This window comes from Homarus americanus, unplaced genomic scaffold (assembly GCF_018991925.1).
Source record: "Homarus americanus isolate GMGI-L3 unplaced genomic scaffold, GMGI_Hamer_2.0 scaffold34921, whole genome shotgun sequence".
NCBI lineage: Eukaryota > Metazoa > Arthropoda > Malacostraca > Decapoda > Nephropidae > Homarus > Homarus americanus.
In genome coordinates this window covers 5,184,906-5,256,994 of record NW_024741901.1, presented here as the reverse complement: position 1 = coordinate 5,256,994, position 72,089 = coordinate 5,184,906, and the positions used below count along the sequence as shown (strand labels likewise).

At 44.7% G+C, this 72,089-nt stretch overlaps 1 protein-coding gene across 1 annotated transcript; it reads left to right on the top strand.

Moving 5' to 3' along the window:
* The first annotated feature begins 41,505 nt into the window (after window positions 1-41,505).
* On the top strand, window positions 41,506-50,155 carry LOC121876193 (protein abrupt-like). The gene is made up of 5 exons (XM_042381159.1): window positions 41,506-41,765; window positions 43,615-43,732; window positions 43,869-44,649; window positions 45,714-45,794; window positions 49,151-50,155. The coding sequence occupies exons 3-5, from the start codon at window positions 43,944-43,946 to the stop codon at window positions 49,978-49,980; spliced, it is 1,617 nt and encodes a 538-aa protein (XP_042237093.1). The 5' UTR covers window positions 41,506-41,765; window positions 43,615-43,732; window positions 43,869-43,943; the 3' UTR covers window positions 49,981-50,155.
* Window positions 50,156-72,089: the final 21,934 nt, after the last annotated feature.

Here is a 72,089-nt window from a genome sequence, read left to right as displayed (position 1 = left end):
CAAAAATACCAAAGGTTATCCCATCTGTCTATCAATGGTTATTTTATGTCCTCTACACCGACACCTGCAACTTTATTAAGGAAATTACGGCTTCGTGTGGCCACAAGAGAAGCGTGATAGTCTGCGTATATATAAAAGAATGATATTGTGTAAACAGGAACTAAGGTCATCACAGCAGCTCCTGACAAACAAAATTAAAGGTATACCTCCCACACGTCTCTGGGTCTATATTTGCATACAAGTATCATCAGTGAAAGGAGTTATCAGAATTCACAATGAATGTTTGCAGCGAGTCGCCACCACCAATATTTTCAGAAATGACTGCGAGTGTGCACTAATGAGAAGTGTGGCGGCGGGCGGGCGGTGGGCGGGCGTGGAGGCGGCCCAGTCATACGAGCCCTACCAACTGAGTCCCCAAAACATCAGTTCAAACAATAGATTCTCATTTGCGGGCAACAATGGCTGCTACATTGCCTCCGCCGACTGGCCTCCTCCTCCTCCTCCTCGGTGGCCGCGTATGCCGCCGCTGGGGGGCTGGCTGGGATAATACATTGTTTTATTGATTGGCGGCCGTCTGAGTCTCGCATCCCGGCCCGGTGTTCCCTCATTAGGGCGGGACCAGCCACGCCAGCGTCAGTAAGAGCAGCACGGGCCGCCCCTCACCCACGGTGCTGCCGCAACTCAGCCCAGGTCAATGTGGGAAGAGGGACTACCCGCCCCTGGGAACCCGGGAGGGGTGATGAAGGATGGGGTTGTAGGGACCACGTCCGGGAGGGTAAGAAAGGGGTGTCGGAGGGGGGGGGGGTGACCAGGCCACGGCATCAACGCAGCTGGCATGGAGCATGACCTGTTTACTCCAAGAGGCTATCAACACGGCAGGCATGACCCGCTCCTGAGGTGTGGAGGCCCATCCTCCTTATTGATCGCTCGCCAGGCCTACTGGAATTAACACCCAGGCCAACCTGGAAGATGGTGGCCACCAGATGTTTTCTTCTCGGGCCAGTAACATCTTCCCGACACTTTACACCTTCATCACCGCCAACACCACCGCTAACAACACCAGTACCGCCACCACCATCACTACCAATGGCATCACCCAGTACCACTAAAACCACAACTACTAATAACACTAGTGTCACCACCACCACCTTCACTACCACTGACAACACCAATAACACCACAACCTCCATCATCGCCACCTCACCACCAACACATCTATAGCTGACACCACCAGTACCCTCATCACCACCACACCACCAAACTAGCCTAACTTGGTACTTAACGTCAGCTTCTCAACACCACAAAAACATCTTCAATTTCGAACTGATAACTTATGACAAGTCTTACCCCTAATAAATAAACACATTAACGACCATCACCTAACATACAACACCTGCACTATACCTTTCACTACCTAAGTCACCATCACCAAGAGGAATATCAAGATGTAATCACTATCCCTAAAGAGCTCCCCAGCATGTCTGTCACCATCACCAAGGAACAACACACACACACACACACACACACACACACACACACACACACACACCTCCCCCACACCAAGAAGTAATCACTATCAATACGACTGACTGCCACCATCGCTGACAACAATCCATCAAACCTCACCACACACTTCCACGTCACCATCGTCATCATCATTTTAGTCGAGGCAGCGCTGGGAAAACACTTGCCAATGTGGTCTCAATTACCAGCCATCAATTATAGGAGACCAGGCAATTGGGCCTCTAATTGTGTTATCTTATTTGCGTGTGTAATGTTAATGCTGTGAGTGGTTGTTGTTGTTGTTATTCTTGTTATTGTGGTTGTGGTTGTTGTTATTGTTGTTGTTATTGTTGTTATTTTCCAATGTGGTTCCATTTAACTCAAGACAAAAAACTTCCCTAACTTCATTGTAATAAAATCGAAGCAAAAAATACGCGATTATTTTTTTTTTAATCAACAAAAGTTTCATAAGATAATTAGAAGATATGACATACCTTTTTTTTAACCCTTTATTATTATTATTATTATTTTAGAAATTAACTTCGATTCCCTCAAAAACTTACGTAAATTTTACAATCTGTCGAAGGTGAAAATGATTTGGACGAGGTAGGTGAAATCTCCAGGACAGCTTCTTCTCTCTCTCTCTCTCTCTCTCTCTCTCTCTCTCTCTCTCTCTCTCTCTCTCTCTCTCAATTATGAGTTTTATGCTACGTAATCACCCAAGACACTGAACGAGACAAGTGACATACCGAGAACGAGTGCAAGAACGCGACACACACACACACTACTGTAGAGGCGTTTCATTAGTCATTCAAGCCAGGTCTCAGAAGGGCTGCTTCGAAATACACATACGAGTCAAGATATGTTTCCCAATTAATGAGGAGTAACATAAGGTTGTTTGAGGATACATTCATGTGTTATCAAAGACACATTTACTAGTTATTGGGGACACATACAATGATTGTATTGCTTCTCCGTGTTCTGGTAACGCCTTCCCCGTGTACTGGTAACGCCTTCCCCGTGTACTGGACTGCGTTACTTCCTCGTGTACTGGCAACACCTTCCCCGTGTACTGGTAACGCCTTCCCCGTGTACTGGTAACGCCTTCCCCGTGTACTGGTAACACCTTCCCCGTGTACTGGCAACGCTCTTTCCTGGGTGTACTGGTAACGCCTTCCCTGTGTACTGGTAACGCTCTTTTCCTGTGTACTGGTAACGCCTTCCTGCGTACTGGCAACGCCTCCCCGTGTACTGGTAATCTTTCCCGTGTACTGGTAACGTTTTCCCGTACTGGTAACGCCTCGTACTGGCAACACTCTTCCTGCGAAGGTAACGCCTTCCTGTGTACTCGTAACGCCTTTCCCGTGCACTGGTAACACCTTCCCTGTGTACTGTAACGCCTTCCCGTGTACTGGACTGCGTTACCTGTGTAAAATGGTAACGCCTCTTCTCGTACTGCAACGCCTTCCCGTGTACTGGTAACGCCTTCCCGTGTACTGGTAACACCTTCCCCGTGTACTGGTAACGCCTTCCCGTGTAATTGGAAAATGCCTTCCCGTGTACTGGTAACGCCTTCCTGTGTACTGGCAATCATCTTCCTGTGTACTGGCAACGCCTTCCGTGTGTACTGGTAACGCCTTCCCCGTGTACTGGCAACACCTTCCCCGTGTACTGGTAACGCCTTCCTCGTGTACTGGCAACACCTTCCCCGTGTACTGGCAACACCTTCCCCGTGTACTGGTAACGCCTTCCGTGTGTACTGGTTCATCTCGTTAACTGTGTTCCGATACCATGAAGTGTTAGGGAGGGGATTGGAGGGAGGGGGAGGTGGGGGAGGGGGGGCTGCATTATCAGGTGGTGTACTGGGCGTGGCTTAATACCATTACCAGCATTGGGTCGACCTTCTGACTTGGTGAGTGAGTGAGCGGCGCGTAACCTTTTTGTTAGACTGGATAAGGCTGCGGTTCATTAATGGCCAAGTAGGGCCACACGACCTCCCGCCTCGACCACTTGTCTCCGACCTTCTTAGCTGTGGTTTTTATTCTCTTGTGACTTAACAGTAAATAAACTGTAAGAAGATTGATCCTACGCGTCACTCTTTGCCCGGAAATGGTTCGATATGCAAATTGTGTCGTAATTAATATTATTTATGAATACGGGAGAGTCATTATTTTACAGACCCTCGCCCACACTTATCTAACCAACCCTACCCCTAACATTATATATTCCTTATATAACTTAACACGATATAATCTAACTTAACGTATCACTGAACTTTTTTTGAGGGGAGGGGGGAGGGTGGAGGGGGGGACGGAGGGGTGTAGAGAAAGTTGTTTGGTTCTGGTTGGCGTCAGGTGACAAGTTTAGGCCAGACTACACTATCCAGGTGTGACCCCCAGATGTGACCCTTCATTATTACAGAGACAACAATTAATTCAGTGGAGAGTGAAAACCCGCCAGCGAGGTCTGTCTGGGTATTTATAATGTAGACAAAGAGGCAGAAAGTAGTGTTGATGTCATCATAAAGAGGATAATAAGAGGGGGTGAGGAGTATTGTGATGAGCGGGGTGAGAGGCCTGGGCTATGACCCGGCCCCACCTGCCCACACCACTAATGATCCTTTATCAATAAGTCACTGGGGGTCGCCTCAGACCAGGCATTACCAGTGAATCACGACATACATTTACACAAAGCCGATTACGACGAATTGCTTCTTCAATTATTCCTATACTGCATAATTGATATCGTGCGGACCAAGAGCTTAATACTATCATTGCTGCCGGGCTGTCTGTCCACGGAGCCCAGCACACGGCCTCTTCACTCCAAGGCGATCACCGCCACCAGCCTCTAACATTGCATGCTAGTTCCAGACCTTAATTAATTTCTATACGCTCGTCAAACATCCTGGCAGCCACGACAGCAAAGCCATAAAATTATATTTAATTAAAAGACACAACACTGCGGGTTGGTGCCGTGGGGTTGCCAACGCGCACGTCGGGCACTCGTTTTTCCGTGAGCGCGTGGGTGCCATTGTGTGGATGTGCCGACCTGACATTTCCATGCGCTTCTCTCCCAGTGCCATTATGCTGAAACAATGGAGAGTCCTCAATGGCCCGCCTGACACACGCATACCTACCAACTCCACCCACCACCGCGCCCACAACTACCACCATAGTATCCTGTCATCTTCACCTTCTGCTGCCTCGCTGGCACTACTGCTGCCTCGCTGGCACTGCTGCTGCCTCGCTGGCACTGCTGCTGCCTCTCTGGCACTGCTGCTGCCTCTGACACTGTTACTACACCGTTGTCACCTACAACTCCTTAAAAGAGGATCATTGATTAACCTTCCAGCACAGGAGTAAACCCCACAGTACCTTCCCTGGTGTTGGTGGTCAAGACTACCACAGCACTGAACCTCGGCTGTATTATCCACCTGACTGTCTCCCTCAGTCCACCAGTGTGTGATAAACTGACTTACTCTCCGCGTCCTATTGGTGCCTCGCCTTCACTTGGTGCCTCGCCTTCACTTGGTGCCACATGTCACTGTAACACTGTCGTTTTCACTGCACTTGCACTACGTTACACTATATATCCTACACTGTACTGTAGTAAATAAATACGTGCTACAAGTTACACAACACCACACTATACTTCACCACACTGAGCAGCACAATACTCACGCCACACTGTCTTCACACCCTCTCGACACACACTACAAAATTATTTAAGTTTGTTACAGTATAGTGTGGGTCAGGAGCCGCCTACACTGTAACTCCTCTCCTAATACTGAGTCATCTTTTAGTTTCTAGTCAACTGGACCCATTACTCATAGGGCCTAATCTACCTATAAACCAGTTCATAAATACTGGAATCCATTAGTAATAGGGTCATTTAGGAATAGGGCCCCATTCCCAATCAATAGGTTAAGTATTGGGTTGGGTTGGGTTATGTTGGGTTGGGTTGGGTTAGTTGGGTTGGCGCACATTTGACCGGTCGCTAATTTTCCTCCCGACACCACTCGCAAACTTTCCCTCGCCACTCGCCTCCAACGTCGGAGGTTGGCTGAAGTTTGTGTTTTACTGTAAATACTGTCGCGTGAAAGTACACGTCAAGTGCTATTATCACAACCTGTGCTATTTTACGGTGACTGGTGACTGAGGTGCTAGTGACTGAGTGACTGATGGTGCTGATGACTGAGGGTGCTAGTGACTGATGGTACTAGTGACTGATGGGTGACTGGGGTGCTAGTGACTGAGGTGCTAGTGACTGATGGTGCTAGTGACTGAGGTACTAGTGTGATAGTGACTGATGGTACTAGTGACTATTTCTTGTTGTGTATAGCAGTGTTTTACCCTCTCCCCCACTATCCTGAGGGTGCTAGTGATCTCTCTATCCTAGCTTCTATCTACCATGCCCTTCCCTCCATCCACCATGCCCTGTCCCTCCTTCTACTCCTTTAACCACTCACCTTTCCTCAATCCTTCTTGTCTATCTTTCATTCTCTCTTCACTCCCTCCTCTCCTCTTTAATACTCCCTCCACCCACCCTGCCCCCCCCTTTCTCTCTCCCCCCTCCCTCCCCTCCTACCCCTCCTTTCTCTCTCTCTCCCCTCTCTCTCTCTCTCCCCCTCACGTTGCCAAACATCATCATGAGGAAATTCACACTCTATATACCTGAGAGCCATTAGTACGTGTTTAAAGTTTCAGAGTTGCAGGTGTGTGTGTGTGTGTGTGTGTGTGTGTGTGTGTGTGTGTGTGTGTGTGTGTGTGTGTGTGTGTGTATGTGTGGTGGTCAGGGGCTATTGGTGCAGTGGTTACGTTAGGTTAGGGCGTGGGAGTCCCTCGGGTACATTGGAGCCAACATTGCTCTTAACTTTACTCGAATATCCGCAACATCAAGACGATATATTGTGTGTGTGTGTGTGTGTGTGTGTGTGTGTACGTGTTTTTTACCTTTAAATATAAGTAAGTTTAAACATATTTACGTCTAAAAGAAACACGTTGTAAATTATGCCTTTACGTTACACCAAAAACTATACTGACTGAAGCAAAAAATTAATGGATAATAAAAATAAAGTGAAATAGATTTAAAAAAATAATGTGAAATAGATGATAAAATAAAGTGCAATATATTAACAAATTAAGTGAAATGGATTAATAATTATAAAGTGAAATAGATTAATAGAAATATATAATTGAGGTAGAGTTTATCATCAGTTACTCTCGTATTATCAGTAAATATTAGTGAATGTTAGCTTTATTATCAATACCCGGTGATAGGTCAACTAGGCCCCAGCTTCACCTCACCTAACCCGATTCAATCCAACCTAACTCAGCCTAGCTTAACCCAACCTAACCTGACCTAACCCAATCCAAAAGCTAACCTAACCAACTTAATCCAATCCCAAACTTACCCTAACCAAGTAATCAGGATAACGTGATCATAAGAATTCGGGAACAAAATTAACCTTTACGATTAATAATAATAGGACCTTATCCAAACCATTAGGGTTAGGTTAGGTTAGAAACATTCACACATACATACTCGTATACACTTACCATTACATATATACACACATACATGTAAAAACAAAAAACTATCTGTCTTCCTGGGCCCGATGTGTTTGGAAATGAACACAGTGTACAGCGGTTTGGGTTCAGTTGTCAAGGTTCATAAATAGTGAGCAGAATTATTCGTCCATTGTGTTACATTGTATCAACGAGAAAAGGGGCAGATGGTTTAGGTGTGTGTACAGTAAATATTCATTACGTACATACATACATACGAGGATGGCCGGCCCAAGGTCCACCTAGACGTGAATTTGTTTAAGGTGTAGAAGCTGACGCCAACACAACAACCATACCTTGAATTAATGAGGTGCATGACCAAGTGTCAAGGGATAGTCCGAGAAGACCGGACAACTCGTCAACTGCACTGGCAAACCATTACCCCGGAACACGACCCGCAAATCTTTTAACATCCAAGTCCCCAATTACTGCTGGGTAGACAGAGGCAAATGGCGTAAAGAAACTTGCCCATAGTTTCACCCTGCCCGAGGATCGAACCCGGGTCCGCTCGCTTGCGAGGTTTGCTCAGTATGAAATTGTACCCGTCGACAGTTCACATAATACAAATAACAACGTACTTTTCACTATGGAGGAGGAGGTGACACCCACAGCCGGCAACCACCCTGTCCACAATCTGACTGACTTAAACCTCGAATGAAGAAGTCGAAACATTAACTAAAACTTCGACTCATCCAATATGGTGAGTGGCGACGTTTGGCAGTCCCCACCACACTTTTCTCAACCACTAGACGGCGACAACTATAAGAAAACATTCAATTACCGTGTCGTAACAATACATACATACATACATACATACAGACAGACATACATAAGGATAACATTCAACGCTGATTTAACCCTCAACGTCACTGAGTCGAGAGAAGTCTGGAATTACCGAGGTTAAGTGAGGTCAAACGAGTTAGGGTTAGTCACGTCATGTCAAGCCGCAGGAATTAGGATGGGTCGCCCAGAAACAAGGAGGGCCGTGTTCGTCCATGTGAGGTCACCATCACACTTCCACGAGGCTACCATGTCATGTCAGGTCACAGCAGTTCGAGGTTATCATGCCATGTCAGGTCACAGCAGTTCGAGGTTACTAAGTCATGTCAGATCACAGCATTTCGAGGTTACCAAGTCATGCCAGGTCACAGTAGCTCGAGTTTATCAAGTCATGTCACAGTAGGGCCGGTACGTCCCCCAGTACCGGTTTATGTCAATCAATGGGGCTCCATGTGAATTCCGATTCGGGTCAGTAAGATCACGATTAGTATTTTACGAGGGCAAAACCTGCCAACTGTGAAGCCAACAGGGAGGGAAAAACAGTGAATAATGAAGATATGTGAAGCCAACTGTGAGAGAAACAGTGAATAACGAAATGTGAAGCCAACGGTGAGAGAAACAGTGAATAACGAAATGTGAAGCCAACGGTGAGAGAAACAGTGAATAACGAAGATATATGAAGCCAACGGGGAGAGAAACAGTGAATAACGAACATATGTGAAGCCAACGGTGAGAGAAACAGCGAATAACGAAGAAATGTGAAGCCAACGGTGAGAGAAACAGCGAATAACGAAGATATGTGAAGCCAGTAAGAATTTCGAACCAAGTGAGAGGACTGAGATAAGGTAGAACCAGTACATGAAATAGTGATTAAGTGGTAAAAGGAGTGAGAGAGTCAGTGAAGCCCAAACGTCACAGAAGGTAAATGGACTAACTCTTATCTGAAGGTTGTCCGGAGTCTCACTTGTGTTTGCTGTTGTTGTTTGTTTTCGTTAAATGTGTGAAAACTTGAGGAACAGAATAGTTTGATCGTAAACCTCTCAAGGAAAAACGAATCTCGGGTTTGATGACGTCACCAGAGGTAATTTATGACGAGTAATAAAGTCGCCTAGGATAATGTTATTTAGTGAGAACAAATTAGCTTCGTTATAAGTTATAGGTCAAGGTTCTGTTTCACTAATTAAGACATTCTTGTACTAGAATTAAACAACAGAACTTAACACAAAAATATGAACAAAATATCTTCGCTTTGTAATGTAAACATGTGATCAAGACGGTACACGCTAATGGGAGTTGCTAGATTTTTTCCTTTTTTTTAATTTATATAAAAAAGTAACGATTAATCAACGTTCTTCTAAATTATTCGCACTTATTTTTTGACAACTTTCATTATCTTTATCAAATGGAACTTTAAGTTATAAAATATTACTAAAATTACAGATAATATTGGAAAAAATTCTCTGGCATTCCTCTCGTTACCTCGCATGACGTCATCAGTCATCTGAGAAATCTAAAACACAAAATGAGTGAATTTTATTTTCCGATGAAACTTTGGAGAAAAAACTTGGGTATTTCTGGAATTTTTGGGCATGGGAGTACGTCATTAACACCATAATCTAGAACTTGCAGGTGTTAATTACAACTGTCCTTAAGTGGGATGTTGTACAGGTAAGTGACCAGGTGTAATGAGTAGCGAGGTCAAGAGGGTCAAAATTATTAAGAACATAAAATTGGGTCAGGTTGGGTGAGGGTGACAGTGAGGGTAGGACGGTAACTGTGGGGGGTGGTGACGGTAACTGTGGGGTGGTGACGGTAACTGTGGGGTGGTGACGGTAACTGTGGGGTGGTGACGGTAACTGTGGGGGTGCAGGGTAACTGTGGGGTGGTGACGGTAACTGTGGGGGGTAGTGACGGTAACTGTGGGGGTGATGACGGTAACTGTGGGGTAGTGACGGTAACTAGAGGTAGCGGACGGCACTGTAGAGGTAGCGACGGTAATTGCGGGGGTGGTGACGGTAACTGTAGAAGTAGTGACGGTAACTGTAGAGATAGTGACGGTAACTGTAGAAGTAGTGACGGTAACTGTGGGGGTGGCAGGGGTAGCACACAGTGGCGGCGCAGTGTGTACGTTTTATAGTGAGGCTAACCATTATAATATGCAAATTAGGACATCAAAGTATTTACAGCGGGCATTTACGAGGTATGTTGTTCTATGTTTATATGTTGAATATTTACATTTATCATTTGTGGGTTTGGCGGATCTCTGTTGTTTTGTATGTATGTATGTGTGTATTGATGTATGTATGTATGTATGTATGTAGACCATGTGAACATACCTGCATTTGTATTACTAGGAAATGAGTAAATATAAGGATATAATTAGCGTATACGGGTGTTTGTGTATTATTTGTCTATACACGAAGCTGTATATGAGTGTTTGTGTGCTCCCGTTTGTGTATCTGTGTCTGTGTATGTGTGTGTGGTGAGAGAGAGAGAGAGAGAGAGAGAGTGTGTTCCCCAGGTGTGCGTGCTGGCGTGTGCGTGCAGTATCATCCAGGTGCCCCGTCTCGTGTGATGCCCACAATTAAATACGCAACACATTACCCAGTTATTATTATCACAAGCCGCCACCGACCGCTGCTGCCCCGCCTAGCCACTACCCACACTACCACCCCGCACCATCATCACCACCCACACCATTACCCACACTACCACCCACATTATCTCCACCACCAGCCACACCATCATCACCACCCACACCATTACCCACACGACCACTCACATCATCTCCACCACCAGCCACACCATTACCCACACGACCACTCACACCATCATCACCACCCACACCATTACCCACACGACCACTCACATCATCTCCACCACCAGCCACACCACCTACCACACTACCACCCTGTGTATAAGACCTCACAGGGACAGGTCTAAGCGCACTGTGTAAAATGGCACAACACTTTACCTCCAATGGCAAGATAGCCGCTGACATATTAAGATTGTATCCACTTTTTTGCACTTAGTAGCTATATCAGTTCCTGTGTATAGAACCAAACTTCTCACTCATATGTAATTAACAAAGTGTGCGGCCAGACATACTGCCTCACATTCCTGTTCTCACGTAGTTGTGGATGTCACCTTCTATGTGTAGAACTAAACGAAGAATCTTTTTTTTTAATACTGTGTAACATTCAATGCCATAATATCCTGACCACGGGGGTTAGTTATACAGACTCTTTAGCGCTACCGCTCACAGAATGAGTATGGGGTGCACAATAAACTGGCCGCTGTAAGTGGCAAAATTAAAATAAATAAATAAATACCACCACCCACGCCAACAATACCGTCACCCACGCCAACAATACCACCACCCACGCCACCAATACCACCACCCACGCCACCAATACCACCACCCACGCCAACAATACCACCACCACGCCAACAATACCACCACCCACGCCAACAATACCACCACCCACGCCAACAATACCATCCCCCAACACCATCATCACCACCCACTAGTCACGCGGCAGTAAACACCACACATGTACACCCCCCCCGTATACACCACACCCTGTACAACCCCCCGTATACACCACACCCTGTACACATAACACAGCACACAGCCCGGGAACACTGGTCACCGACAAGAGTTGCGAGGAGAGATGGAATTCCAGGAATGGACGCCAAGGGTTTAAAAACGGTCCTGCACACACACACACACACACACAGCTCTCTTTGAACGTCATATCTCAATGTGTGCAGACTGGTCTAGACACAGACATAGCCTCGTCAAAGACACAGACAGCCACACAGTCCACGTACCGGTACGGAAAAAGCCAGTCAAAAAATAATGACGGACAACCAAGGAAAGTCAAAAGACGGGGGACGGTACCAAAAATGGGGAGGTATGACAGGGTAATTTGATCTGAATCAGACCTTCACTTGGCAAGATCACTTTTCATCTGGGTTGGCCTACCGTTCTCTGCCTCCTCTGTGCTGGGAACATCACACGGCCCAAATATCTTCACTTTAAACTAATGATACCATACTTGTTTCCCATGTGGTTAACAGCACACACACACTCACACACACACACACACACACACACACACACACATATATATATATATATATATATTGTATCACCAACTATAGGCAGAATATTGGCACCTGACACCAGTAGGAGGCAATATAAGAGTACTAGGTGGTAGTGGGTGTCACCTGACACCAGTAGGAGGCAATATAAGAGTACTAGGTGGTAGTAGGTGTCACCTGACACCAGTAGGAGGCAATATAAGAGTACTAGGTGGTAGTGGGTGTCACCTGACACCAGTAAGAGGCAATATAAGAGTACTAGGTGGTAGTAGGTGTCACCTGACACCAGTAGGAGGCGATATAAGAGTACTAGGTGGCAGTGGGTGTCACCTGACACCAGTAGGAGGCGATATAAGAGTACTAGGTGGTAGTGGGTGTCACCTGACACCAGTAGGAGGCGATATAAGAGTACTAGTGATAGTGGGTGTCACCTGACACCAGTAGGAGGCGATATAAGAGTACTAGGTGATAGTGGGTGTCACCTGACACCAGTAGGAGGCGATATAAGAGTACTAGGTGATAGTGGGTGTCACTTGACACTGTGTGAAGACAGACGTTGGGGAAATTGTAGTGTGGACGGGCCTGATGAGAAGCTTCCTGCACGTAATTGAATTTTTCTCACTGGTTCAACACGCACTGTGACAACTTCATAGTCGCTTGCTTCTCGGACCCCGGAGTGTTTTACTTGTCTCTTCTGTTTACCCTCCCTTGACCTTCCTACTGCTGATTAATGTGATGTTCCCGCCCTCCAGGGATGGGCACAACCCGGAGCTGTTAACCTGTAACTTGAACAAATGGTCATGGAGTTTTGCCACACTTGGTATGTACTGTAGATATACAACACCTTCATGACAGGTTCAATAAACTGCCTTTTGTACAGTCAGTCACAGGCCAGAGTTACGACTCACTGTAGCGTGGCGTGGGACAACCAAGTTTATATCTCTCTCATCTTTCATTTTCTCTGTACTTGGCCATTTGTGCCACGTACGGCTTTACAGTTATAAATAATTTTTACGAAATTTTAACAGCTGATCGGGCTGGCTGACAGCTGGACACCGGTAAATTGTAGTAAAACTTGACGATCTCTCGCGCTATGAAGGACATTTCTGTTCTCGATGTAAATGTTATTCTTACTCATCTTCATCTCAAGGCCAGAGACTCACGCTAACCTGTAGATCTGTTATCAGTATCAGAAGACCCGCGTCACCAGTACCGACACCATGTTACCAGTACTGTACCCCCACACCCGTGTTACCGGTACCCCCACACCCGTGTTACCGGTACCTCCACACCCGTGTTACCGGTACCCCCACACCCGTGTTACCGGTACCCCCACACCCGTGTTACCGGTACCCCCACACCGTGTTGCAGTACCCCCACACCCACGTGTTACCCGGTACACCCGTGTTACCCGGTACCCCCACACCCGTGTTACGGTACCCCCACACCGTGTTACCGGTGCCCCCCACACCCGTGTTACCGGTACCCCCACACCCGTGTTACCGGTACCCCCACCACCCGTGTTACCGGTACCCCCACCCATGTTACCGGTACTTGCCGTGTTCCGGTACCCCCCCACCCGTGCCAGTGCCCCCCACACCCGTGTTACCGGTACCCCCCACACCGTGTTACCGGTACCCCCCACCCGTGTTACCCCAGTACCCCCCCACACCCGTGTTACCGGTGCCCCCACACCCGTCACCGGTACCCCCGTGTTACCGGTACCCCCACACCCCGTGTTGCCGGTACCCCCCACCCGTGTTACCGGTACCCCCCCACCGCCATTACCGGTACCCCCCACCCGTGTTACCGGTACCCCCACACCCGTGTTACCGGTACCCCCACACCCGTGTTACCGGTACCCCCACACCCGTGTTACCGGTACCTCCACACCCGTATTACTAACCATCACTCTTGAGCCCTGGTGTAGCTTCCTGGGTCCTCGTAGTGGCGTGGCGTGGCGTGGTGGGTGGAGGGGGCGGCGCGGCCCGAGGTTCGTGGTAATGAAGGCCACATTTTTGATAAGTGATGATAATAGTTGGGTGTCTTGCGGCCGGGTAAACGCTGCCATATAACACTCTGATTAGTGGATTATATTTCCTCCTTAACTCACACAAAACTGTTTGTTGTTGCGGCGTAATTGAGGCCTGGCCCGCCATAAATTAACTCTCTATATATACTAATACCGAGGTTAGCCAAACTCCACGATGTAGTAGGTCAATTACAGGTATTGCGGTAATCCCACACATTGTCTTAGCCGCAATAACAGGCTGTGTGAGAGAGAGAGAGAGAGACAGACAGTGAGAGAAAGAAACATAATGAAAGAGAGACAGAGAGAGAGAGAGAGAGAGAGTGCAATCGTGTACTACAAAATTTCCTGGTACTGTATCGTAATCCCTTATATAGTACAATAATAAACTCTGTGTGTGTGTATGTCTGTGTGTGTGTGTGTGTGTGTGTGTGTGTGTGTGTGTGTGTGTGTGTGTGTGTGTGTGTGTGTGTGTGTGTCTGTCTGTCTGTCTGTCTGCACCTGACTGACGGGAGGACTGTCTGTCTCTCTGTCCTCTGCCAATCTTTGTGTCCGGCCGTCCGTTCAGTAGTGCCCGCTGACCGTACGGTAGAAATACGTTCCACGGTGGGGGGGGGATGGGGTGACGAGAGGGGAGAGGAGAGGGGAGAGGAGGAGGAGGAAGAGGAGGAAGAGGAAGAGGCTTTAACCCAGATTAATCCTAACAATAATTCATTCATGATTTATAATTACGACCTTGTGTTGTTTTTTCCTTCGTGTTACTACAGTCTTATTCTACCGTCTGACTGAGTCGATTTATATAGTCTGGCAGTGAGAGAGAGAGAGAGAGAGCAGTGGACTGAAGGAGGTAAACATACTCACATAATTAGTCTCCAGAACCACATTTTCCTCTCTCTCTCTGCTCTCTCTCTCTCTCTCTCTCTCCTTCCTTATGTCTTCTCACATTCACCCAGCCTCCTCACCTTTACCCCCCATTCCTCACCTTCCCCCTCCTCCTCACTCTCCCCCCTCCATCCCCTCACTTCTCCCCTCCATCCCTCACCTCTACCTCCCATCCCTCACCTCTACCCCCTCCCTCCCTCCCTCCCTCACCACCTACACCTGCCTCATCACACCTTCCCCATCCACTCCATCCACTCCTCAAATACTCCCAGTCCTCACCGTTCATCTCCATCCACTCCTGCATCTTCACCACTCCTTCACACACCACCCTTGCTCACCCCTTCCTTCTCCACTCACACCCACACCTACTCCTTAACGCCGCCTACTGCTTCTCCTCGACCCCCAGCGTGTGGTCGGTTAAACTTTATCGATCACCTGTAATGGCAGCAGTGGAGTAATGATCGACGGTGAAGGTTGTACTACTGGGTGGGTCTTCTCTTGCTCTCACTCTTGCACCATTCACCTCACACATAATTAATTACCGTTTGTTAGTGTTGGCGCCTGACTGACGAGCTACGTGTTCAATACAACACCCACAACAACCTGTGTACTAAAAGATGCCTGGTTATTGTAGTATGTCTGTATATATACTGTGTATCTACGTGACACTTAAGACATAAACTGAGCTAAACATGTGATGGATTACATAGTCTAACAGAACATGAACTTGATAACATATAACTGTATATATATATATATTACACACACACAATAAATGTTCCACGATGAATAATTATTACAGGATTCAAGTTGATTTTAATATCTATATTAAAGGATCATATACAAGTAAATTCTTCTAAGTATTGTGTCTGAACTTCTGGACTATTTTCCTGCAGTAGTCATCAAGGGATTATTTGACTTTTATTGTTGTTGTTTTTTGTTGGGGGTGGGGGTGGGGGGGTGTGTGGGGGGGTCATTACAAGTCCGTCTTTCAAAGTTTATATCCAAGTGTAAGACCGTTATTGATGAGGCTGTGTTAAAACTGCACGTCGTAGTATTACCCTCTCACGTGACACTATACTACACTACACACACTACACACACACACACACACACACACACACACACACACACACACACACACACACACACACACACACACACACACACACACACACACACACTACACTACACTACACTATACTACAGGCATAAAAAAATTACAAACTGGATTATTTATGTTATGTGATTACGAGGAGATTTTTTCCCCAATTACTCTCCAAAATCTTGCTCATCATTTATAAAGTGATTAACTTCAGTTTTCTGTCATTTCGTTATTGAAGGCAATTATCGATTATCACTTGATTATCAACCTAAACCTTGATGAAAAACAGTCATTAAGCCGGAGGGTACGTGACAAACTTGATCACTCTCTAGGAATGCCAATATCCACTCATTAACCAATCGACAAATAACAATCTGACAGTCATTTACCGTGGAGCATCAGGCCGGCCTCAGCTCCGCGTGGTGCAGGAGTCAAGTCTTACCACCTCCGGCAGTCAGTCGTCCCTCATATGAGTAGTAACACCGGGTCTATACGCCATCAGAACTACGCTGCGATTTATTCCTTAATTAGATGTGTGAGGATATATCTACCTAATTCACTCGAGCAACGACACAAAGATGGCTGCGCCTCCCTCCCTCCCTCATCTTCCAGTAAGTCTTTCATATTATTGTTCATCTTCATAACGAATACCTCCTCCTGCTCCTGCTCCTCCCTCCCTCCCTCCCTCCCGTCTAGTAAGGTTTAAGTGGGTAAGTTCAACCCCCTATAGAAACCTTCCTCTCTCCCAAAACTTCCAGATAAGTTGCCACATTGTTCATTTGACCAACAAGAGCCCGTTTTCCCTCTTGTAGTCTCTCTTGAACAGTTCCTGAGACGGACCAAGGAGGAAACTAACAAGGAAGTCCTCCTAAACCTCACCTTCCAGTTAGGTTTCCGTGGTGTTGCTCAGATCCATAATGAAGCCCCCCCCCCTCCTCCTCCTCCCCCACCACCATAAAAGTTAAAGCTAGACCACAAACGTGAAGGAGTGGTGGTGGTGGTGGTGGGAGCGCACAATTGTTCACTAGCTCCCCGAAGACCACACAAGTGCCAGGGCGCGATGCTGGTAACACTTCTCGCTGCCCCTACAAATAATTACTTTTCTCGCTTTAATCAACACTAACACTGCGTTACCTCCATCCTCATTGGAGCACAGGAGAGACAAAATCCTCCATCATCAATAACGCGGCGACAGGTAAAGGGTGGGCTAGGTGGTGGAGGGAGACCTAGTGGCATTAATTAAGGCGGTGTAGGTCGTTGGCACTGCAGCGGAGGCGACACCACTCCACTAGACACAAGCGGTTTAGGCCTAGCTCGGTCTCTCACGCCCCGCCTCCTCCCACCCTACACACACACGTCAGTACTAGAGTCTTCCTTCTCTTTTACACGTCAATATTAAGTGATGGCCGCTCTGGAATTAAAGGAAGAGATTTGGGGTTGTGTGTGTGTGTGTGTGTGTGTGTGTGTGTGTGTGTGTGTGTGTGTGTGTGTACTCAAACACTACATTTACCTTCATCTCTCTCAACACCTCGACCTGACCTAAACACCTCCTTTACATCATAACTTCCAAGTCTCTTTAAATCACTTCTTAAATGCCAGACTCCATGCCCTCGTAAGATACCTCAGACACACGTACTTAAATCCTCCCTCATATGAGACATAACTTCCAAACCTCCATAAATCCCGCTTCCCTCACCCCAAATCTAACTTTTTTCCCCGTCACAAATTCTACCCTCAACCTCAGCCTCTTTTCTCACATGAAATCCAAAATTATAGTTTACCAGTTTCAGCCTTCACTTCACTCACCCACCTCATAACAAATCCAATTTCCTCAGCCAAACTACAATCCCCAACTACCATATCTTGCTTGTCTGCCCTACACCGTGGCCGCTACAGCACCCACCCACCCTCACTGAGCCCGGTATGATGGCTGCCCTCTCAACTTTGTCAAGAGTTTTTACCTATTTGGGTCACAGAGAAGCCACGGTAGTGTGATATTAATAAGCAATTTTAGAAAGCTCAAATGCAAGAGGCGACTCATTGAGGAGAATTTTTTTGTTTTTCTGTTGCGTAAATGTCAAGCTGGAACTCCTGTGAAGTTAATGGTATGTATTCCCGATACTATAAGACACGTTGGTTAAATTACCGTAAAGCGGCTTACAGTAACCTTTGGGTCTGTCACACCGACACCTTTAAGGGGGTACTTAATGTTCCCAGGACGACAAGCTCCTCTATGATCTTCTCTGTCAACAGTGTGAAATGTCTGGGGGTACTCAGACACACTATTTAGTTTAATGCGGGGGCGGAGGCGTCTAACAGTGCGCACTGAGTATTATGTTAAGGCAAAGTGAGGCTTACGTGTTCTCCTTGATTTACAGAGTGGCACAGTAAACTTAAGACACCCTCATCCCTTCCTGGTTTTATGACTTTCTCGTGCTGTGTGTGGTGGAGGGGCAGTGATCCCAGACGGAGTAGGTACTGCTCAAGGAACAGGGTCATATAAATATTACACTTGTTATTATCATTACCTGTTGTTCCATCTTTAATGTTACCCTTTAGTTCAACAACACAGATGAATATTCAGTAATAATCCTTAAATGAGAATATTCTTATAATTACTCTGACCAGGACTTATATATTGTTAAAACTATTAGTCCCTGTTGTTAATAATGCTCAGGTTTGTCTATCCTCTACTTCCCTTCACAGTCCTCTATCATCACATCTTGGACACCATAACGCCTCCCTATCCGCCTCCCTATCCTCACTTAAACTTCCTACTCCTCTATACCTTGCCTCCCTAACCTTCCTCCCCTACCTTTGCCTCCCTATCCTCCCTACCCCTCCCTTCATAGATTTTTTTTAGATTGCCTCGTAGGGGGCTAGTTTATTGGGCACCCCCTTACATCCTGTACAAGGTGAAGCACAGAAGCGTTTACAGCGCCCATCTGGGAAGCATGCAGAGTTCATGCTTGCCTTTATGACTCATGCATTAAAGGCGTAAAAGCCTGAAGGGTCATGGGTTTTGTCAGCAAGTTACATAAAGTGACAGAATGATGAGTGTGTGGGGGGAAAATTCCCGGTACAATTTATCTGTTTATGACAAAGCGTGGCAGGTCCCTTATAATGTCGAGTGCCAGGCCATAGGCATTGACAGTATTGAGGGACATACCTTTTAGTGTGATTGTGATGGCGTGTACGTCGGTAGTGTTGGCTTCAAGGGGGACGTCGAGAGGCTGGTAGGACTTCATAGACTTTGCTGGTATGACTGCGGTAGATTGACCCTCACCTCCTTCCCTCTCTCCCTCCCTCCACCTCACACCACGACCTCCACACCTCCCTCCATCATCACACTCCCTCAAGCCTCCTCCTCTTCCTCCTCCTCCTCCTCCTCCTACTACTACTACTACTACAACCATAGCAGAGAACTCCCCGTCACACACACACACACACACACACACCGTCTCCTCTCACTCTCCCACAATCACCACTGCAATATGGCACACACCCCCCACCCCGAACATCACCACACCCCCCCCCTGCCTCCACCTCCCTCCTCCTCCTCCCTCTTCGTCACTCTATCTCTTTTATTCATCCCCATCTCCTCTTCGTCTCCTTTCTCTCCTTTTCTCCTCCTTCTTCCCCTCCTTGTCTCCTTCCCTCCCCACACTCCTCCTGCTCACCCTCTATACTTCCTTTCTTCCTCCCACCCCATCCCCCTCCCCACGGCCACCCCTACCCTCGCTCCCTTCCCCACCCACATGCCCTTCCCCCACATCCCCTCCCCTACCTAGCCCCTCCCCGGCCACATCCCCTACCCCCCCCCACGGCCCATCCCCTACCTCGCCCCCTCCCCCCAACATCCCCTACCTCGCCCCCTCCTTCCCAGCCCACCTATTACTATTGCAGCGCTCGATGCAGTGGTGCCCTTTCGTGTTACCTACGACCGTACTCCGCTTCACACAACTTCATGGGGGACTCAAATGTTATACGGAATTTTCGATTTTGCTTTAAAGGTTAGAGACGTTACAAGGCGAAGAAAATGAAGATTAACGTCATCTTTTCACCGGCGCCCTTCACACCTGGTAGCTTACTCCCTCACTCGCGGCGCCCCCAACGACACACACACACACACACACACACACACACACACACACACACACACACACACACACACACACATTAACATGGTGGATGACGAGAGGACGTTGATTAATACTAACTTGTTAATTAGGTTAAGAGAGTTAAATGATCGGTAAAAAAATATAATGACCTTTCAAAAGACATTAAAAAAAGATATAAAGTAAAAGAACGAAAAAAAGTGTAATTACGAAGGAGATGAAACTCATTAAATTAATACACCCGAGAAAATGGTGAGAAATTATTACATTAATGACTATAAATATAACTCGAAACATTTATGTCATCAAATGTTAGAGACAGACGTATTAGGGCGGTCAGTTGAAGAAGCTTAAGCAGAACCTGTGTGTGTGTGTGTGTGTGTGTGTGTGTGTGTGTGTGTGTGTGTGTGTGTGTGTCATACTACCTGGCTCACCTCAGGACCCCCAACACGAGGTACTGTACAAGGTGATTTAAGACTAACACACACTTAAAATCATGAATGAAAAATGAAGCATCTCGGCGGAAGAGTAAAACTTATGTCCAATATAACCTTCAACAGTGTAAATACGTAAATAAGACTTACATAATAGATAAGTACACTGAACCATCACTCACAAGTCACGTACTCAGTGTAATGTCTCCTATTTGTTCTCACTAAAATAGGTTTATGTAGTTGGATGACGTGATGTTCAGTGGATATATAATGTTCTTGGTGTTATAATGTTATTCGTGCGCATCAATATATAATGTGTTAGAGGGTGTACAAGGTTAGTAATTATACTAAAAGTCCATCAACAATTAAAAATTATATGCGAGAATTCTGTAGTGTCTTCTTCCCGACTATTGTTGTGAAGTTTCTTAGTTGTGCCAGTCAGAGGTCACAGAGCTACGTCAGTCAACTTGGTGGACGGTGACAACACAATGTCAGTACAGTTAAAACAGCGTGCAGTAATTGTGTTTGTGACTACAGAAAACATTACACCTATCGGCACTCAGCGGTGAATGGAAGCTGTGTATGGTGATGATCGTGTAGACGTGAGCACTGTGGCTGGTGCAGACACTGTACATGAAGAACCACGTAGCGTAAGACCACCAACATACCGATGAGATGACCAAACAGACCCGCCGCACATCTCGGCACTGACCACCTACCTCTCTTGGTGTTTCACGTGGCCCGGGTACACACGCCAAATGACATATTACATAAAACCAAAACAGATACTGTACCTACACTGATCTTTATCCTGAAGTTTGACCTAGTTACTCCTCAACATAATCACCTCTATGGTCCACACACTTTCTGCCAACGCCCCAGCAGTTTCTTGATGCCGTCACGGTAGAGACTCTGTGTCTTGTTGACGGAACCAATTCCTCGCAGCTGTTTTGACTGCATCGCTCAAAGAGAAACGTCGTCCTAGAACATGTTCCTTAAGTTTAGGGAATAACTGGAAATCAAATCCGGGCTGTATGGTAGATGGTCCAAGGCGGTGAGACGAAGATGACGCATTGGTTGAGCAGTTAGTGTGAGGTCGTGTATTGTCCTGCTGGAGGAGAACCCAGCTAAATATCGGGGCCGAACTCTTCCAAGCCGAGCCTTCAGTCTCTCCAGAGTTTTAGTGTAGCGGACGGAGTTAATGGTAGCACCAGTTGGCATGAATTCTGAATGGACAACACCATTAACGTCGCAGAAAACAGTAAGCCTGAGTTTTCCTGCAGACGCTTAATGTTTTGAACTATTTTTTTTCTTTTGTTTTTGTTCTTTTGGTCCCGGTGAACCTTTGTGACGGTATTCCACGGACTGTCTCTTGCCTTCTGGGTCGTAATGGTACACCCAGCTTTCATCTCAAGTCACAATACTGCATGAGAGTCGTCACCTTCATGTCGCAAACAACAACACCAACTCTCTGAACACTTCTACCGTCTATATACTTTCTGGCATCAAGATTAACACCAGCAACAACAACAACAGAGAGAAATAGGGAGAGAATGAGAGAAAGTGAGAGAGACAGGGAGAGATAAAGTGAGAAAAGAGATAGAAAGAGAGAGACACGGGGAAAAAAATCACATACAGGTATATCATCACTAATTACCGTAAGGCGGTGAGGAGAGCCAACCACACCCCATGACTCGTCCTTCCCTCTCTATCTCCCTCTTTCCCCTGACTCTTCAAAAACACAACCCCTGGTCACTGCACAAAAGAGAGTTGTACGGACAATGACCTACTTGAAAAAAACAGATCCCACAAACGAAAAATTTGCTAAATTGAAAATGTTAAAATTCGAAGATATTAACACCTACTGCTGTGCCCTCTTTGTTTACAAATCTATCAATCACTTGCTTGACAATAATTATTTCCAGTTCCGGAATAATCAGAGATACAACTTAAGGCACCCAGAGCTACTAAGACCACCCCCCATGCGCTCCTCTCAGTCCCAGACCTCCATAAAATATCACGGTGTGAAGGTGTGGAACAACTTACCCCCACCCATCCCAGCAAAGACTACGCTCCCTTCCTTTAAATCATCTCTTAAAAAATATCTATTGTCTAAGTATTAATATTTCTTGCAACACCTACTATATATACAGTACCTGCTTTTATTGTACCATCAAAACCGTTTTATCGGAAATTATCACGTAAATAGATAAGAAATTACCATGGCAATAAATATATTTGCCAACTAGACATAATCCTGACAGCTCTGTCCTCTTGTTCAACCTTAATACTGTACAACCCATGTTGTACTGCTCCCCCATTATACTTATGTTTTTAAATTCCACTGTAATTTATGTATATACTTATAATATAAATAAAAAAAATATACAAATAATAAATAGATAAAATAAATACACATTGAAGTGGTAACCGTGGTAACATGTTCTTATTACCACCATGCTATTGAACTATTCCAGATGATACTAAATGTTACATAATACTTCCTTGAGATAAATGTACAGTAGCCTACATATCAGGTGCCTACAGGAGAGCTCAGGTTCTCAACTGGCTCAGCCATGTTAATATTGTTATTATTATCCACTCTGTATCTGGGTTTTACTGGCTAAATAAACTGTTTCAATTCAATTCATGACAGTCTTATGTATAGTCCAGCCGAAATGCCCCTCCCCCCCCCTCCCCATACTTCAACATCCCCTGTGCCCCCCGCCCCCCTCCCCCTCCCCACCCAGGCACAATGACCACAACAAGGTAAGGACAGAAGCCCTTAATCCGAAGAGATGTTGATGGTCAGTTGGAGACGGATGATTTAAGAGCAGACAGAGGAACTTAGGATGATTTTAGAGTACATGGGTGAAGTAGATGTGTTAATGGTAAATGGATGAGAGAATTTAAGGGTACGGGTGAGGAAAGATGATTTACGCTGATATAGATGATAGTCACGTAACGACTCTTAATAATAATACAAGATCCTGACTCTAAAAAAAAAATAATCAAACGAGCGCCTTTCCTCGTCCACCAAACCTAGCATACGTGAACCCACCTTCTAGTTCCGATGACATTCCGGACTCTATTTTTGTATGCAAGTTCAAGTGAGTCAGTTAGCGTCCCTGTTGCATTACTAGTTACCCAGAAAATTTAATGAGGGGATATCTGAGACCGAGAGCCGCAGTGAGAGGAGACGCAGGTGGCTGGTCAGTGCAGGTGGTGAGGGGACCACGTTAGAGGTGGGTGCAGCGTCGTCCACATCACATGCAATATTTAGCCATGATTTGCCCTTTCACTACACTCACTGGACCCTGTGTGCTCATGCTAGACTACTCTGCTGGAGGTAATACTTTGTATATTACCTATCATTACATCCCACCCTCCCCCCCCCTCCCTCTTTCCTTCCTTCCCTCCGTTCCCCCCTCCCTCACTCCTTCCTTCCGTCCTGTGGGTCTTCAAACACCCTCATCCTCCCTCACTCCTTCCTTCCTTCCTTCCCTCCCTCCCTCCTTCCTTCCCTCCCTCCCTCACCAATAGCAGTAATACTATTCCCTCATTTAACTACCTATAATTATAATATATTTAGAGGATTATTATTGTTTCATTATTTTTAGCAGTGGATAACACCAGACATAGTTTGTAAACATCGTGTACAACAGTTTGACACAAGAGTTAGGTGTCACTTATAACATGTTGTCGTGCCAATCACCTGTCGTTTCTCTTCACGTATCTTATAGTAATCTGTATACCATGACCTGCCATATACACGAGCTGGAGAGACGTAAAGATGAGGGTGAGATAGACAAGTGTAAGGGTGAGATAGATAAGTGTAAGGTAGATAAGTGTCAAGTCGGCGGCACACTGGGCACTTTCCTCCAAACATGTTTGGCAAACCCGGTCCGGCCAACAAAACAGGAGACGTTTTGCGTCACTGGGATGTTTTGCTGGCGCGTCTGCCCAACTCAACGAAAACAACAACAAAGCGTCTAGACGAGGTTCACCATGGATCCCGGTACTACAGTTGAGGCCTTGCAGGATTGTGCTATAGTTCTTCAATTGGTGAACCAAGTGAGGCGTCTGCAAAAGCTAAAGAAATGACAACGGGTGTGTCGTGAAGTTTGTTTAAAAGTGGCGGTGGTTGACTCGTCAAAGAAGACCCTGAATAGTGATTTGATAATACTAAAGAAGTTTTAAAGTGACGAATAATTGAAAATATGTCACCCATTTATGTGTTATATTTTAAATTATTATTCTTTCGTGATTCATTTTAATTTTTACTTGAAAATATATTAAGTAATTTGAACACTAATCCGGCCAGCAAAGATACCCGCCAAACCGTTGTCCATTTCTAGCAACAACCGAAATCCCGCTGCTTCTGGGCCGTCAGGACAACGAGCAGCAAAACGGGCAACATTTTTGGAGGAAAGTGCTCAGTGTGCGGCCGCCTTTAGGGTGAGACAGACGAGTAACGGGGCAGGACAGGCTAGTAGCGGGGCAGGACAAGCTAGTAGCGGGGCAGGACAGGCGAGTAACGGAGCAGGACAGGCTAGTAGCGGGGCAGGACAGGCTAGTAGCGGGGCAGGACAGGCTGGTAGCAGGGCAGGACAGGCTAGGGAGCAGGACTAGTAACAGGGACAGGCTACGGCAGTAACGGGGCAGGACAGGCTAGTAACGGAGCAGGACAGGCGAGTAGCGGGGCAGGACAGGCTAGTAGCGGGGCAGGACAGGCTAGTAGCGGGGCAGGACAGGCTAGTAACGGAGCAGGACAGGCGAGTAACGGAGCAGGACAGGCTAGTAGCGGGGCAGGACAGGCTAGTAGCGGGGCAGGATAGATTAGTAGAGAGAGAATTTAGCCTGGAAGCATCCCCCTTACAGCCTGCGTCCCCCACTCCTCCCATTACCACAAGCCCGCCCTCCCTTTACCTCATCCCTCCCAGCCCGCCCCCCCCCCCTCCTTCCCTCCTCTTAGCCGTGTGCATGCAAGGCAGGAGAGTAAACAGCCTCCGTTAATGTACATTTGAGCAGCCATGAAACGAAAACTTTCACCATTTGACTCCTCTTGAAACCTAGGAATAGCTGCTCCTAGAACACATAGCAGTCGCTTATAGCATTGTGAGACGAGGGAGTTGGAGAGGAAAGACATAAAGATAGAAATAAACCTAAGATCATAAATGTTAAAAAAAAAAAAAAAAAAGGACTAACGATAAAAAAGTAATAATTAAAAGTTTCCCTCGTAAAAAAAAAAGCAAGGAATATGAAAAAGCAAAAAAAAAACAAAAGAACCATAAATGTACAGCAAAAATAGTAACTGTTAACGACTGGGGATGAAAGAAGAGAAGCAAAGAATAGCGAGTAACTATAAGCTATAAGAAAGGTAGATAATAGCGGGAAAGAGTGATAAAAGCGTAGATAAGAGGCGGGAGGGGGGGACTTAAGAGAGAGGCCTGGCTATCCCCGTCGACATTAGGGGAGATATGAATTAGGGAACTTTACCTATTGGACAGCGGGAGGGATCACGAGCCGACAGAGGCCGCCGAGTGTGTGGAGACCCGCCAGGAGGGAGGGGCTGAAGCAGAATGTCACACACACACACACACACACACACACACACACACACACACACACACACACACACACACACACACACACACACACACACACACAATCAGATACAGAGGAACTGATCGATGAATTACATTTGATTACGTTTAATTAAGACAAGTAAAATGTGAACGATGGTAATGAGGAAATAACTGTGTGTGTGTGTGGGGTGTGTGTGTGTGTGTGTGTGTGTGTGTGTGTGTGTGGGTGGGGAGTGTGGTGTGTGGTGTGGTGTGTGTGTGTGTGTGTGTGTGTGTGTGTGTACTACGAATGCCTTAAAAATCACCAATTGCCAAGACCATTTTATAAAAACATAATCCTCGTCTCACTGTAACTCATTTATCATTTATTTCTGAATAGAGAGAAGACAAACTGACAATAAAAGGACATAGAGAAACAGTTGATAAATCATGGAAGAAGTGGCGGGCAAAACACTTATTTCTGGTAATAGTTGCACCATGTTAGGTTAGGTTAGGTTAGTGTTAAGGAAATTAAAATTACAATTAGAATAAACTAGGGAGGGGAGGGGGTAGGGGGGGGGCTAATCTAAACATACACTAATGATGACATATAACACCCCCCCCCACCCCCACCCCCGTCAAAACCACAGCCCACCAAACGATAGGTCATAATAGGTCAGAACACCACTAAACAAATAAAGATGAAAAAAGACCACTTATATCGATCTCGGCCGCGATATTCACGATACGAAGCCCCATAACAGATTTCATACTTCGATCTAACAAGTAACTTTTTTTTTCTTTTTTTTTTTATCGCGAGTTACTGAAGTGACGTGACATTTCGTATGGACAGAGACGGACAGGGGTGAGTTATTATACGAGACAGAGACCCAACAGGGAATACGGACGAGAAGGATCAGTTTGAAAAAAGTGGAAGGGGTTGACTTGAGGGATAGAGTGGGAGGTAGGGGTGTTGGAGAGGAGAAGAGTTGGAGGGAATGGGAAGATGTATAGGTGAGTGAAGGTGAGAGCGTGCGTTGGGGAGGGAGTGGGGAAGAGTGTGTGCTGGCTCAGGGAGGCAGTGAGAGGGAGCGTGTGTGCTGGCTCAGGGAGGCAGTGAGAGGGGCGTGTGTGCTGGCTCAGGGGAGGCAGTGAGGGGCGTGTGTGCTGGCTCAGGGGAGGCAGTGAGGAGGGCGTGTGTGCGCTGGCTCAGGGGCAGTGAGAGGGCGTGTGTGCTGGCTCAGGGGAGGGGTGAGAGGGCGTGTGTGCTGGCTCAGGGAGGCAGTGGGGAGGGGCGTGTGTGCTGGCTCAGGGGCAGTGAGGGGCGTGTGCTGGCTCAGGGGAGGGCGTGGGGGCGTGTGTGTGCTCAGGGGAGGCAGTGAGGGCGTGTGTGCTGGCTCAGGGGGCAGTGGGGAGGGGCGTGTGTGCTGGCTCAGGAGGCAGTGAGGAGGGCGTGTGTGCTGCTCCAGTGGAGGCAAGGAGGCAGTGAGGGGCGTGTGTGCTGGCTCAGGGAGGCAGTGAGAGGGCGTGTCTTGGAAAAAGGGGAGAAGCGAGGGATGGAAGGAGTGGGACGACACAGTGGGAAGAGGGACGGAGAGGGGGAGGGGCAGGACGACAGAGGGAGAGTGTGACATGGCAGACAGGGGGAGGAGAAGGCCGTCTTACCATCCTCCGATAATGACTTTGTAGAGGGAACTTACTGAGGCCTTGGGTAATGATGTGACCGGCGGCCCTCTCCTCCACCAGTGTCAAGCCTCCGCTAATGAAGTAGGGGTGGGGGGGGAGGGAGGGAGGTTTACTGAATAATATATCACCACCGGATTAAGTATTAAGCTTCTGATTACTCCTACACGAATTTTATATTGCACTTGTCATTTTGATTGTTGCTTCATTAGTAAGTCTCTGGCCTGTGTGATATAGGGTGTATAGAATTTATATTTAACATGGAGAGGAAATAGTTCGGGATAATGTAACTTTAGAATCTGGTGCGCGATGATAAACAATAATGGTAACACTTTTGGTATGTAATTTTGCTTGTGGTTGTCACTAGAGGAGTTGACTATAGAAAAATGTGTTGCGATATCGGTAATTTCACTCACTGTTTCAGGAGTCATATGTGAATACTGACTAACTTATATAGTTACATACGAAGCAACTGAGGGACTACTGTGTGTGTGTGTGTGTGTGTGTGTGTGTGTGTGTGTGTATGTGTAAGACTCGATTGTCACATCATGTTCCGGAGTATTGTAGAGTCATTTCGGTAAGCAGGTTGTCCAGTCTTCGTGAATTACTCCTCGTCACTAACTCGGGGTGTGACGATTGTGTCCGCGGCAGCTTCTACACCTTAACCAATAACCTCTTGACATAGCTGGTCATCCTCCAACACGAGAAGTAACCACTATAAAGTTTCGAGAAGGACTGAGTGTACTTCCTCTACTCTGCTGAAATAGTTATGCTTTTATGGTATATATCCCACCCAAAAAAAAAAATACTAATATCCGACTTATTTTGACTCCAATATAAGCAAAAAAAAAGGTTAAATCTATTCTTTTTATCAATTCCAAAGTGTTAACGTCACCAACAGTGTCTAAATGTACCGTTACTGAATTTTCTTCTAAGATATTCACACAGGACAATTACTATCAACATCGAAAAAAAAAATTATAAAAAATTCAATTGGGTTCGGAATATACCCACTAACGATTTTTTTTAATGAGATTTTCTTCAACTTTCCATGAGTTGTAAATTTTCAGTAACCCGAGACTCTTAGCCTCCCAAGCACGTTTACGGGAAGTTTGCACACTATTGCCACTGAAGACTGACTCAGTGGTAAGCCTCATACTCTTACGTTCTAGTTAAGGTATATTAATAACTGAACTAAGGTAGGTAGTGGAAGATGATATCCTTCTGGCTGTAGGGGAGAGAAGAGAAGACCAAGGGACAGAGGGAAGGATAGAATGAAGGACACGCTATGATCCTCCAGGAAGCACCAGTGTACGTGAATGAGAGGAGAGCCCGGCGTCCGTCCAGTGAGTTGTAGGGAGGACGTGATGCTGGCGCGTGTGAATCCTTAAAAGTACCCGCAGAAGAACACGTCCTTAACAGTAGTAACAATAACAAGGAATAAAGGGAGTCTACGTGTGTGTTTATGGCTATCTTGCCCTCGTTCCTAAGCTCCCGTCACCTGGATAACTGCCCGGGCCACTTTGAAGGGACTTACGAGGTGATTCTTACGGACCGGGAGTGACGTGTGAGGGAAGGAAGGCAGTACACTTACCCTGGCCATACATCTGTGAACGTAATCTACTTTTATCTAAACTAAAACATATCAAATCCTGTGAATTAATTGTCTTTGCAAAACTAAAACAAAAATATGAGTACAGCGATAGGCTACCATGACGGGTGAGAGACAGAGCAGAGTATAGCTATAGGCTACCATGACGGGTGAGAGACAGAGCAGAGTATAGCTATAGGCTACCATGACGGGTGAGAGACAGAGCAGAGTATAGCTATAGGCTACCATGACGGGTGAGACAGAGCAGAGTATAGCATAGGCTACCATGACGGGTGAGAGACAGAGCAGAGTAGCTATAGGCTACCATGACGGGTGAGAGACAGAGCAGAGTATAGCTATAGGCTACCATGACGGGTGAGAGACAGAGCCTAGTATAGCTATAGGCTACCATGACGGGTGAGAGACAGAGCAGAGTATAGCTATAGGCTACCATGACGGGTGAGAGGCCCAAGTGTGGACTATTACGTCACCCGGTACACACACTAGGGTCGTACAGGCTGACACACTAGGTGGGTGAGGGAGCACCACCAACACTGGGAGTATTTATCTACAAACTGCCATCACTCGTCTCCGTGTTCCTCCATTGTCTAGAGCTGCACGAACCCTCTGCAGGTAGTTAGTGGGAAGAGTTAACTAAATTGGTTTTAATGTATTCCCTGTGCGTGGTTCTTCCTTTTGATATTTGAAGAAGGTAAACAGAGGAAAATATGTTTATCTTGTGTTAATCATTAATATAATACCTACTGGTCGTGGGTCTTTATAAACTATATGTGTGAAGGATGCTGCTCCAGCCCCCGTGTGTGTGTGTGTGATTAATTACTATATAACCACCACTAGACTCTCGCGCAGCCGAGTGAGTGTAGTCCACTCTTGTGTCCCTCCCTCAGGTGGAGACAATGGTGTGTCGTGACCCCTCACCTCCACACACCAGGTGAAGGATGCCAGCGTGGCTCCCCCTCCATGCCTGCACACTTCCTCTATTAAGAAGACACCTTGCCAAGGCCCCTAATGCTCTCTTGACATTACACACGAGTGACAACACTACATCAAGTCTAGTAAGTGTTGTCAGTATACAATTATGGCGTAATGACAAAGTGCTCTCAGCATATCACCCTAACTCATGTGTGCTCCATAACACGACACGGTTATAAAACAACGTTTATAACATCACGGAGATCTTACTAATGTTGTGTGTGTTGTGACGAACATTACTACGACTCCCCGACACTCGTAAATTTTCACGTTACTCTCCTGCAGAAGGAGTAACCCGTCTAGGTATGGATGGTATCGTGCAGCTGTTGTGTCCCCCTACAGTAGCAGTGTCGTGCATAAGAGATCTACTTAAAAAGAGCCACTTGTGATGTTAATGGAGGGAGGAACAATACCCTACACTACGACAAATAATAGAATAGAGATGATCTAGGTCGCACGTAAGGCCAGTATCGCCTGCATGCTGGAGGGAGGACGACCCGTAGTAACAAGTTGTGGAGTAATGACGGGGACACCCATCACGCTGAACCTCTTAATGGCATTACCAGACATCTGCGGCTTCATAGATCACTTGTGGATAATTAATGTGAATGAATATCAATTCCACGTTTAGTCAATTGGTCAGTAACTTAACGAGACCATAGTAAAGTATAAACCTTTTATTTTTGTGGTGAATAAGTATATTTTCTAAGGCCTTAATTACACTGAAGAAATATATCCATGAAACTTTAAAGAACATTTTGTGTGAGCAATTAACATTAACGTGATCATTAAAGCTAAAACTTAATTTACTGCTAATGTAAATATATAAATATATATACCTTTAATTATGGAGACATTAAATGAATATCTAGTGAGGTACTCTTGACCTTGGTGACTTTATACCTTGGTAATTACGCGTCAGCTGTTGAGGATGGTCGGTGGCCGCCGCCGCTGTGTCAGGTGTGTGTGTCAGTGGCGCTGTCAGGTGTGGCTGTCGACAGGGGGGCCGTAACCACAGCAGTGTCACCACTGTCACGTGGCTCAGATGGTGTGTGTGTGGCCTCACCTATGACTGGTTTAGGATTTCATCATTACAGTAATATCGCCATCGTCACGTGTGTCAGCAGCATTGTCAGTAGTAGCAATAGCGTCATGTGTCAGCGGCACAGTCACCTGTATGTCGTTACCACAGTTGTGTCACACCAGCGTCACATCACGAAATGTCAGGACTTAAGAGCGTGGGTTAGAGAAGACCAGTTCAGGGAGGACTAATGGACTGCATCAGCCGCTGTCGCTGGTAAGCATCAGAGACTTCAACCCGTAACTCCGCCTCCCACCCGTGTACTGTGTCGGCCTCGGCTACGTCACCAGGGTCACCTTACCACCCGGATTCCTTAAGATTCGCTCGCTGATAACGTCTTCCCTTGACTGGGGATGATGCGAGAATGTTATCTGCGTATGGCGAGGTCTTAGTACAGGGTCGATGTCATCTTTGTTTCTCGGCTTAAAGAAAGTAGTGCTCTCACATCCTGAGCCAAAGGGGAAGACAGCAGTGACGTGCGGACCTTGGAGTGTCCAGCAGATGGACTTGAGATAGACTTCCAAGCCATCGTATCTGAGTCTGTTCGCTGGTCAGCGTGTCCCTCCAGCTGTTTAAATAAGGCCGCGTTCATGCGTGGAGTGTCGTGAGGTCACGTACTGCACGCGTTCTCACTGCGCACTGCGTTCTTTTTCGCCTTAATTAGGGTAGTCATTATGGCGCGGGAACCAACTTACTGCCCGGGGTTATACTTGTGACATGACAAATGTCCGCAGACATGCAACCACTATTTTACGTGATAACTCCACTAATAAAACTCGTGAAAATAAGTCATAATGAAAAATAATACCAGTCTTTGTTCCAAGATACACAAAACATACACACCAAATGTTTTATCTGATAAACACACTGAGTAAAATTACTGACCTGATAAAAAGTGTGCAAGATTACTGACCTCAGATAGGCTTCTTGCCGCAACTCTCAGTCTTTTACTGTACAGGAAGAACTGCGCAGTATTAACATGTTACTCTTAAATTATTACTTAAGTTGCAGTTGGTAAATGTTAGTTATTGTCACACGAGACCAGACAACTAATGCCTCTATTAATGTGGGCATTATTATCAAAGCCATTATAGACCCATAGCTCAGCTGAGTGAGCCATTTAGATGCGTGCCCATAATATCCTCAATTAGGGGAAGAACTTAACGAAAGAACCGTCGAAAAGGTGAACCAACGAGTTCGAAGTGCGTGTGACCCGAGCAGCAGCAACCCCTGGTGTCGGGTAAGTGATACAAGACACCCCGTCACCCGGTGTCTCCTGCTGTATTAATGATGGATGCCACGTGTCAACAAAGGAATAATTCATTTCCTCTCTCCCTCGTAACTGTCCACCAAGACGGACAAATAATCCATTATTGATCGTGCCGTGATTGAAATTGTCATCTGTAATTGCCCGGCCGTCATGCAATACGACGGCCTCAGAATTAAAGGATTCTGCTTCAAGCTTGCGACATGCGAGGGTCAGACCACTCGTTTAGTTCTGCCCTCATTCACCTCTTGACGATAAACACACCTGATCTCTTAAACGGCCCAGTCATTAGGTAACAATAAGGCTCAGCGACACACACACACACACACACACACACACACACACACCTGGCCGGCAAATGGAACCTGTTTTGTGTAGCATTAATACCCAAGACTGTACTGTGTTATTCTCACTTGTCTCCCCCTGGAATCATACACCACCACACCCTGCCACACCACCACACCCTGCCACACCACCACACCCGGACCACACCCTACGTCTCGGTATGCCTGAGTGACACAACCATACCCGAGTGATACAACCATACCCGAGTGACACCATACCCGAGTGACACCATACCCGAGTGACACCATACCCGAGTAACACAACCATCCTCGAGTGACACAACCAAATAATATAGCAAAAAAAATATTCAATACCTAATCACCATCACCATTCACCCTCGCCTTCATTACCAAGATGTGAGAGGCAACATAACCACAACTTCCATTAACCTAACCACAAAGTTACTCACTTTTAATACCACCTTTACCAGCCTCTCTTAGCACCCAACACTCGTCTCAAAGTTAACACGTACGGTCAAATTCATCCCAAGTTCATGCCAACAGTAATTAATTTCACAAAATCCAAAACTTTTACCTCGACCCCCCCTCCCACTATGTTGCTTCCCCTCCCCCACTATGTTGCTCCCCACTATGTTGCTTCCCCCACTATGTTGCTTCCCCCCCCACTATGTCCCCGTGTTTCCACTATGTTGCTTCCCCGTTGTTGCTTCCCCCCACTATGTTGCTTCCTCCAGGCTATAAACTATGAAGACTCTGTAAACACTTGCATGGTTAATAGTGGTGCAGGCTTGGCAGACCACAGGGACGCCACTCACGTCTTCTTGGCCTGTCAATCAACCCACCAAGTCTTGTCTTACTAGCCTGTGTAGCTATTAATCTATCCCGGGTTTCTGCTGATGTTTTAGCTGGCTATTTATAGATAAGGATTATTATGCCATAAGGGACATAAAGATTGTTTTAAAAAATGTGTAAATCTTAGACCAACAATAGACACGATAGGTAAAAGTCTTGTCCCCTGTTCTTCTTCTGGGTGTCTGGGTACAGTTGCCATGCCCAGAGTGAATTATTCTTATCTAACATAATTGCGTGAGCTTCTGTAAGTAGTGGCACACACACACACACACACACACACACACACACACACACACACACCTTCACCGCTATGGATGTGTCTGTCTTGAAGGTCTTCCATTAGTCTTGGTCATTGATCATTGACATTTAATGAAGGAAGATTTAGTAGCCTTTTAATTTCACCGTCAACCCCCCAACCCCACTCCCTGAAAAATCTCTTCTCAACAATTTCTCATTGATGACTCAGGTCTGGCGCGGCGTCCCGGGTCGTGTGATGCCATGAAAGAGAACATCGCCAAGCGTTCAAAACATCCACGCAAATGCTGACCACGGCTACCCACCCTCTCCTATAGTACGAGACATGGGCTACGTTACGTTACGTTACGTTAGGGCACACAAGTCGTCCAATAGTGCAGTGGACTATATTGGTGAGAGATTAATGGATGGTAACACATGATCAGTAACTAAGAAACAATAATGGTTAAAAACAGGTGACATAATGAACCTCTTTTACCATGGGTGTCAAGATCCCGGCCATTAGCTGTGTTAATGAGGAGAGTGAGGGTATCTGGGGCGCCTGGAGGTGTAGTGAAGAATCTGTTAGGGACGGGATGGGAGCGCGGGAAGAGGTAGAAGTTTTTTTCAGCCAAAGAAGCATCAAGTCAGTCAGGAAAGACGCCCAAAGAGCTAACTAAAGCAGGTAAATCACATAGAGACGGCACCAGCTCCCAGGTCAAATTTTAGTTAAGGACAGGAAGATAATCTGTTTTCTATGGTTTATGAATCATAGGAAGTACTGTGTAGAAACGTCTTCGATCTCGTTCATCATAGATTTAAAAGACAGACAAGTTCACACGTAATCAAACACCAATGTTTATACTTACCTTCCAACACATACTTAATCTCCATCCAGCTTATCCAGATGATCCAATTAAACAATAACAACTTATATAAATCCAGGATTATCCAAGAGCCGGATAACTGGGATTTAACGGTGTATAATGACCGGGAGAGGAGGAGGGTGGGGGGGGGGGTGGTGAATTAACATCTTCATTGTGAAACACCGGTTAATTAAGTTACTGGTAGTTCAGGAACCCAGTTAATTATAATCTTAAATGGCCAAGAATAGAAGCAATCAGGCCTCATTATCCATAGTCGTGATTATCCAACAGCCGGTCACGCACCCTCTTCATTATCCATCCACCGGACCCAGCTTGTACCGGCTCCGTTTGTTAGCCGGTCGATTGATGGATGGATGGCTAGAGGGGTACACATGTAACACCGTATACTTAAGAATATGTTGTTGGATTATGTGAAACAGTTAACGGCGTAACCACTAGCAATATTCCCAGGGGGGGGGGTTACATGTGGTTCAGGATATTTCAGGCTGGTACAGTACTTCAGTGTGATAGTTACAATACCCAGAGCGGTCAGTATACGTCAACTAGTATACTCACGAAAGTATCCACACGATACCCAGGTTATGAATCTAAAACAAGAAACACCCACGTATAGTACACTCAATACATACACAGAGTACACCTAACCTAGCGTAAGGTGTATGTCTCCTGGTGTAGATGAACACAAGTTACCCAAGTGTCTATCTCTCTGTGTATCAACAACATCTATAGTATTCCCCGCTTCAAATACACACAACTGTAGGTGGGCGTCAGGGAGGACCAGAGTGGAAAATGTAAAGGCGATATATACGATTTCCCTTAAAGTATTGAGAACTCCGTGTACGAACAACACCTCACAGTACAGGAGGAGGAGGGGGTGGTGAGGGTGAGAGGTGAGGGTGGGGAGAGGTTGAGGGTAGAAGGGTGAGAGGTGGATGATGTTGGGAGGATGGTGAGGGCGGGAGGCGGCGGCCGCGGGATAAGGACGGGACAAGGCGTGATGGTGGTGTTATTGATCGAGGTGGATTGCCATGTTGGTATTCCCGACGAGCCAAGTGAGCCATAACACAGGTAAATAGTGGAGGCGCACGGCACGCGGGGATACCTCATAGTCAACATGGCTTAAACCACCACCTTTATGACTCACAAATGCCGATTAAAAAAAATTATTCTTTTTACCTCGATATTCTTTTTTATTATTATATTTCCCTGCAGCAGCATTTTGGTCAACCTATGAAAGAGATGTCTTACAATGGCTAACTACCATTAAGCTGACAGCCGGGGCATGAGTAACGACCACGGCACCGAGCCAGGGGGAAAAAAACACACATTAAACTTGTTTGGTGCAAGTTGGCGTGCGCGGCGGTGCATCACGCCGTCAAATGCGGCTGTTGTGTGGTGTACGTATTTGTTGGTGTGTGCGTCTGTTGGCACAAGCTGACTCGGGACGCCGGTTCTATATTTATATGTATGGTTTCGTGACCAGTTTCATGGGCAATTTTTGGTCTTAACTGGCGTGTGTGAGTGTCGTGTCAGGTGTCGTGTACGGTCGGTGTGTGTGTGTGTGTGTGTATGGTTGTCGTGTGAGGCGACGTGTATACGGTTGTCGTCTTCCATATCATGCACGCTTGTTATATGAGGTGTCTTCCACGGCTGTTGCCCCCCTCCCCCGTGTGTCCACCTTACCAAGATGAGACACGTGTGGTTGTGGTGCGTGGTGGAGGGTCACTGGTGCCTGTAGTGTAAGGCTGCGTTAGTGTATGACTCATATTTAAGGTTATGATCCAGGGACACTGTTAAGATGTGTGGCTAATAGTTGTGATTAAGGCACAGAGCGGTGTGTGGCGTATGAGGTGCGTGCTTGTGGAATGCGATTGTGTGGCACGTGTGGCGGTGTAGCGTACATCTGGGGATGCAGGGAGGGGGGTGGGGGTGGAGATTCCTGGTAGTGTGGGTGGCGGGAAGGGGGGGAGGGGCTGGCCAGCAGGTCGCCACACCTCCGACAAAGCCACGCTGCCGCCCGCCTCTGTTGCCCACTAATTGTCCGTCATGTTTGATAAACGATAATCAGAGTTGTTAGCTTTTATTGTTACTGTAACTGTTGCCGGACTGTCAATCGGGGTTCGAAATAAATGGGGATGTTGAAGGCATTACGAGTTAATAAGTGTCCATTACTCATGCGGCAGCCAAGTCCCAGCCGTGGGGGATGGGTGTCAGGCTGCACCATAATGGTTGGTAAATAAACGTAAAACATTGCTCCACACATGACTACATCAGCGCGGCCGCCGCACATGGTGACTGTAGTGAGGCCGCCGCTGCCGTCGTGTACACACTCACCCACACCACCCAGCTCACCCACACCACCCAGCTCACCCACACCACCCAGCTCACCCACACCACCCCGCTCACCCACACCACCCGGCTCACCCACACCACCCCGCTCACCCACACAACAATTCATTTACTTGTGATATGGAGTCCTCAGAAAATTTCAATTACATTTCGAAATTATATTCCGAGTGACACACAACTGCCATTACAATGAAACTATTTTCATTTCCGAAATAAAATTGAAACATAGTGCAAGAGAGAATCCAGCTTACATGAAACTGATATTCATTAAATTACAGTTGACCTGTAGATGGAAACAGGTAAGACATACACCAGCAGGTCGTGTGTGACCGTGAGGTGCCATGATGAGTGTGACCGTGAGGTGCCATGATGACAGCCGTGAGTGCACATGAGTGTGACCGTGAGGTGCAGGTCCGTGGTGCCATGATGAGTGGGTGAAGTGTGACCGTGACCATAATGAAGTGTGACCGTGATGCCATAACGACCGTGAGGTGCCATACCCATAATGGGGAGGTGTGACCGTGAGGTGCCATGAGTGTGACCGTGAGTGCCATGATGAAGTGTGACCGTGCCATAATAAGGTGTGACCGTGAGTGCCGCAATGTGACCGTGCCATAATGAAGTGTGACCGTGAGGTGCCATGATGAGTGTGACCGTGAGGTGCCATGATGAGTGTGACCGTGAGGTGACCGTGAGGTGCCATGATGAGTGTGACCGTGAGGTGCCACCGTGGTGCCATGCCATGATGGAGTGTGACCGTGAGAGCTATGCCGCTGCGTGAAGGTGCCATAGCGGGCAGGCCGTGAGGTGCCATAGCAAGAGTGTGACCGTGAGGTGCCATAATGGAGTGCTTAATGATGAGTGTGACCGTGAGGTGCCATGATAGAGTGTGACCGTGAGGTGCCATGATGAGTGTGACCGTGAGGTGCCATGATGAGTGTGACCGTGAGGTATATGAGGTGACCCATAATGACCGTGAGGTGAAGTGTGACCGTGAGGTGCCATATGAGTGTGACCGTGCCATGATGATGGTGTGACCGTGAGGTGCCATAATGAGTGTGACCGTGAGGTGCCATGAGTGTGACCGTGAGGTGCCTGGAATGTGACCGTGAGTGCCATAATGAGTGTGACCGTGAGTGCCATAATGAGTGAGGTGACCGTGGTGCCATGATGTGACCGTGAGGTGCGACCGTGAGGTGCCATATGAGTGTGACCGTGAGGTGCCATAACCGTGAGGTGCCATGACCGTGAGGGTGCCATATGATGAGTGTGACCGTGAGGTGCCATAATGAAGAGTGTGACCGTGAGGTGCCATAATGAGTGTGACCGTGGGGTGCCATATGAAGTGTGACCGTGAGGTGATGAGTGTGACCGTGAGGTGCCATAATGAGTGTGACCGTGAGGTGCCATAATGAGTGTGACCGTGAGGTGCCATAATGAGTGTGACCGTGAGGTGCCATGATGAGTGTGACCGTGAGTGTGACCGTGATGCCATGATGAAGTGTGACCGTGAGGTGCCATAATGTGAGTGCCATGATGGGGAGTGTGACCGTGAGGTGCCATAATGAGTGACCGAGGTGCCATAATGAGTGTGACCGGATGCCATAAATTGTGACCGTGAAGGTGCCATAATGAGAGTGTGACGTGAGGTGCGCATGAAAGTGAGGTGCCACCGTAAGATTGTGAGTGCCATGATGAGTGTGACCGTGAGGTGCCATGATGAGTGTGACCGTGAGTGCCATGAAGTGTGACCGTGGTGCCATGATGAGTGTGACCGAGGTGCCGCCGTGAGGTGACCGTGCCGCAATGATGTGACCGTGAGGTGCCATAATGAGTGTGACCGTGAGGTGCCATGATGAAGTGTGACCGTGAGGTGCCATAATAGTGGAGGTGCCGTGAGGTGCCATGATGAGTGTGACCGTGAGGTGCCATAATAGTATGATAATGAGTGAGGTGATAATGAGTGGTGCCACCAGATGAGCGTGACCGTGAGGTGCCATGATGAGTGACCGTGAGGTGCCCATAATGAGTGTGACCGTGAGGTGCCGCGGTGACCGAGGTGCCATAAGGTGAGTGTGAAGTGTGACCGTGAGGTGCCAGCGTGAGTGTGACCGTGAGGTGCCGTGATAATGAGGTGACCGTGGGGAGGTGCCATGATGAGTGGTGAGACCGTGTGCCGCCATGATGAGTGTGGACCGTGAGGGGTGCCATAATGAGGTGACCGTGAGGTAAGTGCCATAATGAGGTGACCGGTGTGCCATAATGATACATTATGAGGTGCCATAATGAGTGTGACCGTGAGGTGCCATAATGAGTATGATATATATGAGGTGCCATAATATATAGTGTGACCGTGAGGGTGCCATATATGAGTGTGGACCGTGCTTGCCATAATGAGGTGACCGTGAGGTGCCATAACAGTGTATCGAAGGTGATGGACCATGATGAGAATAATGAACCGTGAGGTGCGGGTTTATTCCAGTGTGACCCATGCCATAATGAGTGTGTGACCGTGAGGTGCTGGTATCGAAAGGGGACCTGTGAGGTGTTGAAGAGTGTGACCGGAGGTGCCATGTGAGTGTGACCGTGAGGTGCCATAATGAGTGTGACCGTGAGGTGCCAAATGAGGTGACCGGAGGTGCCATAATGAGTGTGACCGTGAGGTGCCAGAATGAGTGTGGACCGTGAGGTGCTAGGAATGAGTGTGACTGTGAGGTGCCATAATGAGTGACCGAGGTGCCATAATGAGTGTGACCGTGAGGTGCCATGATGAGGACCGTGAGGTGCCAGGTGATGAGTGTGGACCGTGAGGTGCCAATGAGGTGACCGTGGATGAAGATGAGGTGACCGTGAGGTGCCATAATGGAGTGCGTGACCAGAGGTGCCATAAAGGTGGACCAGAGGTGCCATAATGAGTGTGTGAATCAGGAGGGTGCCAGGCGGATGAGGTGTGACCGTGAGGGGTGCCAAAGAATGAGGTGACCGTGAGGTGCCATGATGAGTGGAATCGTGGACCATAATGTGTGCCATAATGGTGGGGTGACCGTGAGGTACAATGAGTGCAAGGACCGAGGTGCCATAATGAGTGTGACCGGGGAGGTGCTAGCAGACAGGACAGTGTGATGGAGGGGTGTAGACTGAGAGTTACAATGAGTGTAGACCGGGAGAAATAATGTCAGAGTGTGACCGTGAGGTTAAGGTAATGAGTGTGACTGTGAGGTACATATAATGAAAGGGACCTGAGTTGAATGAGACCTGAGAGTAAGTGGAGCTGCATTGGATACATTATATATATACTGGGGTATATATATATATATATATATATATATATATATATATATATATATATATATAAGGTTATATATTAATTTGAATTTATCAACACTTATCACATTGTAATTCCTGAAAACTGATGGACATTGAAAAGAACTGCTAAGGAGTTTATTCCTAAAAACCTGCTATTAATACCCAAAGGAACCTGTTCTAACAGACAAAATTTAAAGAGACAATCAGACATTCAAGGCAGCGTTCATTAACTCAGGGTTAACAAGCAAGAGATTTGACCTGACTTTGGCGACCAGACAAAGACAAATGCAGGTTCACAACTCGTCCTAATTTGGTGTTATTTGTAATAAGTTTCATTAAATTCATCGATAAACGCAAAAATATATTCCAGACAAAACAGTGCACAGGATGGTCATAGGGACAATTGCCACACTCATAAACAGACTGATCGGTAATATTGTGGGTCCCCGAACTTGTGGAATCGTAATAATAATACATGCAAACCCTAAGCCAGTGTGTGTGTGACAGATCCTCTCAGAGACGTATTAATAGTGTTGATGGTTCTATAAGACAGGTGTGGTTCCATTTATGGCGCTCAATTACTTCTTGTGGCATGATGAGTTACCGCCCAGTGTGAGTACAAGAGTTGTGTGATGAGTTACCGCCCAGTGTGAGTACAAGAGTGTTGTGTGATGAGTTTAGTACAAAGAGTGTTGTGTGATGAGTTACCGCCCAGTGTGAGTACAAGAGTGTTGTGTGATGAGTTACCGCCCAGTGTGAGTACAAGAGTGGTGTGATGAGTTACCGCCCAGTGTGAGTACAAGAGTTGTGTGATGAGTTACCGCCCAGTGTGAGTACAAGAGTTGTGTGTTGTGTTCCAGCATGGTGGGTGACGGGCGGGCGGGGTAGAGGAGCCAGCAGGCTGTGCAGCAGAAGGCCGTGCACCAGCAGGCCACGCACAACAGGATGGGGAGCAGCGCGAGCAGCAGCACCATCATCAGTACCAGCAGCAGCAGCAGCAGCAGCAGCAGCCGCCACAGCAGCAGTCGCAGCAGCAGCAACAACCACAGCTACAGCAAGATGACAAGAAACAGACGTACAACCTCTGCTGGAACGAGTTCTCACCAATCTATTATCTTTTTTCAAGTAAGTGACAGGACTATTTTATCACTGATTACATTATTCAGGCTCTTCGTTATTGGATCTGGTGAATATTTGAAGGTTGCCGCCGATATATATATTGCAGTGAAATAAATGCCACTATTTGGCCGCCCCACAATCCAGTGCATTTAGGAATAACTTATTCATAAGTGGGAAAGTTGATACTGCATCAAAATATTGTTATTGGCTTGTTTGAAATTAATGAACAGTTTGAATATGATATTAAACTCCATAATGTCCCGTTAAGATTAGTAATATTTATTATTACTATTTAAACAACAAACTTGTGAACTTTGTATATACCGTGGTAATTGTACTGTACTGTAGTGCACTGTACATGGCCGCACTACACGTATCATACACCGCCAACACTCACCGCTCAGTCGAAGATCCACCGGCTGACGTCATGGTAGGCAAGGACCAATCAAACAACGTCCTGCCTCCGTACACGTGGATTCTTATATTTTGCCAACTTCCAAAACCAGTGTTGTATACCTCCCTTCTGCCTCCTCTGCCTTCGTCTCTCACCTGTGGATATAATGTCATATGTTCACCTGAAATTAAACTGAATCTCATCTTATTTTCTTTCCATTTAAGATAAAATAAAAAAAAACGATAATAATTTATCTTATCGTTCACTCATCATTTATTAAATATATGTCGGAGTAATAAATAAATAAAATAACAATTACTGATAACAAAAGCGTACACGAAATTAAGAAACTACAATCCAGCTTCTGACACCGGTAAAGTTTTCCTCTCTGAGACCCTATACTGAAACTATTACTACTATTGTGCTATACTACTCCTATTATGTACTTCTATTATGCTATATCACTCCTATTAATCTTCTTATTCTATATCATTCTTACTTCTATCATTCCATATCACTTCTATCATTCTGCATTACTGATAGCAGCGGTATGTCCAATCGTCAAACTCGGTACCTTACCCTCAAGACCGAACGCACCAAGACTGGCCACTACCGGCTATAAATATTAATATCCCCGGCACAACACAGCCACACACCCGTTGTCACTTAACCATTTATTAATCAATATAGAATAGCAGACGGGACCTCATTGTATCCCCCGACTCGACTGACTCATAAGTAACACGAGGAAGTTCTTTATTGATGTAGATATTATGCTCCACACTACTCCAGGGCTGTTATCATCTACGACTCGACTTGTAGTATATACTTAATGCGCCAAGGGTCATTCCGCTTATTTGGTAATAGTGGTGGTAGACAGGTGTAGTTTCAGTGCACAGTTAACGCTCACTAGTTTGCTTTGTGCTGTTGTTATAGTCGTTGAGAATTGTTAAATATGTATGATGGGTGGGGTTTTTTTTTATGGATGCTAGTAAGAATAAGCCTTAAAACCCAAAGAACTCCCGCAAAATACGAATGTTTGTTATTATTGTTGTAATTACCATGGTATTAGGTGTATATATGGTCAATTTACTCATTTCATTTAAGACGTCCTTCGCTATCATAGGATAACCAAATTGTTCTTAAAATAGGTGGTGAGGTTAGGTTAAGGTCGGTTGGTTTAAATTGAGTTATATTAGTGTTAATGATATTTTCTTATAGTTAGTACAGTATTATGTTTATTTAAATCACTTATATCAGAAATATATTTAAAATATCACTGCTTCACTTATCCATAAAACATCGCCATGTATCTTACTAAACCAAAGTCATTAAGTTTTCTTATATATAAGTGTAAGTAATGTAATACTCCGGTGTAATATGGTTGTGTTGTCTAGTCACTCTACACAGTAATACTTGATGACCTGAAAACTTTACTAAGCCTCTTGTTTGGTGGTCTAGGGAGCTCCGGGAGCAGGAGGAGTTCGTGGACGTGACCTTAGCCTGTGAGGGTCAGCAGGTGTCTGCTCACAAGGTTGTGCTTTCAGCCTGCAGTCCCTACTTCAGGTCACTGCTCAAGGTCAGTCAGTTTTCACACCTTCCGTTCTAACTGTTGTTCTTTACGAGCGGTTTTCTACAAGCATGATGCTAAATACGTGTTATTTATGTCATCACTCTGGCACGTGATGTATAAGCAACACCATTGTATTTTTCAGAATAATCCGTGCGATCATCCAATCATCATTCTGAACGAGGTTGGTTACGGGGAGTTGGTAACCTTGCTACAGTACATGTACCATGGCGAGGTGCAGATCGTTCACGACCAAATCAAGGACTTCCTGCGGACAGCCAAACTGCTACAGATTCGTGGGCTGGCCGAGGCCGCCGCAGCCGAGTCTCGCTCGCGCTCCACGCCTGACTGTAGGCGCGACAACGGCCCAGTCCGCGAGGTGCCCACTCCCACACCTAAGGTGGAGTTAATAGAGCCTGAAGAGGAGAGTCGGCCCCCAGACAGCCCACAGGTTAAAAGGATCAAGCTAAGTAGCAGTGTTGGTCCAGTGCCCCCTTCCTCCCCCTCACCACGCCTGTCCAGGGGCCCCAGCCCCCCCGCCCCCACGCCGCCCATACCTAGCCTGCCTCTCAGTATGGCTAACATGGCCAGCATGGCAGGTCTACCTACCTTGCCGCCCATGGGTCTACCAGGCGCTTCCCTCCCACTATCCATGCCTTCCTCCATCACTGCCCTCCCGCCCGTAACAACCGCCCACCCATCCTCCATCCACCACGGTCGCTCTGCCCTCCACACGCCGACGCCCACATGCCAGCAGCCCTCCTTCCATGGGCTGTACCCCGGGATGCCCTCTGAGGACACGCAGGACACAATGGGTAGCGACCGCTCTGAGGACCGCGACAAGATGCGCCACGACGATGACGACTACGACCACGAAAGCACACTGGAGAAGATGTCCGGACTCGCCAACATGGCTGCACTTAAAGGTCAATCAACCTGTACACCTGTAGGATAACACTCATGTTTTCTCTTGGATGTACAGTACTCCATAATATATTTGATCACCTTCTACACAGTATTCACAAAGAGCTCTGAATAATACCCATTTAGTTGACACATAATAGTCATACACCTTCCTAATTACACGGACTCGTCAGCTTTACTTACTGGATTTATTACATAAATTCAACTCGAGTTTATCAGAAGAGAGAGCCATTAGACAATACTACCTTATGGCGGAGTCAAACTATTGTTACATCTTGCCAGAAACAGATCTGCCGTACAAACTAAACTACATTAAAATACTTAGCAAACAAATTTGTAGGCAAACAGACAGACAATCATACAGACACACACAAAACCACTACCGGTACAGTCATTTCAGTGTAACTGCCCAAACAACTGGTTGCCTCCTTGACAAAAGACAACAATTACACTCTAGCGGCCTCAATAACAGGTCCTCTTCGCACTGACAGCCTCTGCCATCAGCTGCTATTAACCAAACAACCGATCACTTATCTAGACAACAAGACCCATACACTTGTGAGTCAATGGTAAGACATCTGCTGTAGATCTTCCCTCTTGTTCCGCGCCCATCAAGATGTATTCCACAGCCAAGCATTACAAGTCACAAAACAATTATCCATAAACATTCTTTTAAATGTTCCTAACTTTACACAACACTGGATGGTGAAGAAATAGAGTCTAGACAGAGTTAAGATATAGGAATAGATGGAACACTTATACCCCTCCTGTATCACCTTAGCCACCCACTCATCTCTCCCTCACCGGTGCTCTCTGACCCCTCACATGTTAAGGCACCAAGAGGTTGATAATCGAGCTGAATGGTAAGGGGCAAAGGTCTCTCTCTCTCTCTATCCAGTGTGACACGTAAGGTCAGCTCCAGTGTCCATTGATAACTCCACAAGACCACACCATTTCCCGCAGAGGCTAAGGTTAGAATGAGTTCTCCAGAGGCTAAGACATTTAGGAGGAGGACTTTACTGATTATACCTACAACAATTAAGAAAACCTTCATTATAACCCACAGGTTTCGGAGGTTTTCCTGGCCCCTCGGGTCTCGCCAGCTTGACTTCGGCCGCCCTTGGCTCCAACTCCGACAGTAATCCCGGTAAGTACACGTTTCGTAATTTTTTCCCCCATATTTTCTTATTGAATGTTATCAGTTTTCCATATCAGCTCTGTCTTTTTTTAATCATTTTTATCTATTAGTGTTGATTGAAAAATTTATCCGCAATCATCTTTGGACTGATTTTGAGAACAAGAAGCATGGGTATTATGACCACTTTTACTGCATGCTGTCTTGCTCATGTTTACAGCCTTGAGCTCTGCTATGACACTTGTCTGGATGATGCCTTCATTTTTACACCAACCTTACCGCGTTTTTCCTCCCCACCAAACAACGGCAATTTTTACACCCACCCTAGACGTGTTATGATCCCCAGCATCGGTAACACCACAACACCTCTTAAAGGCTTATCCTCAAAACCGAGTCATTTCAGTTATCTAAGACCCGAGGTTTGTCTCTCAACACCGTAAAAACTTACCAATGATTATATTAAGGTAACAGAGTAAAAAAGGAACAACAAAAATACTAACATCTTCAAAATCAGACGAACTTTTCTACGTTACTTAGGACAAAAATTCCGAATACCAATTTAAACATCTAGTCAGTGGTAGATGTGGCCACCAAACTGCCAACCACCATAAAAAATTCCCATCATGAAATTTAATTCTAGCAAATATTTTCCCCAGGACGACGCAGGGGTAAAAACGTCTATATAATTCACCTGCTTGAGACTTCATTACGAGAACAACTTACTCAGGATTCTCACTTATTTGGAATTAATGCAATATAAAGAAAATTCACCGTAAAGTGTCTGCGAAAATCTAATGTACAAAGCTATCTAGTATGTCTGTGGTACTCTGCTTTGGGGTGTGCATGAAGAACTGATGAACAGAAGCAACGTGTGTGTGTGTTATACAATATCACCGCGAGGGGTCCGGTGAACCGTTATATACTAACTTAGAGGGATAAAGCTCAATCAATGTAACACTCCAGGTTCTGTGTCTATATTATCGTTCTGTTTGTAAAGTCATAGAAGAAGACTGTTAGAATGTTGAGTTGTTTTAACTAGAGTGAGTAGAAAGATCTCGAGAGTAAAAGTAAAGTTGTTTATGTAAAAGTAAATGAACGAAATCTGAGAAAAGGGCATTATATCACTATCTGCTGCCCTTTTATTCTTGATCATTTTTATGCATAAAAAACAACTTTACAACAAATAGTAATATGTCAGGCAAGTTGCAAACGCTCAGGTGATGAATTAACGATGACTGAATTTTATATATAACTTACACTTCAGTCATTCTTTTTTATTTATTTATTTTTCCCCGAATATACAAATAGTCAGAGAAGGCGAATGACTGAGTTTGTTTTGCGATAGATTTGGCCATTGTGAGTCGTAGCGGGAGAGATCTTACAATACAGGTTGACAAAAACAGTAGATCTTAGCTTACATCGAGTCCCTGAGAAGGTTTAAACTTAACACGTATAACTAGGTCACACACACACACACACACACACACACACGCAGGACACAATTAATTGGTCTCTTTGTGTCCACTCCCAAGAGTTCCTTGTTGAGGTTTACTAAAGAACAAATTTACGAAGCTCTTCTATTATCTGCGAAAAAAAAGTTTACAAAATGAACAGACATTTAGAATGCAAATTGGCCGAAGGGGCAGTAGAAGGTCATACATGAGGTATTTAAACAACTCCAATTTTTCGTCGGATTTTGCAACTGCATTGTAGGATCCGCTCGACTAACAGTACAGGATGACGAATACAGGAAAAATACATTGAAACAAGGCGACTACACCACATAATCTCCTCTAATGCAGATAACACAAACTTAACCTAACCTAAAGAACTCAGCGTAGTTTCAGCAAAATTACCATAGATTTAGACAGTTGATGTCGACTGAAAATTTTGTGATTTCGAGGGTTTAATCGCGACACTTTTCTGACAATGGTCATTTCTGTGTTTACTGAGAGGTTTAAACAATGCAAGATTTTAACTTAAGGAGAATCGTGAAATAATATGGGAGGTGAAGTTAAGGTTTTGAGAGCTTTAAGATGGATGATGTTAGTTTACGTAAGGCACATGTTGCATGCTAGGGTGGAAAGAACGTTAATTAGTCAGGTGCCCCCAAATCCTTAACGACTCCGATCTAACGTAATAATTAGGATTGAATCTCAGTCCTCTGCGTCAACGTAATTTATGTACCCTTTTAGTACAATAATTACTTAATCTAACGTATTCTTAGCAGGAGAAAACTACTCCATATTTTAACCTGAAAAAATATATATACTGTATATATTAAACAGTGAACCGATAAAGTAAACTGCCGTGAATTTGTCGATGTGACTTAAGACTCCTTTAGTAACCAAACAACTCTATCAAGTGTAACAGTTAGTAAGGAGACCAAGAGTGGGAAGAAACAGGTCTGTAAGCTCAGCAAGTTACGTTTACTCGGGTAGAAAGTTAGCTTTGAGTAGAAAGAAAATAAGATCAGGTACAAACAGGGAAATAAATTTTGTAGAGCTCAATACAGTAAGTGTTGACAGGTAACGAATATAGAGCTTTATGCGGGCACAACGTCTTAATCTTTGTTAAATAAATAGTTCAACCAACAACTTAGGATTCTGCACACAATATCAGGTTTCGTAAAGTTGTTCACGTCAGTAAATTAAATACGTTGTTTCCCAAATCAACGGTGGCAACTTATGAAATTCATATCTTGTGAACATTATATTGACTCTGAAAGCACTAAGAAAGTTTCATTACTTAGTCTTAGAATCTAGAGTAAAATGAAACCAGGTCTCGGGGCTTATTTATTGTGGTAGTATCGGTACTTCGTGAGTCCTACTAAGTTTAGAGCGGTCAATTAGGTTAGGACAAGCTGTCTTCATGGTGTTCTGCATCTTCGTATCACCATTAAAACCGTAAAATGATTCAACATTTGTTACTAAGCGAAGAGAAACTAACAGTTGGGAACACAGGCGTTACTTTTTGAAGCGGTTATGTGTGTTTAAGTTAAGGCAATGTTAGTGTGAGAGTAGCAAGGCTGGGTGTGGCCCTGGACGGTGTCGGGTACTGTGGTTGGCATCTCTTTTGAATTTTTCCCTAGTCATTTTATCTGTTTTATTCTTGATATTACTGCTACATTGGTGTTCAGTCGCTTCAAGTTTGTTTCTTCTAAGTGTCACATTCATCACTGCATGGTTTTTATACCTTTTTTCTCTACCACTTGTTAAATTTTCAAATTTCTTAAAACTTCATTTGGAAATTTAAAGTCAAATTTATTCAGTCTGTCAATAAAAGCTAAACGGCTTTGTGCTTCACACTAAATATGACAGCAAAGTCCATAAGAGATCAGCTGACCACAGTGCTGACGTCACTTGCAGGGTGCACGGGGTCACGTGACCTCGATCTGTCTGTGCTGATGTCCCAGCTGGGGGGCGGCGACCCCCCTGCCCCACACCAGCAGGGGATCCAACTTTCCCCGGGGGCCACCTCCTCCTGCACAGCGGGGCCCAGCACAATGCAACTGTGGCAACAATCGCAGCACAATCAACAGCAGCAGCAGGACCAACAACAACAGCAGTCACGGCCGTGGTGCGAGGCGTGTGGCCGCAGCTACAGCACAGTTGGCAACCTGAAGCAGCACGTGGCTAATGTACACGGGCGGGGGGAGTGGGTGGTGTGTGGGGTGTGTGGCAAGACCTTCAAGACCCGCCAGTACCTCCAGTCTCACCTCCTACAGCAGCACGGCATCAGGCAGCGCCCCACACCCCTCCTCCCTCCGTCATGCCCCCAGTCTGCTGACCCCGCCCTCAACATGCTCCACCACGAGTCACCGTCCAGCTCAGCCCAAACACCCCCCTTTAGCCCCGCCCACCGCTCATTCCACAACCACTCTTCCATTAACCAATCACTGCCCCAGACATCAGTACCCACCACCTTCACTAACCCCGGTCAATCATCATCAGAATTCGCCACCGCTTCGCTTAACGGCCACGTCCACCATCCTCATTTCGGGCAGTCCTCCTCTTCTTACCCCCAAGCACCGCCCCTTAATCCTAACCCAGCCATTGGCCCCACCTTGCCCCAACCTGACAGCAGCGGGCAGGCAGCCAGCCCGCCGCCTCAGCCAATAAAACAGGAAGGCTTCACTGGCTTCCAAACTACCCAAATCAAACAGGAAATATCCTCAGAAAATTACTATACAATATAACCCTTAGGATTAATATAGATATCTAATGAATGTGTAAATAATATTAGCTAGGCATATATATATTGTAACTGTATATAAGTCTCAAACAATGTGGCGAGTAATATGTGTTGTGTATATATAATCAGAAATGCTTTGGTATAGTTAGGTTTAATGACCAGGGTGTGTGTGTGTGTGTGTGTGTATATAATAATCGTTTATTGAAGTTCTGAGGCTGAAAATAACATCATAATATGTGTGTGTGTGTGCGTGTGTGTGTGTGTGTGTGTGTGTGTGTGTGTGTGTGTGTGTGTGTGTGTGTGTGTGCGTGTGTGTGTGTGTGTGTGTGTGTGTGTGTGCGTGTGTGTGTGTGTGCGTGCGTGTGTGTGTGTGCGTGTGTGTGTGTGTGTGTGTGTTAGCGTCCTCACCGTCCGTTGAAGGTGCTTGAGATGACGTAGGTACATTTGTTTAAGAAGCACTTAAACATATATGGGCGTTAGCGAGAACAGGTGTGTAGCAAGTGTAGAGGACAGGTGTGTGGGAGGCACACACGTTATGGAAAAACTGCATAAACATGTGAAAGTTGTGTGTGTGTGTGTGTGTGTGTGTGTGTGTGTGTGTGTGTGTGTGTGCGTGCGTGCGTGTGTGTGTGTATGTGTGTGGTGATGTGGGTGTAGTGTTGAGTGCTTTCAGTCCTGTGCTACCCCAGCTTCAACACGTGAAGACACAAGTCTGTGTCATGAAACATAATAACAATACCTAAAATTCCTATTGGTCAAGGTGCGTGTGAACAGGTAGTTTGTTATATAGATATAGAAATGCATTTATATTTGGTACATTTTACAGATATGTCGCATAAGTAACGCCTGCTTCCTAATGGCCTATTGTGATCTTGTTATTGTAGAAAGCGTGTATAAAAAATAAAAGCCTTCGTTAATCAGCTGATGACGTGGTGTGGAGGTACTGTACGTGTCAACTCTGCTGCCTCCTCTAACTTTATGGGATATAAGTTCTCTAGGACAACTGTGGTAAAGCTTCTTCAGGCTTTTAATAATGTATAGTATTAATATGATGATAGTAACTTTCAGAAACAAAATTCATAAAAAACAAAGTCTAAAGTCAATAACTACGATTTGTAAATGGAAGATAGCAGTGAAATTACCTACCAAAAATTACACACACACACACACACACACACACACACATACATACATGTGACACCTGCAGCAGAGTTGACAGAAAAATGTAGCTCCAACTTAGAAGTCAAGAATCCCGTGGTGACAGCCGCTGCCATAGCGTTATGCTTGGTAGTTGCAGGTCAGGTAAGCCCTATTCCTGATTGACCCTAACCAAACTTAACCTAACCACATGCGTCGGGGACAATTAGAACTGGGGCCTATTTAACCAGTCATGATGCCTGGTATATGTGAGACACAAAGACGCCCCCGTAAGGCGCCACCATCCTCATTAACGACCTAACTACTTAGAAATTATAACGACGTACATATTAACACCTGTTAATGAGTTCAAATATAAGCAGAAGCCGGATCGATTTGTATAAAATTGGTCATATTGTAATAAGAACGATAATGTACATAATCAGGCATCAGACAGCTAAGTACAATTGTGTACAGAATTAATTAAACCTATCCATGGAAACTTAACCTAATTTAATCCCAACCTGACATACATATGAATTAAGAAGCGATGGTTTCCCTTTATGTTATATATGTACAGTTGTATACTTAACCACTAACGTATTTATGACACTTGGACCAATTCTGTACATATCTCAGTGAGGACACCAACAGCTACAGATTAGCGAAGGCATTCGTCTCCACATAATAAACACTCCAGAGTGAAATTAAGGTTAAATTAGAAAACGTTGAAGTAGTTGAACGGCGCCTGTGTTGAGCTACCTGCGTGTAGCGTCACGTGTACTCAGCAAGACCTGTGGTGCGGTGCCACCCTCCCCCTGCTTGTGGTACGGCGGTCCTACCTGCCCCTCATCCCCTGTGAAACACAGTACTATGGTGCTGTCCTGGTTGGTTAGGATCAATGAATATAAGAATCCAGGTGCTTCTGTTGTGTTGGTGAATTGCCAGACTTGTATACCATAAACCTTGTGCTGGAAGGTAGCTGAATGAGGCTATCTGTGGGTGTGTCATCACCTGAGTAGTATTATCTGTATAATGTGGACACGAAGTAGTACCTTAAGCTGTGTATCCTCATATTATACATTATCCTTGACTATTGTACTTATGTGGATGGCACAACTGAGTAATACTATCCATGTATGCGTGTGCTACCAGCTGAATATTATTACCCATGCGTGCTCTACCTATGTGTGTTTTCACTTGTGTGTTGGGTCAGCTGAGTAACTCATGAGGGCAGCTATAAACAACGGGTGTATGTGTGTAGGGATGGGTGGGCGTGGCACCACAGGTGTGCTGTGTACACGTGCTGCGGCGCCTGTGTGTAGTGGCGAGACAGGTAAGTGGTGACACGCTAACTGTCGACTATAGCCTTGTCTACCTCATGTGTACGCCCACGACCTCCCTGGACGTGGCCGCAGCCGTCATGTTATATGAGTTTTGTGTGCAGGCTTCATGTAGAAAGGTGGAGTGTACAGGGGAATTTAGGAGCTCATTGTGTAATAAAAGAAAGGGTTTCATATAAGGAGTATACAAGTCTTGTGGGTTTTGTTTTTAGTTCTTGTCGTGCCTATGTTTAGGTCTTTTGTCAAACTGAAATTATATTAACAAGACGTTGCATTGGATAGTGCTTAATAGAAACTAACCAAACGAAATGTTATCTTAATATCCTCAATAAATCCTGCCATGGAACAAGCTAATATGAGTCACATTAATGTACGAGGCATCCATGTATGTAGGTTCCCCACCTGTTATTACTCTGCCACTCTGCACTGTGTAATTGGTGCTCTCCAATTTCTCCCAATTCACCGTGTTAACAGTATTGGAGCGTCATTTATTCACCCAAAATCAGTGTTCTGAATTAGAGATCTCTTTTTTACGCATCTACAGTACAAATGAATAAATATGAAATACGAAAATCGGTTCACAATCAACTAATAACTGACCTTGGCGATGTGCTAGTATACTGAGTACAGAGTTACACGGGTGTGACGGAAGCTACTGGAATAAATCATCATGGTGAATTGGAATCGGTAGCAATTAGCAATATTCTCAATGATTTATTACAGGTATACAAACTCTTTAAGTCGTTTACCTGCAAATTTAAAAAAAAGTTTACAGGTTGTTTTAAGTATGTATATGAAGGAGCCCAGAGTATTCTTAGTGCTACCCCAGAGTATCCCAACCTTGTGTAGATCAGTACAATATGAGTCTGGTAAGTAATAACTGCAGTTTATAACTTCTGTGCCACACACACACAGTTGAGCAACATTGCTTGTGTGTTTTTTTTACCTAGCATCACCTGGACCTGCTAAGTGAGTAAGTGATGATGATGATTAATGTTAATGATTGATTATAATGTTTTATTGTAATGTTTGATTATAATTGTTGATGATGATTATAAGGGTTGATTATAATGATTGAGAAGATTGATGGTGATAATGATTCATTGATGGATTGATTGATTCTAATGATGATGATGATGATGATGATGATGATGATGAGGAGGAGGAGGAGGAGGAGGAGGAGGAGGAGGAGGACAGCAATGAATAATTCAATCTAAGTTAATTCAATCTAGAGAATTCCAACGCCCAATTCGCTAGGTATGCCTCGCTGGCCACTTAACCGCACGCCTGTCCAGCGTCTCGAGATAACCTAAGCAGCATCCTTTTGTCCAGATCCACATGCATTTTTCCTTTTAATAAGCAGCTACTAATTACCGCTTTAACAGTCTACTTAAAAAAAAAGTAATTCTTCCTCAGTGGTTTTGAAACAGATAGTCGGTCGTTGTGGGCACTGTTTACAGCAGAGGAAGGATGTCTAAACTAACTTGTTGATGCGTCCTTAAATCCAGACTTTTGTTTCCAAAGACTAAACAACTCATAAAGCCAACCTCATGGAGTGAAGGTGACACTCCTCCTCCTCCTCCTCCTTCCTTTAATCTTTCTTTCCACTTGCCAGCAATTACGACAGCAGGTCATTCCTTCATCTTAAAACTACGTGGTGATGTAGTTTGATCCAATATGCCTAGACGTGTGGTTTTTTTTTGTTTTAGTTTTTTTAATAAGAGCTCCAACAAGTCCTTCATACTTAAAGCAATAAAGATGAAGTATGAGGACTAGGGTACCTGCCAACTAACCTCACATGCCGAAGATTATCGTATAAAACCAGTTTAACGACGCGGGTCAAAGATCGAACACTGGTAGGTGTTACATAGGGGCTTTAGCCTACAACTCCCTCCAGCTTATATAGGTTAATCTAAACATGGCGCTCCTAGTTCACCATTTGTCTAAAATTAACTACACAGAACTGTTATATGCGTGTCTAGAATGAGACTTCCAATGAAATATGAAGTAAAGTACATTTGATATAGACATCTTTTGATGGAATATACTGGACGAAGGTGTTATGCCTGCCTGTGTTATCATTTTTAACAGGAAAAACTAAATAATATACAGCATATGTAAGAAATTGCATAAATAACAGCGAATTTTTTTAGTGTCAATCATTCGGTAATTTCACCTTGTAGAGTGGACCATCGCATTACGCTATACATTGTAATTTTCCTCAGGATAAGTTAGCTTTGTTTTTTATTCCCTCAAACAAGTCCCCCCTGACAAAGATCATCCAGGCCCCCAACTTCCTCGCCGACGCTTCTATAAAAATGAAATGTGGTCCGAAAAGGTCAAACGTGGTCAAGAAATGTCAAATTGTTAAGTGTTTACATGGGGCCAGCCATGAGGGGTAATGCCACCAGGTCGATTAGGTGATGACAAATGTATATTGTGGTGAAAATGTCAACACGTAGCGAAGAGACTTAACTGAAGGTGTTGTCTTATCAGCTCTTATTGTTAGGACTAGTTAACTCACTAACAAACTTAAATGTCAAGACCAAAAGAGAGAATTTTTTAGAAATATACCAAATATAACAATGGCACAGTTCAGAATTTCCATATGAATATTATATGTTGCTCAAATAGATGCAAAAACAAACAAAATAAATGATGTTCAGATATAATTAAGCAGTCAGGCTTATACAACTTGTGTGATATCTGTGAGTCATGGGTAACTATTTAGGAGACAGAGTATGAGCAGCACGGTACTATAACCATCGTGTGATTTTGGTATTACGAATCCCAATGTAAACAAGACTCAGTCCGTGAATTATATAAGAGCTATAATCTGAAACATATAGTTATAATATCAAAATAATAGTTGAAAGGTCGTAGTCAGCTGTGATGTTTCGCTACAGGTTAAAGCAGCAACAATACTGTAAGGTGTAACAACAATAACATGTAACAGCGACAGCAATAAGGTGGTTCAATGTGTGGGCGCTCATCCCTCTCCTCAGCTTTTACGTCAGGTCGTGTATCAGTGTGATTTTCCGGTAAGGTTTCTCTTTCTTGTGAAGTCGGCATCTGGATCAAGTGTAGTGTGGTTGATAAAAGCCCTTGTCCGAAATAGTATTGTATAATATTATCCCAGCTCATCTTGTATTTTCTCACCTTGTTAAATACTGACCAGTGAGCAACAAAATGTATGTAGGTGTTAGTGACCAAAATAATATAAAAATTGGAGTAATTACTGGCTATTTACTACTGCTCAAAGATTAACAACACATTCACAAGCCTCTCTCTAAAATAATAATAATAATAATATAATAATAATAATAATAATATTCAGCTTAACTACTAATTTTGTGTTCTATTAACACTAACTGACCATATATTTTTCAGGACGTCCCCGTTTCGACTTCTACCGTAATACGAGCGACGGACCCACGACCATGCCACATCTGCGGCAAGATTTACAAAAACGCTCACACCCTCCGTACACACATGGAGGACAAGCATTCCAACTGCAATGGGTTCCGCTGTCTTTGTGTGGAACTGTGGCAAAGTCGCGCAACTCCCTCCACTTTCATATGAGCCGCCAGCATCGTGGCGTCAGCACCAAGGACCTTCCTCTATCCCTTACCAGCATTGGGACCCAGAGATGGCCGCCAAGTACATCCAGATTGTTGGTGGTGTAGGTGAGGGGTAAGGAGCCAAGACTACATCCGCCCGGATCGAGACAGCAACAACTCCGGCAGTGACAATGGTTCTTCAACGACGACCAGTGGCGAGTCGAGGGCTGACAACAAGGCAGGTCTATATGTAAAGTCCGACTCTGGAGTCCGAGATGGAGAGGATGGGTTAAGGCGGAGGCCATATGATGTGATCAGTCGCCACCTTGACATGTACTCAGGAGCCAAACCTCCGGGGGCCTCACTACTAGACACCTATCTGCAGATGATGCGAGCATCTGGGATGGATCTGTGGCACCACCATGGATCACATGCCAGATGAAAGGCTACTTCACTCCCGACCTATGAGTGGTGGTGTCTTGGATCTGACCCGGCTTCGGATCACGAGCATCTCCCACACGTGACATAATAGTGGTCGCATCGGATGATTTCAGCGATGATGAAATTGTGTGATACCGATTGGTGGGAAGCTGGTGGAGCCACGCGGTGGTGACTGTGACGCCGCTTCCCCGGCCCTCAACCCGGATGATGCAAAGTGGGCAGTGCAGTAGTGAACCACCACACTCAGCCGTGCAGCGTCACACAGCAATCACAGCAGTGGTACAAATTACACAGTGGATGCAACAGAGACTAGAGTATGAGCCAGTGTGACTCAGTGCCTGTGGGTGGGCCCGCCCCTGCCGCCCGTGAGCCGCCCTCAACCACGCCCAACTATTTATACCACTCTCTTGCCCATACCCATCTTCACCTGTAAAAAATAAAATTAGTCCCTTAACTTAAACACTAAAATTGAACAAATATGCACTTAATAAATGTTAATTAAAGGCCTTGAACATGAGCAACATGTTCCTGGTCCTCCCCATCAAAGTAACCCAAGCAGCCAGCCCCCTGCAGGCGTGGGTGAGAGCGGCACACGTCTCCAGCAGTTGTCAGTTCTCAGGGACTCGTCGGGCTTCACTCCCTCCTGTATATACTCTCTCACTCAGGCCGGCGGTGATGCAGGCGGACGGACACCCACTAGGACCCTGGCTCCCTCCCACCGCCCACACTTGTGCACACATGCACCAGGAACATGTGCACGTATCAGAGTTTATGCAGCCGCCTCTATGTTATGGTTAACTAGTTGGTGCCCTCTTTTGGTGCTGTTATTTTGGATTAAGATATTTAAGAGTTCTCTCTCAAAAAGAGGAAGCTTGATGTAATATGAATCTATGTCGACTCATGCTCTCCTAGCTGCCAGAGAATGGCTCTCTGTTAATATCAGTGCAAAATGCATCAATAATCTCGCAAATCACTTCAACTTATGCACCAACGGGCGCCCAGTGTTGCCATACCAATGTCACTATTTTCACAGCGGCATCATCTCGCCTATTTGTCAATTAACTACCTGAGAAAAGCAACTCAGGTTAAACTTATGAGTGCATATTGTAGCTCCATTCGGCATCATCTCAGCATTCCTTTTAGCTGCAGTTTTCAGTTTAATTTTAGGCTTGTACACAGGGATGGACCCATTACCTTATGCCCATAGTTTGTGATGTGATAAGATTTTAAGCCTTCTGTAGTACTGGCACATCAATAACTCTTTTCTACAAAAAGGGATGCAATTATGGAGGCTCACTACACAATGCTCAAAATCAGTTTTCTCATCCCTTATGATATACTGTATGTTGTCCTTGACTATTAACTCCTCCTACTCATACTACAACTTTGATTTGTTTTGGTTTGTGTCTGTGAATTCTCCGTCCAGCCAGGGTAAAGTCCCCACCTGTACAGACGGCCGAGGTCAGGTCTCTGCTCAGTACAAAGTTGTCAGTGGCTGAGGCCCAAGCTGCCCGTCTTGATCTCAGTGTAAATAACCGCCACGAAACAGGCAAATGAGTCCCTCTCCTCACCCTCTATATGATATTACAGATAGTCAGGTAGTATTTCAGGTAACAGATCCCATATTGTTATTTTTGTAATGTGTTTACACAAGGTTCTCAGCCATTCCAGTCGTATGGTAAACTGCTCTGTCCAAGTCATATGTCAGCATTTTAAGTGCAACTAGTCAAGGATTCAGTAACAGAAAACACAATTGGTGTGGCAGGATGCACTTCCACTATGCTTAGCAGGTACATTAAATAAGCGATAAACTGTATATTAACCTATAGAGATATATAACACGTGGCCTGCGCGGCAGTAGAAACTGTAGTGTCTACCTCATAGTTTAGCGGGTATTTGTGGTGATGCCCGCGTGGGTGTTACATCCACGCTCCCTGGGCACTATGCTCATGCTCAGGCACCAAGACAGCGCTCCGCGGGACCTGTGGTGATACTCGGGCAGAGGTAAGGAATATGCTGCCACACCTGTCACTACCACCACACACATAGCAGTTGTGAGGTAGGGGTGTGTGTGGAGATGGTGGCGGAGCAGTAAGGTGGTGCCCGCGTGGTGGTGTTGCTGTCCCCGCACAGTGTGTCCTCAGTGTTGGGTAGTGTAGTGTAGGCCATAGCCATATTGTTAACGTAGGTAAGGCACCGGTAGTTGTTGTTGTTTGTTGCAGCAGCGGTGGTAATGCGGTCCGAATTACTGACACAGCCGTGATGCGAGGGGTGATAAGGTACGTGTGCCATGTGCACCGTAGTTAAACACAGCTGCTGGGAGGCCGCCCACAAGTTCGCACAACTGCACGCACGCCCATGACTGCACGCCCTCGGATGTAAGTGATTGCAGATTTATGTAAATGATTTAGCCCATGACAATATTTGTACCTAGTGTCTCGTCCATTCAGGATGACATCCGAGAGCCAAGCCCCAACCGGCGACTGCTAATGTGGCTTCGGCAGGAGGACGGCGTCCGGTGAGAGCGGGACCTCAGTAGTCTAATGTTTGTTAGAAAGCATCTATGCAAGTGGCAGAGATGACAGTAAGCGGCGGTGCGTGCCAAGGGTGGCGCCTCTGCAGCCAGTGAGGCCGGGCCAGGTCAAGATGAAATCATGACCAACCTGCCATGTTCTCAGCAATACCAGTGACCCAGCCCTCAGTCTCCAGGCCGCCAATATTTATAAACATAGCCCAATATGCCAATATTCCGCCATACCATATAACTAAAGCGCTCACCCCATTCCCTCCCAGGTAGCCGTGGTGAGCACTGCAACTCAACAGTATTTTACGCCAAGGAGTATTGACCCATCTCATAACCTACAGTGAGCCAAGCAACCACGTCTTTCCATAGAAGTATTACTAGCCGTTTAGACATCCCTAATGAGGCTGGGGCGGCGCTGGGTCGGCCATGATGGTGCTGGGGTAGGCTAGTGTTCCCCCGGAGATGCTCTCGTGTGGGGGATGATTAAGGTGGTGACCATACAACAAGACAAGATTTGTGTGTCTCTAACCTATAGAAAATGACATATAGGAAGTAAGTTATATTAATGGTTCTATATAAGGTAACTCCTAGGGCTACTTATCTTCTAGGTTGGTAATGGCATGCTTAGAGCCAAGGTTTGGTTTGATAGAGTGGTAATAGAGTGTTGGCTCTGCACAGTTGAATGGTGAATGAATGTTAGGATGTAAACAGAATGTTGTCATGGATCATATTCCAAACGAATTACTATTTTTAGGTTATTCATTTTAAGTTTATGATATAAGTTATTGTCAATTTAATTTTAGTGTAACAGATATTACTTTTTTATATTTGTTGGTATTATAATTGTTATTTTTACCAGATTATAGCAAATGCCTATTTTTGTAGTTTAAGTTTGCAAGTTCCTAGATATTAGACATGTCAAGCTCAAAGGCATATGCAGGGGAGCCCGGTCTTCTGGTCAGGACGAATATATTTATCCAGTGTAGAAATAATGTTATGTTGTCACTCACTAGGTCCTCATCTCCAAACATTTTACATGTTTTATACATAGCTGAATGTTTTAATTTAATCTAGTTAACAAGATGGAGTGAGCATAACGCGCCTCACCAAGCTGTGGCGGCGAGGACCAGGTTCCCCTGCACCTGCAAGTGATCTTTGTCCGAGTGTGCAGCTTCCAATGTTTTTGATTTGCTACATTACTAGGCCCTGTGACGGCCGCCAAGATAACTAACGTGCCAAGCATCCATTGTTGATAGTTTCAAACATTTCTTTCTCAGATTGTTGTGGTTGTTTATTTTGTCTGATAATACAGGCCAGCAACGGTATAAGATGTCGCGAGTTGGGTCGGTTTCCTGTTGCTAGTAGGGAAGAAGGTCAGGAATCTTCAAACATTATATGTTAACTTAAGTTGTGGAATATTACAGATTGTAGCCTATATTGTTTAAAATTGTACTGTATAATTATAATAAGTGTAAGGAAGTGAGTGAGACAGGAAGCCCTCCCCAACTGCTCAACACTCGTTACCACAGCCCGTGGGAAACCCACGCGTGCCCTCCAGCGTCTGTTGCCTCTCAGGCCCACATCGCCACCCTCATCTTATTCACATTATGCTCAAGTCAGTATCAAATTCGCAGGCTGAGGCCAAGGCATGATGCTGGAGTGCTGAGAGCAATACTCACATAACACTATCTAAGTCACTGAGTTAAATGCTGATTTTCATTGTGGAATGCACAAAAAGAATCACAACAGCAATTATTGCAGCCAGAAAATGTGCACGAGAACTGTGCAGTGTGTTGAACAGATTATGTGGTACTGTGCAGTGATGTGTGCACCTAGAATGGTACTGTGCAGCTTGAATGATATTGCGCAAATAGGATGGTACTGCATCAAATAGGATGGTACTGCGCAGCTAGCACAGTTTTGCGCAGCTAGGATGGTTCTGCGCATTGCTAGTTATTCTGTGGGCTGATAGTCAGCAGTGCCAAGGTTTTGAAATGGAGAATAATTATCCGAATTCCTTAGAATATGATGTAATAAGTTTAGGCCTGTCCCTGGGACGTGTATCAACTCTTGTATTGTTGCCAGTGATGTACAGTAAGTGCCATAACAAGTCGGGGATGACCACTATAATAGGGTGTTCTTCAGTGAGTCATGACTGAACAGATCACTTAAGTGGAAGAAGTGCTCAAGGCCAGTGTTCAGAGGCAAGGCAATTGTGATCATATAACTATGACAAAAAAAAATCGTCCACTACTGAACTAAGGACACAATCTTCGGTAAATTTAATCCCTGTCAAATAATGCCGTGCTGGGATTATGTCTCAAAGTAAATGATACCTGTAATTTTCTTTGACCTCCTAAGATAATTAAATGAGTATGTAACTGTTGAAGAGCACCTCTGAGCATGCAACGAGCACTCCTCCGAGGTAGGAAGTGTGTACTGTACTGTACAGGTGCCGCGAGTGACAAGTGGTCTGTTGTGGAAGAGAAACAGCTGCCACTCACAAGTCACTCTTCACCACGGCCACACATTCACTTCTTTGATGAAATGTATCAGCAGGTAAATACCAACTTCTAATTGAGTTTAAATTACAAACTTAACTTTCATGAAGATTCCCTAAGTGTTTGATATTATTCAGTCTACAAATGAATAAAGAGATGCTTGCATTGCTCTCTGCCCAGTCACTGTAAAATAATTTCACTGGTAGATTATCAGTAACACTTTCAACTAGTTACAACATGAATTCCTGAATATTGCTTCAGTAAATACACTTAGATATGTTTGTGCTTCATCATTATTGGCAGTTAATACATAAGCGGACCTCTTGAAACTATTACACTTTTCTTTTAAGTAAATCATCAAACTTAAACCCAGTGATTTCAGTATAATGGTATAAAAGTGATTTCATGTTAAGAGCTTCGTTTTCATCCTTAAGTTTTCTTTTGTTTTCTGGGTCAGTAATGACAGTAAAGTCACTCTATAAGGAAGGTTATTTCAGGCTGACAGAAAGAAGACAAAATTATGTCTCACCTGTCTTTGTAACATCAACCTTGCCTCCATCTTGCCCTATGGGTAGCTCACACAGTTAATATTTTTTTTCTTTTATAATGGCTGGTTAACGGCATATGTCTTGACATCCGAGTCACAGACTCTCAAAGTACTTAAGTACAGTATGCACCTGATCACAATTTCACTTTTTGAACAGCCCTTTGTGAACCATACTTCATGATCCCCAAAGCTGATCCAAATCAAACAAATTTCATGATAAAAGGCCGTGAGTTAAAGGACGACTCAACTATATGGCAGCTAAAAACTAATTCATTTCAACGTTTTTAGCAATACATGTGACGACAACCACCATATATGGTACAATAAAAATATAAACTAGTGACTTGTAAATGCAACCCCGTGTGTGTCCAGGTCTCGTTTTAAGCTTGACTCGGAATTTATTCAAGACAATATCTGCCCATCGTAGATGAGGTAGACACAAGGTATTCTTCCTTGGCTTCCAAGGCCTGTAAGTTAGTTCAATGGATAAGTGATTGGTTTACTGTCACTAAAGTGACTAAAAATACTGCTTATCTCACTGGGCTCCCAAGAGTCATGCCAAATTACTACTTTGATCAATTCCATTTCAGAATCTTGAAGGATTTTGTGTGTAGATGAGACTAGATCAGTACAGAACCCGTGCTGGTGTCCCGGTCAACCGCAGTCAATTACCTCATATGCCCTGGCACCATGGGTATAATAGCTGGCCTCCAGCGACTGCATGTGCCCTGGCAATGGGGTAGGATTACTGGTCTCCAGCAACCTCATGTGCCCAGGAATCAGGGGTATGACTGACCTCCAGTGACCTCATGTGCCCTGGCACCAGGGGCTCAAAGCGACGACCTTTAGTGACCCCGTGTGCTACCACCGGTGAAATAGTGTAAATTAAATCCTGACCTCGTGTGCATTGCCACCAGGGCTTTAGTGATTGACCTTCTTGTTGATATGTCAATGACTTGTTGTGTTGTTAGTGATAGGCAAGGGTAACCCTAAGCAGTGGACACGCCAGCACTCCTTACCCCTCACGCTTCTTGATTATGTTGGTACATCAACACCGTCGTCAGATACCCAATTATTTCTTGTAGTGTGTAGGAAGGAAGGTGAGAGGCACTCATGGCTTCCCTACTGTTATACTGTAGCTGCTCACAACACAATTTATATAATAAACATGAGACTACTGAAAGCTGCCTCCTGTATAGATCCATCATCTACCTCGTCCACAACCCGGTACACCATAGCCCAGATACAATCCCAGTAGCAAAGTAGTGTGGTTACCACCTGTAGCTCATTACTTAATACTGTACTATGATTCCTAATGTCTCCTGATGGCCCAGTCTAGCCCATAGTCTGCCATAGCCCAGTTTCCCCGGTAGTGAAGCCCAGTTCTCCCCTCCAGTCTACCAGTTGCCTCCACTAGTGTAGTTGTGGTCCAGTTGCACCCCAAGTAGCCAGTCAGATTCCGGTAAACGGCCCGTAATCCAAACCGAACCTCAGCCAACCTTTGCCTTCCTAATTGTATGGTAATAAAAAGCAGCCAAGCTTCATTCATAGTGCCATATCTCATGCCTACTTCACTTTTGCCCTCAGTGCCATCTCACATAAGAAGCACAGAAGGGTGTATTTTTTCCTCCAAATCATATATCAACAATCATCTCTATCTTCATCATCAGTTATAACAGAGCTGGTTGACCCAATGTATCATATTTCATATCGTCCATAATCAATAGTCCTAATAGATTATTCAAGCCATATTATCTCCTGCCTCTATAGTACACAGTTACAGTATCCGTAAACCATCCATATGCCAACTTTTATAGCCCACTATTATCCACATGAATCCAATACCCACTGCCTTTCCTTTGTACGTTTCCTTGGCCCCGATTTCTGAAATACGAAATAAATCCTCACACAATCATTTTTTTAGTGTTTCCAATCAGAATTACAGATGTGGAAAAAAATAAGCACTTTGTAACATTTCAGATTTCTGGCCTTGATTACTTGTTGACTAATTGTTACGAGTTGAAGCACTCGATTCTGAAAGATGGAAGTCATGTTAATGCGACTAATTGATAATCGTTGAATACAGAATAACCGGGACACCAGCTTATGCAAGTCAGTTGATAATGGGGTTATTTGCTGCCGATGGATCATTTGAGTGTGAAGTTGAACATTGTTGGAAAAGCTATGGGTTAAAAACTTGAGGTTCCGTGCTAGCTTGTATGTTGGTAAATGTCACAGCTCTTCTTCTTTGGCCTTCAACCTTATCACTGTGACACGAATTATCACAAACTTTCTACACTGTACTTGATAAAACTGTGATTATAAATGAATTTCTAAGCAAATAAACTTGACCTCAGATGACCAAGAAGGCAGCATCGAGCAATTCCCTGATCCCCCCCGTGCTAGATAACATATTACAGTACTGTGTTTCCCTCACCCTGCTCCTACATCCCTCTCTCACCCACTCCTCAGGTTCCCTCTCATCTGCTCCTCAGGCTAATACTCTCCTCCCCTCTCACCCACTCCTCAGGCTGATACTCTCCCTCTCTCTCACCCACTCCTCAGGCTGATATTCTCCCTCTCTCTCTCACCCTCTCCTCAGGCTGATATTCTCCCTCTCTCACCCACCTCAGGCTGATATTCTCCTCTCTCTCACCCACCCTCAGGCTGATATTCTCCTCTCTCACCCACCCTCAGGCTGATATTCTCCCTCTCACCCACTCCTCAGGCTGATATTCTCCTCTCTCTCTCACCCACTCCTCAGGCTGATATTCTCCTCTCTCTCTCACCCACTCCTCAGGCTGATATTCTCCCTCTCTCACCCACTCTCAGGCTGATATTCTCCCTCTCTCTCACCCCCTCCTCAGGCTGATATTCTCCCTCCTCTCTCTCACCCACCTCAGGCTGATATTCCCCTCACCCACCTCAGGCTGATACTTCCTCTCTCTCACCCTCCTCAGGCTGATATTCTCCCTCTCTCTCACCCACCTCAGGCTGATATTCCTCTCTCTCACCCATCCTCAGGCTCCCTCTCACTTGTTCCTGAAGCTGATACTCTCTCTCTCTCTCTCTCTCTCTCTCTCTCTTTCTCTCTCTCTTCACTTCCTCATCAAACACCCCCAGTAACATGTATTGATAATAAACACTTCCTTTCATTATTCTGGACTAATTTTCAAATACTTCAATACTTTCTCTTCCTTAAACATGTACACCTTTACCAGGTCTGATATCTTAATTCTAAAGACTATTTTCCTCAACTAACCCGGTGATATTTAAATCATAAGAAATAAAACAACAAAAACTTTCCATGTGCTCTTCTTAATAATTTAAAAACTTTCCCTCACTTCATTCTGTTACAGTTATAATTGTTCGAAACTGCTTTCACTGTCACTTGTCGGCGGCTCATACAACAAGCAACCCGTCATATACCTTCTCTACATTCAGTTTCCGTAAGTTTGTTCTATTCTTTTTTACTGGCTACTCCCCATGGCAATTTAAGTCGCCTTCCCAGATATGCTAATTCTAAAGTGGCAACACCCACGACCCCTACTCAAGTACTTCCACCTCAAACTCTCATCAATAACTCCATCTTATGCCCCTCTATTCTCCTTAAATTACCTGAACCTCATCCCACTGGGACTACCTCTCGCCCCTCCCCAACGTCCCCCCCCCCCCAGCTTGCTGTATCATTTATCGCACCTGTGCACTTATTTTTCTAGTGTGCGACGACTCTAGCTCCTCGTCGGTGCATCGTGTCGTGCCTCAGGTAGTTCAATCAGCTGATGTGTAGCATTAAGGAAATGTGACAGATCCAGCTATTACAAACCTCGAGTGAATGGAACTAAGAGCCTATGAGACGAGACGACCAAGAGAACACTCAATCGCTACCATCAAGAGTTGGTCTTAGGCTCTCTCTGGTCAGTATGAAAATACCGCCGTAGGCTCACAGTCCATGTGTGGATGAACCTCAATTTAGTAAAAGATTGACCCAAGCCACACAAAACCGGGTTAATAATGGCTCGCTCCGTCACGGGTTTACCGCCAGCGCCAGAATCTCACAAGAGGCCAGGTGCTGGTTCACACCGGTCGAAAGGCGTTACGTGGAGTCCAGGTTTCCCCTGCTTTAGCAAATATCTGAATTTTCATCTAAATTGCTTAATGCATATGTTTTGACATATCATTTCACCCTAAAGTTCAAATAAATCTTAAATACACTCTGCATACAACCTAGACTCTACGTTCTTTTCTGCACAAACTAGTGAACGTACAACTTTCGGCAGAGCCCAACAGCCCGGCCCGTGTTTGTCGGTAACAGGCTTCCAATAGCCCATCCTACGAGACTTATCTCCTACTGCCGCCTCATATACCATAAAAATATGCACATCAAACTTAGAGCAAATAAAGGAGAATAATTTCTTGTTATATATATATATATATATATATATATATATATATATATATATATATATATATATATATATATATATATATATATATATATATATATATATATATATATATATATATATATATATATATATATAGTCTATCTTCAGCAACCTGCATTAGGTATTCAATACTGTACTGTGAAAATGTGATACATGCACAATTTTCTTACTCAGCCAATTGCATATTGGTTGTCCTGTTACCTTGCAACATCAACACAAATGTATCTATTAATGGGTATTGCTATAACATGTTGAAATAATTATTAATATAACCATGAATGTGGCATCAGGTAGACCAGTGGCATATGCTGTGTAGTTTTGTATGATCAGTGCTTCCACAAAATAAAAAAAAAAAGATAATGTGAAGATGTTGTTTATTTAACCTTAAAAGCAACCCTTGCAAAATTCACCAGGATGAAATTATTGATACACAAAGAAAAGAAAAGAAAATTATGAGTGAGTACCACTTTGGAACCTGACAACCCACGCTCACGCTACGCTTCCCACAAGAAATATAGTTGGGCAGCTTAGGCCCGGATTTGAGTTGTATGTGGACATCCAGGACAAAAGCACCAAAATTTCTCCACATGCCACCCATTGCCTTAGCTTTTAATTTTTGATAGGAACCACTTCCTCTAGATATATTTTGGCGGCCATTTTGGATTTTCAAGATGGCCGCCATGTAAAAACCTTTATCTACCAATATCTCGGCTTCTAAGCCACTTTGAACTTTATTTTATTTTATTTTTTAAGGACACCAGACTAAATGTGACGTAATCTACACAAGTCAGAAACAACGATTTATGGGGGGTGGGGGGGGGGGCGATAGTCACTCAATGATAGAAATACCATTTGCTGTTTACATTATTTAAACTCTTGGAGAGACAATGATGTTGCTAGATAAAGGCTTGTAAAAGAATTAGGCATATGCTACCGCATATGGGGGGGGGGATGTCTTTGTGAAAATCCTAGTTAGCAACATTTTTTACTTGGCACTGCCCCTTTGTTCCTCTGGTTTCCAGAATACATAAGAATTATTATAAGATCGTTTTTCTGATTCAAATTTACGGGAAGAAAAGTAATAAATTGGACTTGTTTGCATAAATATTATATATACAATAATATATATTATAAAATGTACAAAATACTTTACGAAACATGCAATATATATTATGAACACAATCGATTTTTTTATATTTTTCTGACACTGTAAAGTCATAATTGCATTGTAAGTAAAGTATAAAATACTGAAGAGCGTAAAATTCGGGAATTAGCACAGTAAAAATTGTTAGACAAAATTCTACGGACATTAATAAAACACAGTGGCTATTCAGTGGTCACTAGTTATCACGGCCAGATATACCCAAGTTCAATATATTGACCTTGGGTATACACAACAGGACGCCTCAGGATTACACACATGTTAAACTATTTAAATATTAGACGTGCCACGAGGATAAACGTAACAAAAGGACGGTTATGTGTTGCGAGTGGAAAGAGATAATACGACATATAATAATAGCCTAAATATATACATGTCACAAACTGAACAATTATTGAACACTCCTGCCTATGCTGGAGGAAAATAAAGACTTAGATCCCTCACCCTTACAACTATCCTAGGAAGAAAGAGCAAACGGGACCACCAGACACCTGAGGAGTGGAGAGCTAATGTCTTGACCTCCCATTAGTCTCAGTCACCAGGTCGGGTGGGAAACAGGGACTAACACAGGAGTCAAATCAGTCAGGCTATTCATCCGTGAACCCATAAACATATTAACATCTGTATATCTGTTACTAAACCCTTGTGGCCCTGAATTAGCAGTCTGCCTGAAGACTTGTTACGATACCAATTTTTTTTTTTAGTTGCATATAGAGTACAGGAATATGTTTGTTTAGGACTCTAGGTACTGTTGGTGTGTTTCCCCACATATTCGTTTGCTGTGGCACCTTGGGTTAGGTAAAGTTGGTTCGAGGGTTTTTTGTCCTAGGGGGGGTTTTGTCCTGGGAGGGGTTTGTCCTACACTATCTCGCTCAGTAAAAACTTAACAAGAGTCAATCTCTCAATTGTAATTCCTACGTCACTAAAGGAAAACATACTCACCCTCATTCCTGATCCAATGCAAGCAGGTCATCGATCTTGCCACCCCATTTTTCCCATAAGAAGTTAAGTTTGCCATTTTCGAGAACCTAACCCTACGTTGGGTGAGGGTTTACTGTATAGGTAATGGGCCACTCAACCTTTTTGAGAGAGAGAAAACGGTTTATTGATAAACATTACAGTAACACAAGTCAAAGTTAAACTCTCCGCCTAACAATAATTACACAAAGGGTTAAGTTTCTCGGTACATGGTTGCAGTTCTATAATGCCCTCGCCACTCTGAGTGATAATAACCACAACTTATGTAGGAAATAACAGTAGCTTATATTATATACTTCAACTGCAAATAATGTTAGACCGGAGTAATAAAAAATGGAATAAAATGCCAGATTTAATAAGACCCAACATGAGTCAAGAGTACAAAGGTCTTAGCATGCTTTTGGTATCACAGATGAATGTTTAAAATTCTGAATAAAAAAGTATATATCCTAATAATAATGACAACACACCCAAGGCCAAGTAAATACTTTTTTCCTAGGAGCCAGGTCTCTATAAGACTAGTTGTTGTATCATGATTCTCAGGCGTCAAAAGCCCTCAAGCCTTACGCCCCGAGCTTTAATAACCCTCTTCTGTTGACGGGGGTCTTCATGTTTACAACCAGAGTTTGAAAAAATTTGAGTCATGAAGGACACCACACTGCAGCACTCGACAGGGAGGTGTGGAGGTAAAATTAGCTTATAATATTGGAATTAGTTAATTTTACCGCCACACCTCCCCGTCAAGCACTGTAGTTTGGTGTCCTTCATGACAAAATTGTTTTAAATCTCTGGTTGTAAACACAAAGACCTCGTCAACAGAAGAGGAGAATCAAAATTGTGGCTGTTAGAGCATTTACAGGTTACCTCAGTTCAACAGGAACACCTGAAAATGCGTGTGAAAACAAAATATAAATACATCATAAACATTAAATATTACTTCTACAATAGAAAAACAATTTGGTTGTGCAGACTGTCGAAACAAAGTCCTTGTAGCACATGCTGTTTCATACAATTAACTTAATAAAAATGTATTCTTGTCAATTTCTCACACAAATTTCAATGTACAGTACTGTACTATATTAATCTAAATGAATATCTCAAAGGTAACAAACAGTTCCACTAACAAAATTATGTTGTCTTACAATATCCAATACCATGGCTAGATAATACCCTTGAAAATCCGGAAAAAAAGACATTGTATAGGATGCTTAAAAAAATTATAAAATTATTTTCAAGAAAATACTACACTTGGAAATATTAATTCAAATGCAGGAAGAGAACTTTATTAGTCTGAAGCAAAGCAACTCATTTACTACACTTCATCTCTAAATCACTGAAATAAACTTTATACTATAACTTTTTATTCATGATTATATCTTTCTGCCAACAAAACATTTCAGAAAATAACTTTCTTTTGAAATACCAACAAAGAACTTTAAAAAAACCTCTCTTAAGTTTTATTTCTCTGATTATAAAATAAAAAATTACAGCACAGGTGTATCAATTTATGGAATGCCATAAATATATGATCAGCTAAGTTTACTGAAGTATTATGCATTTAATCATTAGCTTTACAGAAAAAAAATTACGGTTTGACCCAGAAAACACTTTCATAACCAGGCCAGTGTGGAACAACTCATATATATTAGTCCACCAAAGCCAGATGGATTTGGTCCAGGAAACCCAAACCTAAGCTGCTTAGGGTTAATCCATAGATTAACCTACTCCCTTACAACAACATTACAGTACTCTCAAAAGGAGGAGATTAGGAAGTAAGGTTGAAAGTTTAATGAGTCAAGCTTACTATGCACCTTTACTTAAGTTGTCTCAGTCACATAGCAGGTTCACAGTACCCAGCCCTTCACCCTAGCCATCCTCCAAGTTATAAAACCCATTTTACAGTTACCGGTAGTATTCCTTACTGTATCAGTTATAAAATGGGTTTTCAAGAGTAGACCCTCATTTAAACATACCACTAATTCGGAATGATACATGTATCAGAAGCGAACTATCAAAAATGGAGGAAGCAGAACTAAGTTCAAAGTGCTTTGTGACACACATCCCTACAGGAAATTTGCTCCACTTACACAACTTAAGAAACTTAAGGCATACAGTATGTGACTTTTCAACTAACCCTACAAACTCCCTTATGAAGAACTGTGTAAGACTAACAAAGTGCACAATTTATTTGGGACAACACATTTATCTTCTCACAATGGAAGTGTTGACAGGAAGAGAAGGAACATGTTGCTCTGATGAAGGTGGCAGATGAAGTGAAGGGGTTGGTATCAATAAGAGCTTGCATTGTGACAAAGAAAGTTGAGTTACAAAATGAATAATAATTTGCATGACACAACACATCAGACCTCCAGCTTTCAGACAACCTTGGTTCTTAATACATTACAGTCAACCCTCACTTTACGCGGTTAATATAACCCACAGGGTACCGCGGAAAGTGAGAAACGCGTAAAGTGAACAACATAACATATGGGATTAATTGAAATAGAGACCGGGCCGACCCCCAAACTCCACTTTTTGACGACACACAACTATGTTGTAGTAAAAATATTATCTTAACTTTATGATGGTATGCACACACAATTAATAATTAAGAGAAATATCAATAATATTAGGTTTTTTAACACTTACATTAGTAGAAAAGATGGCTGGGCACACAGGGATGGGCGGTTGGTTCCGAGGCAGAGGGCAGATTATTGGCCCTCACCTGTATCACTTGTATCAATTGTATCACTATCCACCACAGAGGCTTGCAGGGCCTCTTTGTCAAGCCCCTCAAAGTCTATATAAGTCCATATCCTCACTATAATTATCACTATCACTGACTTGGGCCGGCTGTGGTGGGTGGCGGGTGAAGAACTCGGTAATGTTTTGATGACTGGGCGACCTTGTGCGCACCATGCTCGCGCCGCTTACACAACATGGTGGATGGCGGGAGGTTTGGATCCAAAAAGGGCGCGGCTCGCCAGCCGCTCTCCGCGTAAAGGGGTACACGCACCGCGGAATGTGAGCATTCATGTTTCGGCAGGGTACCGCGTAAACGTGGAAACGCGGAATGTGGGACCGCGTAAAGCGAGGGTTGACTGTACTCTTCTTTTGAGTGAGATGGTTGCAGCAGAAAGGGCTAATCTTCAGATTTACCAAGGCCACCTAAGTTTTGGAGATTCCTGGGTCAAATGCACCTTTGTAAACTGGTGTCAAGTTATAAAATTATTGTCATTGATATAGTAAAAATATGAAAGAACTACTGTACACGGTAATTCATATTACATGCATTGAGGTAAAACTGTTGTGTTGGACTGGTGCATTCATGGCAAGACTTTTGGGTTAATTAGCTACTGTTGCCACTACAAAAAGGTCCTATATAAACCTCACAAAAATGCACTATGATCTTTGCCATAAGGATAAGGTTTATTGCAAGGTTTTCTTAACAAACTGACACAGATTCACTTGA

Bases quoted from the DNA above. Each gene is read 5' to 3' on its own strand.
- LOC121876193 (XM_042381159.1), top strand. From the start codon at position 43,944: ATGTACCATGGCGAGGTGCAGATCGTTCACGACCAAATCAAGGACTTC. The intron at 44,650-45,713 runs GTCAATCAACCT...TATAACCCACAG, and splicing joins CAACATGGCTGCACTTAAAG to GTTTCGGAGGTTTTCCTGGC. The intron at 45,795-49,150 runs GTAAGTACACGT...CGTCACTTGCAG, and splicing joins CAACTCCGACAGTAATCCCG to GGTGCACGGGGTCACGTGAC.